At 35.3% G+C, this 70277-nt stretch overlaps 8 protein-coding genes and 2 pseudogenes across 10 annotated transcripts; 6 read left to right on the top strand and 4 right to left on the bottom strand.

Moving 5' to 3' along the window:
* Positions 1 to 6: 6 nt before the first annotated feature.
* LOC106437087 (protein indeterminate-domain 14-like) lies at positions 7 to 2844 on the top strand. The gene is made up of 4 exons (XM_048760142.1): positions 7 to 261; positions 621 to 810; positions 968 to 1370; positions 1906 to 2844. Exons 2-4 carry the CDS (start codon positions 663 to 665, stop codon positions 2588 to 2590), a joined length of 1236 nt encoding a protein of 411 aa, XP_048616099.1. The 5' UTR covers positions 7 to 261; positions 621 to 662; the 3' UTR covers positions 2591 to 2844.
* Positions 2845 to 19892: 17048 nt separating this feature from the next.
* On the top strand, positions 19893 to 21771 carry LOC111211355. The gene is made up of 4 exons (XM_022712365.1): positions 19893 to 20731; positions 20821 to 21481; positions 21566 to 21688; positions 21751 to 21771. The coding sequence occupies exons 1-4, from the start codon at positions 19893 to 19895 to the stop codon at positions 21769 to 21771; spliced, it is 1644 nt and encodes a 547-aa protein (XP_022568086.1).
* Positions 21772 to 25500: 3729 nt separating this feature from the next.
* LOC111211359 lies at positions 25501 to 27959 on the bottom strand. The gene is made up of 8 exons (XM_022712372.2): positions 27311 to 27959; positions 27120 to 27219; positions 26791 to 26847; positions 26570 to 26663; positions 26314 to 26396; positions 26169 to 26230; positions 25997 to 26093; positions 25501 to 25897 (listed from the first exon to the last, which is right to left on the bottom strand). The coding sequence occupies exons 1-8, from the start codon at positions 27598 to 27600 to the stop codon at positions 25835 to 25837; spliced, it is 846 nt and encodes a 281-aa protein (XP_022568093.1). The 5' UTR covers positions 27601 to 27959; the 3' UTR covers positions 25501 to 25834.
* A 5364-nt stretch (positions 27960 to 33323) lies between these two features.
* LOC111211356 lies at positions 33324 to 38471 on the top strand (annotated as a pseudogene).
* Positions 38472 to 38666: 195 nt separating this feature from the next.
* LOC106435303 lies at positions 38667 to 39826 on the bottom strand (annotated as a pseudogene).
* Positions 39827 to 46102: 6276 nt separating this feature from the next.
* LOC106435300 (putative F-box protein At3g24580) lies at positions 46103 to 47105 on the bottom strand. Its single transcript, XM_022712366.1, has 2 exons — positions 46598 to 47105; positions 46103 to 46551 (listed from the first exon to the last, which is right to left on the bottom strand). The coding sequence occupies exons 1-2, from the start codon at positions 47103 to 47105 to the stop codon at positions 46103 to 46105; spliced, it is 957 nt and encodes a 318-aa protein (XP_022568087.1).
* Positions 47106 to 48266: 1161 nt separating this feature from the next.
* Positions 48267 to 50246, top strand: LOC106435301. 3 transcript variants are annotated; one of them, XM_013876175.3, is made up of 7 exons: positions 48267 to 48419; positions 48524 to 48599; positions 48677 to 48738; positions 48895 to 49025; positions 49156 to 49372; positions 49740 to 49915; positions 50015 to 50246. In XM_013876175.3, exons 1-6 carry the CDS (start codon positions 48417 to 48419, stop codon positions 49905 to 49907), a joined length of 657 nt encoding a protein of 218 aa, XP_013731629.1. In that variant the 5' UTR covers positions 48267 to 48416; the 3' UTR covers positions 49908 to 49915; positions 50015 to 50246. The 3 variants fall into 3 exon arrangements, with proteins under 3 accessions (XP_013731629.1, XP_048616098.1, XP_013731628.1); XM_048760141.1 differs by having other exon boundaries at positions 49740 to 49930; positions 50008 to 50246; XM_013876174.3 differs by having other exon boundaries at positions 48268 to 48419; positions 50008 to 50246.
* A 372-nt stretch (positions 50247 to 50618) lies between these two features.
* LOC106435307 (putative zinc finger protein At1g68190) lies at positions 50619 to 52478 on the top strand. Its single transcript, XM_013876180.3, has 6 exons — positions 50619 to 50779; positions 50866 to 51315; positions 51411 to 51671; positions 51748 to 51906; positions 51993 to 52189; positions 52283 to 52478. The coding sequence occupies exons 2-6, from the start codon at positions 50941 to 50943 to the stop codon at positions 52299 to 52301; spliced, it is 1011 nt and encodes a 336-aa protein (XP_013731634.1). The 5' UTR covers positions 50619 to 50779; positions 50866 to 50940; the 3' UTR covers positions 52302 to 52478.
* Positions 52479 to 52716: 238 nt separating this feature from the next.
* Positions 52717 to 54983, top strand: LOC106435302 (zinc finger CCCH domain-containing protein 15). The gene is made up of 3 exons (XM_013876176.3): positions 52717 to 53477; positions 53597 to 54199; positions 54406 to 54983. Exons 2-3 carry the CDS (start codon positions 53624 to 53626, stop codon positions 54751 to 54753), a joined length of 924 nt encoding a protein of 307 aa, XP_013731630.2. The 5' UTR covers positions 52717 to 53477; positions 53597 to 53623; the 3' UTR covers positions 54754 to 54983.
* Positions 54984 to 57014: 2031 nt separating this feature from the next.
* LOC106435299 lies at positions 57015 to 59451 on the bottom strand. Its single transcript, XM_013876172.1, has 6 exons — positions 59383 to 59451; positions 58640 to 59037; positions 58316 to 58557; positions 58029 to 58273; positions 57549 to 57938; positions 57015 to 57500 (listed from the first exon to the last, which is right to left on the bottom strand). Exons 1-6 carry the CDS (start codon positions 59449 to 59451, stop codon positions 57015 to 57017), a joined length of 1830 nt encoding a protein of 609 aa, XP_013731626.1.
* Positions 59452 to 70277: the final 10826 nt, after the last annotated feature.

Genomic DNA, 70277 nt, shown 5'->3' with positions numbered 1-70277 from the left:
TACAGAGTACAGATAGAGGAGAGAGAAAAAGAGAGGTTTATTGGTGGGACGAAGAGAGAGTTCCTTGTTCTGCTTTTTTTTTTTTTTTTTTGTCATTAGAGAGTAAGGGACAGCCCTTAATTAAGGGATTTTTCCTTCTCTTTCTTCTTCGGTCTCCATCCCATTCCCCTAAGGGATGCCTTAAGGTACTCCCTATAATGTTGCTCTACTCTCAAGAAGATTGAAGCACTAAATACCATACAGTGCATTTCCCCATCAAAGGTGAGAGGTCAATGAAACAATTAACAAAAAGTTGAAAGTTTTCATTGTATTTCTTTTGATTTTTCCAATAAAATTATAAAAAGATGGAGGGTAAAGGGAACGTAAAAGCCCTTTATGTGATAGAAAAGATGATTTCAGAAAAACAAAGCCTTGTTTCTCTCTCTTAACTCATCTTACTTTTCTTCTCCTATTAGTAAAGATGTAAAACACAATACTCTCGATAAATAAGAGAAAAAAAAACAATCTCTCCTTCTTTCTCCTACTTGAAAAACAAAAGATTCCTCAATCTTGTTCTTATTTTTCGTTAGGCACAAGTACTCTCTCTATACACTTCTACTAAAAACCAACACTGTCTTCAGATAAAAAAAATAACAAGAAGAGAAATATAAAGACCTCATCCGATGATAGACTACGAGAGAAGCAATAACACCAAGAACGTCAACCATCATCGGAATCCTCCTCCGTCTTCATCTTCCTCCGATCTTCTTCCCGATGGCAATGGAGCCGCCGTGACCCAAAAGAGGAAACGACGACCCGCTGGGACACCAGGTGATTAGCAAATTGATATTTTCAAATTATTTACCATTTTTTTAGATTTAGCACCAGCTATCCGAGTTTTGAATATTTTCTTTTTGTAAATTCTTGAAAGTAAATTTTTCTGTTGAAAAAGATTGACACTAATCATATTTTTTTCCGGCGGTGGCAGATCCAGAGGCGGAGGTTGTATCTTTATCTCCAAGAACGCTACTAGAATCAGACAGGTACGTGTGTGAGATCTGTAACCAAGGGTTTCAGAGAGACCAGAATCTACAGATGCACAGGAGAAGACATAAAGTTCCATGGAAGCTTTTAAAGAGAGAAACCAACGAGGAAGTGAAGAAGAGGGTCTACGTCTGTCCGGAGCCGACGTGTCTCCACCACAACCCTTGCCATGCCCTCGGAGATCTCGTGGGAATCAAGAAACACTTTCGAAGGAAACACAGTAACCATAAGCAATGGATCTGCGAGAGATGCTCAAAAGGCTACGCTGTTCAGTCTGATTACAAAGCTCATCTTAAAACATGTGGCACTCGCGGCCATTCCTGCGATTGCGGCCGCGTTTTCTCCAGGTTCCATTTCTGAGAAACCCTAGCTAGCTGATAGCAATACTGATATTTTTTCTGGTATGTTTGATATTATTAATAAATGAAAGATATATATACACGCATAGATACAGGGAATCCTTAAAGTAAATCAAAGAATGTTTTTTCTAGTATGGCGTGTACACGTTTTGATTATAGATATTGCACACAGATCTTGAAATAAGCTTACTAGTGGAAGGTGAGGTTAGTTTGGACTGTTGTCTGAATTTTTTAGATTAATTTAATAATTAGAACTATGTTTTAATTATATTTTTGAACTCATGTTGACCCCATGACAGATTTCATTATTGCACTTTGTTAAGTACATAGATTGTTAATAGTATATAACAAACCAGAACTCAAACTCTTGCATCTCATATTCATAATATATATAATCCAAAAGATACCTAACTCCACCAACTTAGTTAATTTTATATTTTATTTATCTATTTGAATACAACAAATATTCCTTTGTGCTTTCTATGTTGACTAACTATATATTATACCCTTCTCTTGATGTCAGAGTGGAGAGTTTTATAGAGCACCAAGATAATTGCACCATGCGCCAATCTCAACCATCCAGCCACCGTGTACAACAGCAGCAGCAACATACCGCAAACGCTGCACAAACGGCTTCAACCGCCGAAAATATTGACCTCTCTATTGGTCCAGTTTTACCAGGACATCCTTTGCTAAGAAAATCTCCACCGTCTGATCAACAACCTTCGGATTTTCTTTATCCTTTCGTTGGCTCAACCGCTGGTAGTGGCATTGAGGTTCAGCTACTTCCATCTCGGGCTAGTGCTGATGATACCAGCCTTAGTCTGTCGATAGGGATGGATACGACAATGCCAAGCTACGAGAAGGGAGAGACGAGCTTACTATTGGGAGAAAGGGAGGAAGCAAAAAGGCAAATAGAGATTGCGGAACTGGAGTATGCTGAAGCCAAGAGAATAAGGCAACATGCGAGAGGTGAGCTTCATAAAGCGCAACTTTATAGAGAAGAAGCAAGTAGGAGGATTAGTGCAACGATAATGCAAATCACTTGCCATAATTGCAAGAAACACTTTCAAGCTGTTGCTGCTTCGTCTCCTTCTCCTCGTCTTCCACAGCCACCTTGTACCGATGAGAGTACGTCTCTTGCCGTGAGCTATGCGTCATCGGCGACGACCGAAGGTGAAAAAGCGAGTGATAGAGCATCTTCATAGACCTTGAAAAGAGACGCGAAAGAAACAAATATGCTTCCCTTTTTTGTAATTTGATTGAAATTGAAGATGATCATTTTTAATATTCTTTGTTGGGTTTTAATATAAATTCTTGGTTTGTTTTTTTTCTTAAACAAACACAGAAGAGGAGGGGTTTGTTATATGGAATATCAAATATGTGGTTGAGTCTGTTGCTGGTTCCTGTATAATGTAATTTTGGTTAGTGCAATGAATAAACGAATTATATATCTCATGAACAGTTGGTTACCTTTAACAAAAAACAAACAAATTGATAAACTTTTTCTTTCTTAATGTTAGACAAAAAAGAACACATATATCTGCATTTTGTATGCAAACAAGTATTTGCACTAAATGCGACGTAAATAGATGAGGTCAAATAATCCGCATTTTTGCTTCTAAAAACTTGCTCATTTTTATAGAACCCACGAATCAGAAGCGAACCTTTTGGCTGTCTAACACTAGAAGAAAATGTTTCTATAACAACGAAGATTTACGAGGAAAATATTTCTTCGTAAATTTATATGGCGTTTACAACGAAAATACGACGAGTCCAAAATTCGTCGTAAATTTCATGTAACTTTACGAGAAAACAGTTTCGTCGTAAACTTAATGTAAGTTTACGACGAAAGTACGTGAAACGAGAAATTCATCGTAACCGTTACATCGACATTACAACGAAACATGTTACCATTATATTTAGGTGAAAACGTGTATTCAATGTGCTTTAGCTTACCTAAATTCGTTGTAAATTCGTTGTTATATTTCACCTACCAAACTCGAAACTTCCTATATATATATGTCATTTCTCACAACTCTCTTCCTCACAACACACAAACGAAAACACAAAACAAAAAATCAGAAAAAAAAAATTTCAAAACAAAATCTAAGAAAAAATGGCCGGTGGCGGTAGTATTTACGAGTTACGGAGTTGGATGTATTTACACAAAGATTCCAATGGGAGGGTGACGAACGCATTTCTGAGAGGGTTAGAGACATTCATGCACCAGGCGGGCTGTACACCGATCACGCAAGAAAGCGGTAAGATGTTCTGCCCCTGTCGGAAATGCAAGAATTCAAAATTTGCACGTAGTGAAACTGTATGGAAGCATTTAGTAAATAGAGGATTTACACCACAATACTACATTTGGTATCAACACGGAGAGGGTTATGGGAGAAATGAAGCTAGTAGTAGTAATAATAATTTTGAGGATCTTCATCATAATGAAGAACCGAATCATTTGCATAATGAATATAATTATCATCAGGAGGAGCATATGGTAGATCATGATAGGGTTCAAGATATGATTAGTGATGTATTTTTAGAAACAACTACAACAATAGCTGATAGAAATGGAAATGTAGAAGAACTTAATTTGGATGCAAAAAAGTTTTATGAAATGCTAGATATTGCAAATCAACCAATCTACACTGGTTGTAGAGAAGGTCTCTCTAAATTGTCTCAAGCAGCTAGGATGATGAATATTAAAATGGATCATAATTTACCTGAGAATTGCATGGATGTATGGGCGGAGTTGTTTAAAGAGTATTTGCCAGAAGACAACGTGTCTGCCGAATCTTATTATGAGATTCAGAAATTGGTTTATAGTCTTGGGTTGCCTTCGGAGATGATTGATGTTTACATCGACAACTGCATGATCTACTGGAAGGAAGATGACAAGTTAGAAGAGTGTCGATTCAGCAAAAAACCACGATTCAAACCGCAAGGCCGTGGGAGGAATAGGTTACCGTACCAAAGGATGTGGTACCTACCAATTACAGATAGATTGAAAAAATTATATCAATCTGAGAGGACTGCTGCGTCGATGAGGTGGCATGCTGAACATGTCCAAAGAGATGGCGAGGTTGCACATCCTTTAGACGCAAGAGCGTGGAAACATTTCAACAAGGTACACCCAAATTTTGCTACAAATATTCGGAATGTCTATCTTGGGTTATGCACCGATGGATTTAGTCCATTCGGAATGTCTGGGAGATAATATTCTTTGTGGCCAGTCATTCTTACGCCGTACAATTTACCGACGGATATGTGCATGGAACAAGAATTTCTATTTTTGACCATATTAATCCCTGGGCCGAAGCATTCAAAATGGTCTCTTGATGTTTTTCTTCTTCCGTTGATAGAAGAGCTAAAGCAATTGTGGTCAGAAGGGGTGAGGACGTACGATTGTTCCTTGAAAAACAATTTTACGATTCGAGCAGTTCTGCTGTGGACGATAAGTGATTTTTCTGCTTATGGGATGTTGTCTGGCTGGACAACAAATGGAAGATTATCTTGTCCATATTGTCTTGGGACGATGGATGCTTTTCAACTGAAGAATGGTAGGAAGAGTTGTTGGTTTGATTGTCATCGTCGCTTTCTTCCACTTTCCCATCCGTACAGAAGCAATAAGACATTGTTTCAGCACAAAAAGTTGTGAGAGACAGTCCTCCTCCATATCTCACCGGCCAGCAGATCGAAGCGGACATTGATTATTACGGAGCCCAGGAAACAGTTACGGTTGGAGGAAACTGGCATGTTCCTGGAAATATGCCTGATGGGTATGGTGTCTCTCACAATTGGCATAAGAAGAGTATATTTTGGGAGCTACCCTATTGGAAGGATCTTCTCTTACCCCACAATCTGGATGTCATGCATATTGAGAAGAACTTTTTTGAGAACATCATGAATACAATACTGAACGTCCCTGGGAAGACAAAAGATAACAAAAAGTCAAGGATGGACTTACCTGATATTTGCTCAAGAAGTGAGTTACATATCAAGAGCAATGGAAACGTTCATGTTCCCATCTTCCGGTTGTCATCAGAAGCCAAAACAACTTTGTTTGACTGGGTTGCATCAGAAGTTAAGTTTCCTGATGGTTATGTTTCAAATCTGTCAAGATGTGTTGAACGAGGTCAAAAGTTCTCCGGAATGAAGAGTCATGATTGTCATGTGTTTATGCAACGACTACTTCCATTTGCTTTTGTCGAGCTCCTTCCAGCAAATGTCTATGAAGCACTTGCAGGTAATTATAAATATATAATATATATACATATGTAATAAAATGTTATTAATTTGTTTACTTTTGCAATATACAGCCATCAGAGCATTCTTCAGAGATCTCAGCACACGTACGTTCAAGGAAGAAGTCATCGAACAACTTAATGAGAACATTCCAATCATATTGTGCAACCTTGAGAAGATAGTTCCTCCTTCATTTTTTGACGTCATGGAGCATCTAGTTGTCCACCTACCGTATAAAACATTGCTTCATGGACCTGTTCACAACGGATTGATGTATCCGTATGAGCGACAGATGAAACATTTGAAGGGGAAAGCAAGAAATCTTGCAAAGGTGGAAGGTTCAATAGTTGCGGGGAGTTTGACAGCCGAAACATCTAACTTCACATCATACTACTTTGCTCCAACTATTCGTACGAGAAAAAGAATTCCTAGAAGATATGATGATGGTGGAGTACCGACATCATATGCAATTGATGGTGTTCCTCACATTTTCTGCCAAATTGGACGGTTTGGTGGTAAAACAAAAGAAGTATGGTGGTCATGTGAAGAGGATAAACATAGTGCCCACACTTATATTCTGCTCAACTGCGAGGATGCAGAGACCCGTTACTTTGAAAGGTAAATATTTTTGTGAATGTTAACTATGTGAATGTTAATTGATGTCTTGCATATTTCCATTGTCTTATCCATTCACCCATGTGCATTTTGATCATATAGACTAGGATTTAGCCATGTTTAGGTTGCATTTTGCATACATGAGTCCTTATCAGGTATTGGAGTACCACATGGAGTTCTTGGAGACATTTGGGTGCATTTGCCATCAAAAGAGATGATAAAGGTGATCATTGGACGAGCAGTGCATGGGAGCGACCTCACCGGAGCGACACCGTGAAGTCGCTGTGACACCCTTTCAGAGCGACTTGGGCAGAGCGACACCCCAATGTCGCTCGCGTCTCCATCACCCGGAGCGACGTGACCGGAGCGACACAACGAGGTCGCTCGCGAAGAGCGACCCGGAGCGACGTGACCGGAGCGACACAGCGAGGTCGCTCGCGAAGAGCGACCCAGAGCGACGTCTCGCAGCGACCCCTCCAGGTCGCTCCCAAAGCCTAGAGCGACCTCCCGGAACGACTACTGGAGGTCGTTGCGCGCCTTCTGTTTGCTCGAATTCATTTCTACTCAAGGGCCTTTTTGTCATTTCATTATGCACGTTTTTACTTCTGAAAACCTATGTTTTAAGTACTTTTGGCAGCCACCAGACAGATTATCTTGGTTCTAAGAAAAAAACCTTTGGAAAGTTCATCTCTTGAATCATCTTTTTTCATCTAGTTATTGCAATTTTGTGTTTTCCAATTCGTTGTTGTATCCCTCTGTATGATTAATCTGAAATCCAAAATGAGTTTAAGAGGAATCATGAAAAGTAGTGAGTAATCACCATTTGAATTCATGGGTTAGGAAGATTAAGGGTGATTAGGTTAGAGCTAGGATGTTTTAGAGTAGATCATTCCAAAACCTTGCTAGTAGAGTAATCATAATGCATCTTCTGAGTTAGCTTCTCAAAAGTTGATCTTTAGGCATTTCCCACCCAAAAGGTGTTCGATGAAATGCCTGAAACAACTCTTCTAAGCTTTTAGCATATTTTGCCAAAGACATTTGCTGTTAGAAGTGCTAAGATAGCCTTAGACCTGTTAGTAATGATTGCTTCCATATTATTCAACCGAAGACATTTGTTGTTTGAAATGTGTTAGTAAATGAACATTCATCTAGACATAGAGTTTGTTTTGAATCGTGTCTAAGCTTAAGGTTGATAGTTTGATTGTTCGTTTGTCATCCTTAGTTCGAAACTTGATCACCCAAGGTCTAATTCCTATGCCCATGAGTTCTCATTTCCTTAGTTAAGAAAGTCAACTCATTTACCATTTTTATTATTCTGAAACTGCATTAGTAATAATCATTAGTTTAGAAAACCTTTAAAATTATCGGTTGCACTTAGATTAAGTAAGTACTTGCATTCTCAGTGCTTGAAATCCCTTAGAATTGGTTCGACAATCATTTATACTGCAACATTTGTCTTAGGAGCCTTGAAAACTCCTAATATCATTAATTATATGAATTGAAGTTAATTATATATGACTTGATCATTTGTTTAATTTGCATCATGTTTGTATCTCAAGTTGAAGAAGCAATACCAGGAATATTTGCAACTGATGTGGACACACGGAAAGATAAACACTTTGTCAAGTGGTTAAAATCACAGGTACGTAATATATCTCATTCATATATTAATTAAGCAAGTTTTTTGATACTTCAATATTAATTAAGAATATCCGTTTTTTGCAGGTTGATTATGACGATCCATATTATCCCGTATGGTTTCACGATTTGGTTCAAGGTCTAGTAGCAAAGGTCACCACATCACCTATGTATTTCACATGAGGATTTACCTTTCACACATACGAGTATGCGAGACATCGAGCAACGAGTAACTACGGAATATGTGTGAAAGGTGAAACAGACTTTTACGGGATCTTGCAGGAGATTATTGAAGTGGAATTTTCGGGATTATTGAAGCTAAAATGAGTTCTCTTCAAATGTGAATGATTCGATCCTGTTGTTAACCGAGGGATTCAGTATAACAAATTTGGTGTTGTGGATGTAAATTTTGGGAGAAGATACAACAAATTTGAGCCTTTCATTTTAGCTTCACAAGCCGACCAAATTAGCTTCCTTCCTTATCCTCACCTTCGAACTTCCGGGATAAACAGGTTAGCTGTTATCAAAATTACATCTCGTAGACGCATTTTTGCTGGAGAAGAACCGCTTTTGCAAGAAGAAGACGTTATCACTAAAGTTGAGGTACCTGAACAACAAACTGATGAAATCTTTTTGATCGACCCGAAAAACTTTCAATATGAAGATCTTCCCGAAGATGCGACAGATGAAGCACATGAAGACGAGTTCGAGGGAAGCGACGATGATGAATGTACTGATATTGATGAGAACGAAAACGATTTAGAGTGATGTAATATTGATGAGAACGAAAACGATTTAGAGTGATGTAATATATGTAACAAATGTTGTATTTCTCTATTGTAATGTTTGTTTAGGGAAATATTGTTTTTATATCATCTTAATGTATGTGTAACAAATGTTGTTTTATATAATATGTATTTCTTTAGATTTTAAAAAATTATTTGAAGTTTTAGGGTTTAAGTTGGAGAAAGAGTAAGAAGAAGTAAAGAAAAAGATGATGATGTTAGATGATATGTGACTTTGGGGTTTAGGGATTTCATTCTCGGGGTTTAGGGTTAAGGGTAGTAAAGTCCTTGTAAAAATAACACGGGGCTGGTAACTTCGTCGAAAATGAAAAAAGACGGGCCTGGTAACTTCGTCGTAAATGGTTAAATCGATTCCTCGTAATTTTGTCGTAAATGAAAAAAGACGGATCTGCTAACTTCGTCGTAAATGAAAAAAGACAGGCCTGGTAACTTCGTCATAAATGAAAAAACACGGGCATGTAACTTCGTCGTAACATTACGTGGAGTTTACGACGAATGTCTTTCTCAATATATTGAGACGCCGCAGAACGAGGCAAGCCTCGTTCATTCCTCCCAAACTCCTTTGCTCTCTCCCTTTAAGGTACCCTTCTCTCTCTTTTTTTTTTTTTTTTTTTTTTAAAGTTAGTTAGTTTAGGTGGTTAGTTAGGTAATTAGTTTAGGCGATTAGTTAGCTGACGGAATAATAGTTTAGGTGATTTGTTAGGTGACGGAATAATATTTTAATTATGTCGTAATTGATTAAATTTATTTTAATTTTTTTTAGATGGCTCATAGGAGGAAACCAGCATCACCTACTTATTCTCAGTTGTTTGGCGATGGTTCTGGAGCATCTTCTTCCGGTCCATCATCTTCCGATGCAGTTCCAGACTCTCAGACTTCTCAGAGAGTTTCTTGGAGTCCTTCTCCTCCACCGCAGATGCCTCCACCTCCTCCTCCAGCGGCTGCATCTCAGCCTGCCCCCAGCAGGTGCAGTTCATCCAGATTTGTGTGTGCCTTCATATGACAATACGCGAGATATACGGTGGAGGATTTGCTTCTCCAGCCTGGATGGGAGGGTTTGGAAGTTCTAGACCCCGATAGACCGCCAGGAACTTTTTGGTAAGTTATTAATTTTTATTACATTGAAATTTTGAATTATTTCTATTTTCTAACAATTAAATTATTTTTTGTTTCAGGTTTGGGGCGAACAACCGTGTTAGCCGGAGTGTTTCGGAGACGATGAAGGGTTACTACGATGGGGCATATCCGAACTAGAGCATGACACCAGATCACGGTAAGACCACTTGTTTAAATGTTTTGCGGTAAGATTTTTAAATTTGATTAAATTTTCACTTTTAAATATTACTTTTTATTTTTAAATATTTATTATTAATTGTAATTTCTTCAAAAAATTTGTGTTTCAGCAAAAGTTACATTGGTCTTTGGGAATCACCTAGAGGGTGAAGAGGGAATTCGTTGCAAATGCAAAGACCCGTCTTTGCAACACTGTCTCCGATTGGAAAGACAAGTGGGAGATCTACGGGTATGAGGAAAATCGCATTGAGCTCACGACGGATGTGTGGGATAGCCCCATCGCCTATTGGAAGCTACCTTCTTCAATCAAAAAGGCCAATTCGTGCTCTACTTCTCCAAGAACGAAGGATAAAGATGGTCATTTGCCCATGGTTCACAGAACCGGACAAAAACCTCCTGTAGGAATCCATCTAGAAGCTGTAAGTTTTGTTTTTAATATTTATTTTAAAAATTTCAATTAATTTAAATTTTAATGTTTAATTTTTTTTTGTGTAGTTAGAGAAGACGGGAGTCTTACCATCTCTGTCTGAGCTATTCAAGATTACTCACGCCACATCCGATGGAGTTTTTGTGGATCCTGCATCTGAGAAACTCTTCCATGCAGTGGCTGCTCGGATTGAAGAACGGGAGATGCAACTAACCCATCAGTCTCCCGATGGATTACCCGTCACATTGACCACCGAAGAGGTCGACAGAATCTTCGAAGAGGTACAACTTAAAATTTTTGTTTACATTAATTTTAATATTTTAACATAATTAACAATATTAATATATGTTTTAATTTTATAGGTGGCTCCTAAAAAAAAGGGACGGACAGTCGGCATTGGCTCTGTTAACGAAGTTGCCCTTGCAACTTCGTCATACACTTCGAGACGGGATGAAGAGAATTCTCAGATGAAAGCTCGATTGGATAGCCAGCAGGTTCGTTTAGACTCTCTTGAGGATCTGCTAGACGTGATGGCGGTGGAAAACCCGACTATGCAGAGAATGTTGAGTGAGAGACGAGCCGCTCTTGGGTTGCTAGTACGGGATCCCGAAGAGTCCGATCCAAACCGTCAACAGCAGAGCAACCCCAGCGACTACTTCGAGAATATGTAGTTTTTTTATATTTCGGTTTGTATTATGAATTTAAATATTATTGTATGACTTTTAAATACTTTTTTAAAATATGTTTTTCATTTTCAGATTTCCTTTTAAAATTTAAAATATTCTAAATTTCGAATATTAAATATAAATATAAATTTATTATATATAATATAATAAGAATTGATGTAAACTCCTCGTAAACATTACATGTAGTTTACATCGAAAGTTTACGAGTGATAAACATCAAAAACTTTTACGAGGGTTTTACATCGAAACGTTTACGTGGGCTTTACAACGAATTAGTTTACGTGTGCTTTACATCGAATGCATTACGTGGGCTTTACCACGAAGCGTTACGTGTCTTTTACGACGAAACCTTTCCTTTCGCTTTACGAGGAATTTATTTCGTCGTAAACGTAACAAGTCATTTACGATGAAACCTCCGTTACGACGGACGTTTAGCAACGAAACGTCTTTCGAGGTTAATTCGTCGTAACATCCCGTGGTAAAATATATGTTTTCTTGTAGTGTGAGTGTCTTCCTTGATCTCATACATAATACGTTAAGCATCCACATTTCTTTTGAAACCATTTTTCAGTTTAGCCGCATTCACCACCATATTCTCTGTTATTTGAATCAGATAGCTCCTCATTTAAATCAATATTGACTTTGTTCTTTTTAGTTTTGACTGTCAAATGTATTTGTAGATGTCGCACACTAACATATCGACACCCTTCTTCGCATATTCAATAAAATTCTTCATTTGACGATAATTATCATGAAACTAAAAGATATTCTAATCTACTGGAAGAGTTATTTAGGACATCTACGACTCATAATTTTAGTGTTAAAACTACATTATTTTAGTGTAGTTTCAGCACTAAAAAAAATTCTTCTTCAACTATAACACCAAATTTTATATTAAAAAATATTTTATAATATTATATGCATTAATGTTTTATTTTTTATTTATTTAATTGTATATTTTATTAATAAAATAAGTGAATAGGTTTTAATGGACTAAATAGTATTTTAATGTAGTGAATAGAATAGTATCACATCAAATTTGGTGTGAAATTATAGCGTTGCACTAAAATGGTGTGATTTTTGTATTGAGTTGAAAAATATTTGTGTAAAAGTCGCACTAAAATATATTTGCAAAAATCAAACAAAAATAGAGTTATATTGTTGAGTTTTTTTTTTTTTGACAAAAGATTTAGTTATATTGTTGAGTTAGAGATGACCTTGGTAAATACTACTCTATTTTAATTCTTTGAAATACTGAGTAATTTATCATTTTTAATTAATAATAGATTCATACCGATTATTTATTTTTGAGAACTTCTCACTGATTATTAATAAACTGTCTTCACATTACCGGCAGTATATTAGTGGAGAAAAAAACAAGCACAGAAATGAAAGAGAAAATTGGAGAATAAAAAGAGGCAAACGACCTCTCACAAAAAGGCAAAAGATAAAAATTAAATCATTATAAATACTAAATTGTATACACCTATTTATAGGTTTTACCATTTATGTTTTAGGTTCAACTAGTTCTATGTAGACCATCTCTAATTGTACTTGATTTTTCGTTTTTTTCTTTTTAATTTTTTATTCAATTATATTTCATTTTGCTTTAAATTTTATAGAATTAAACAATATTACTTCAAAATTTTTAAAATACAGTTCAGTTTTGCATTTTTTTGAAGATGCACTTTTTAATTACAGTTAGTCTTTATTTTTAACATGTTCTTATTTTCTTACTAAAATAATTATCATGCTAATGTTATGCCATTAATTTCAAATTATATATATATATTAATGTCATGAGGTTCTTCTCTGGTCTAAAACCACAAAATGTAATACTCTTATTTTCGTTTTAACGGTTATTCAAACCAAAAACTTCTAACACGGTCACTAGAATCCTTTCTAATTGAGGTAGCGATTATAGGTCAAGTTTAAATTGTTATTTCATCTAATTAGCTATTAATAACAAAAAATAAGAAAATATCAATTTCTTAAATTTCTAGGCTAGGTTTGGTTTAGAAGAGTCTATGATAAAATAAGCTTATTTCTAACTTCTTGACACTTTAGTAACTCATAGAAATTTTTTTTAGTGTTTTATAAAATATTTTGTTTATTTATTTATGCTTTGTGTAATTATTATATTAGATGATTATGTTTAATTTGTATTAGTTATTAATATAGATAAGTTGGATAAAATTAGGAAAGTGGAGAAAATATGAGATATTATTAAAATTTAATTATAAATGGTGATGAAATATGCATGGATATTTCTTTTATAAAAGATGAAGCAAATTATTGGTAAATGTGTTAACTTTATTTTTTGGATATTTTTAATTTTCTGAAAAATGAATAAAAGTAGGTGCTCGTAATCTAAAAAATTGTACCTAAGAGCACCATTAACCCTTAAAACCCCATTTGGGTTCTTATTTTTATTTTTATTTTTTTTTTAAAAAAATTAAAAACGAACCAATCGCGGGCCGCCACGTGTTAGTGGGGCCCGCGAACATTACAAGAACCCATCAAACTTGCCTCTTGGAGAAGAAAAGGAAGAGGTGGTTTTAGAGAAAATTGTAGGACCCACCTCTTCAGAACCCACTTAAGGTGAGGTTAATCATGCTCTAACAATCAAAAATTTTTAAAATGGCCTTTGGACGAGATATTATCTGGTGAGTCATAATTACGAATTAAACGCTTGCATGGTTGCCATGTGGGTTTCTTGAATACTAATAAATAATTGGTTCTTCAAAGTTTTTTTTTTTTGACATCATTGATTCCTCTAAGATTATAGTTATGCCTGTCTCTGTGGTATTTAAATGTACCATATGATACTCATTATATATGTCTGTCGTATTCTCACAAAAGACATAATTGTATTTAAATGTACCATATGATACTCACTGAGCATTTCAATTGCATAGGACCGGAAAGAGATATGGAAAACTACACATTTGAAAGCATGGAACTGGAAGTGTATTGTCAAAAAGTTTTAAGAAGTAGATACGTTTAAAAGGCGGACACATCTTGACAAATTATATTTTTACCATAAGTTTAACACTATTTTTCAAATTTATCTTTAAAAAATAACAGTTTTCATAAATACTTTAAATTTGTGATTTAAAATATTAAATTAAATTTTCTAAATCATTATAAATATTTAAGAATCATATTTTAAATTACAAATTTAAAGTATTTATTAATTTTTTATTTTTAATAGTAAATTTAAAAAATGATATCAAATTTATGGTAAAACTAAAAGTTTCCCAATTATCTATAATTAAAATCAGCACGTACTTTGAAACATAAGGAATGACTATTGGCTGAGCAGGATTGGTGAAAGAATATTCAGAGTGGAATAGTTGATTGTTGATAATCGATAACAATAATAAAAAGAAGGGTTAATTTTTTTAACAAAAGAATAAAAAATAAGCGAACTTGAAGTGGCATATTGGGGGGTGGTACCGAAGGATATGGACTACTTGACAGATGTATTTGGTTATCTCAGATTCATTCAATTCAACTAAAGCTATGCCTTTTCTTCCTACGTTCTTTTTTTTTGACGTCTTATTCGATTTTATTGATACCAAAATACAAACATAGTTATAGAATCGCAGCAATAAGATAATTTTTTTACATAATCATAAATATGCGACATATGCTGAAGACAAATGATTTGTAAAAGTGAAGAGAGGCTGTTTTTTTTTTTGCAACGCTAACAGAATATGTGATATGCTATTTTTTTTCCTCCAAAATTCATCTTTTTTGATACGATAGGTATGCTATTTTGGTATTTTATTTTTTTCCATATCTAACGGTAAAAACCCATTGTATCTGAAGCATGCTTTGAAACGTCGAGACGGTACCAATTAGTGTGTATCCGTGTTCTTTGTATTAAAATAAACTCTATACTACGCCTTTTGTAACTTCGGTAGATTGACGATTTAGTCTTCTATTTATCCTATCCACCCATACACACTGATATTCTATGTTCCCATGATAACTTCCACATCCAATACCCACACAGTCGTAATAATGTTTGAAGTGAGAAACTGATAACAATAGCTTCGTCTCTTTGAGACATCATCTCGAAGAGTTTTAAAGCACCAAACAAAACCTGATGTTTAATCATTTTCTTCCTACATTATTTTAATTACTTTTTATTGCTTTATATTAATAAAAAAAATTATTTCTGATCAGGGCTGTCTTTTTATGGTCTCTAATCAGCATATAAGAATAGGCCTCGACATTTTATCTTGTAACACGTGTTCATATCCGAACCCAGACCCGAAAAACTCGAACCGAAATTTAAACCGAAGTAACAAAATACCGAACATATATTGAATTAGGAGAGATTGGATATCCGAACCCGAACAGGTAATATTCGAACCCGAATGGATATCCAAGATAACCGAACATATGTATATTTAACCCTATATTTCTAGTTTACTTTTCTAATTTTATTCAAAATATTTATATTGATGGTACACATGGCTCAAAACAGATGATATACATATATTTATGGAAAAAATTATTTGTTATTCACTTAAAATACATATCAAGCGATCTTGTTTCTTGCATTAGCAAAAATTGCATCCAAAATTTCAAAACAACAACTAAATTAGTGTCTTTCTATTTTTAAAATTTTATCTCCAGACCTATTAATAGTTTATACTATTAAATAATAGACAACTAATTAACTTAAAATATATTTTAAATACATAAAAAAAATAAACAATGAAGATTTTAATTTTTTTCTTGAAAATCTAAATATCCGAACCTGATCCGAAATATCTGATCCCGAACATAAAATATCCGAACCGGATCCGAAGTGTACGAATACCCGAATGGGTTCTATACCTATACCAAAATACCTAAAAATCCAAAATATCTAATATAAAACCGAACGGTTATCCGAACACACACCCCTGGTAAGAGCATTAGCAACGAAAATATCTCCATAAATTTCTCAGCTACTATAATAAAGAAAAAAGGGGAGAGCGGTAGACAACGTTTCTATTTGGAGAGACACAGATATATTAATGAAAAGCTCTTCAACAGTGGTTCCTTTCTTATTACTTATTAGTTGATGGCAACACTTACTACATTTTTTCAACTATTTTTTAAATGCTAAAATATATTTTTTATAAACTCTCTAGAGTTTCTAACTGATAACAATAACCTAAGCAACTAAACCTAAGAAAAAAGGGGAGAGCGGTAGCGCCCATTTGTTTAGTAAAAATTAAGTCGTTCTAAAGAGACATTCGCTCCAATCATATATATATTTTTTTCAATCCTACTTGATCTATTTGGAAACAGAAGACACTACTTCTTTTCGCCTCTTTGGCAAGAGACTTGCACGTAAATTCCTAGTTCCTCTTTGTTTCTATACCCCAATATCTGAATTATCATAAAATGATCCAAGTTATATGAAACTAGCCTATCCGTATACATACTATTGCCAACATTTACCCAAAACGGATATACAAAATAGAAATGTAGAAAATAGTCTATTTTAGAAACAAAATCAAATGTTTTTTTTTAATTTTATTTGCCAGAGTTGTAAAATGGAGGGGCAGTGTGCAATAAAATGGGAGAAATCAATGTGAGAAATACAACGATGTAAATTCGTAGACCATAGAGGGAGAGGAGAGAAGAAAAGTCGTTTTCAGAGCAGAAGTGGACGTCGTCTCCTTTACACGAAAAAACTAAAATGAAATGATGAAACAAGAAAATAGAACGCCATGTTTTCAGTGCCAAAGTTTGAAATGGTTAAGAGTCAGTCATCAGTCTCTTTCACCTGACCCTCTTCACTCACTTCCATGAAATGGTTTCCTTCTTCTCCTTCCTTTTAACATCATCTTTATAAGTCATGTCACATCGTCACGACATAATTCTTAAATATTACTATTATTTGCTTTCATTTTCTTGTTACCAGGAAAAAAAATATACTCGTTGGACCACTCTAATTTTCCTTCTCCAAATGATTTATTCTCATTTATTTTTGTTTAAGTTTCTGATATAAGTCGATAAATAGACATGATCTGATTATTAACATAAGATAACAATAATAGATACCCATAGGAAAATGTCAAATATTATGTTTAAGTATTTAACAAAAGGGTCTAGTTTACAAAAAAAAAACAAAAGGGTCTACTGGTGCATAAATATTAATATGTATGGATATTCAATGAAGGATTGGTTTTTACTGATATTACCATAATATTATAGTTTACAATTATATCATTTCTAGAAAATGAATTTTTAGAAATATAGATTATTAATTACTTTTTACTGTGAAATGATAGATCGAATCCGAGACAAATTCCTTAATATGTTAATCAAATTTGATCTCCCTTGAAATTTAAGACGTTCACATGTGGCTAACCATGATTACACCACAATTACCAAACATTAACAGATTATTATTAATTATATTAGTGATGTAGAAACTATAACAATTGTGTCCGTTATGTAAACGTTATTTTTGAAAAAGACACATCTTATTAAAAAGGAGGTAAGCTATTCTGGGGTTTGTTTTATAACAAACCACTATAAGAAACATTTGAAAATGAACTTTGTTGTTGCATGCGGTTCTGATAAATACCGGTAAAATCCTATCAATGTGTATAATTTACTTTCAGGTGTACATCGACTATATATAAAAATAACATTCGAACTGAAAGTTAGACATATTTAATAAATAAACCATTTTTGTTATCCATTGTCAAAGTAAAGTATGGCCTATCAACTTACTTTTTGGTGTAAAAAAAACTTACCTTTTTACCAAAAAAAAACTTACTTTTTGGTGTCAAAGGTGTAGATGAATATTGTATATGTTTGCCGGTGTCAATCACATGGATTGGTTCGTCTACTAGGTGGTTATGTCACATGAACAATACAAAAACTGTTATCGTTTTTCTCATGCATATATGCATTGCAAAAGTATTCCTATATATAATGATTAACATGAAGAAAGTACGTACGTGAAAAAAGAAACTTATAATACAATAAAACGGGTTAGAATTTGGAGGAACCCCTAATAATATATATATATATAATACTTATTACTCAACTTATCATTAGTTTTAATAAATAAATAAAACCCCTCAATTGATAACGCTTTCGGCTATAGACAAATATAGAATAAAAATATATGATTGTATGAATTAATATGATAAAGTTTCGTTCCGAAGAACATGGAGAGAAGCGATTATATACAAATTGTGAGTCTCATTTCGTGTATATAAACCCTTTCTTCTCTTCCCTAGACCATTTGGTTTAAATATTTCATTTCCAAAACCAAATCTCTTTAATTTGTTTGTCAATTTTTTTCACAATTACAGTCACCCTCCTCCATTTATTGGTTTCTGAAATTTGCCTAAATAATGGGGACAAGACAAAACTCGACAGCGACGAGTAAAAAAAAAGTGAGAAGGGGGTAGTAAGAGTAAGGCCCCCACAAGTTTATTTATTGACATTTCATGCGCAGATCAATGATACACTATCACAAAAACGAGATCGTGTTATCCAAACAAATCAATCATAATTTTTTTGTGCGCTGGTGGTTTCATAAGTCGGATAACCAAGGTACGAAAAATACAATAATATTATGGGTTTTTAACGTAAAAGCCTCCCAATTAATTTTGTTTCGAGTATAAACTCATCAATTAATGATTCAATAAATAAAAACCCCAAGTAACTTTCATTAACGAATTAAACCCTCCTATTACTTTTCCCGTCAAAGTTAAACACAACGTATTTGGAAAGGAATAAAACAACACGATTTGTTGATAAACAACCCGATTTTTAATTAGAATGTCATGTAGTTTTACCCTTCCAACTTGAAATTAAGTCACGTACAAATTTCCAAAGTCGACATAGCTTAGAATGATGAACCCTAATTTGCAAAAGAGAAGGGTTTTGAGTTTCGTTTGGTTCTTGTGAGAACTTGAGAGGGACTAAGTTCGAGAGGGGGTGAGTTTGAATCTGGTGCGAGAGTTGAAAACGAGAAGCCTAGTTCCTGCGGGTTTGAAAACGAAAAGTGAAAGTGAAAGTGAAAGAGTTGATTCAGTGGTCGCTGGAAGATGAACAGGTAAGTTTGGCTTGCTTATATCTCAAATTTATATGGGATTTTGTGATTTGTTATTGGTTTGATTATGTGTGTTTGATGGGTTTGAATTTTTTTTGTAAACAGAAAAATTCATATTCGTTTACACGTTGGAGGATACTGGGCAGCAGATGGAACATACAATGGTGGTGAAACAAGATGTTGTAGGATTGATTTTGAAGAACCAACTTTCAGAATGCTTAAAAGTATGATCGCAAGTGGCGGCTTTCTAGAGAACATGGATAAGTTCTCTTATTTCCAGTCTGGAATAGTAGATCAGAGTAGGAAGGATGTATGTTGTGATACAGATGTGGTGGAGATGGTGAACACCACAACTGAACTGGAAAGCATAAATCTTTTTGTTGTAAGAGGTGATGATCCTTATCTCGATGATGTTCTTATTGGAGGAGATGAAGAGGAAGAAGAACCGAAGAGTGATGATGAAAGGACTGACTTTTACAAGGATGATTATGTTGAAAGTCAGATGATGATGAAGGCAAAGTTGAGTTTCGAGTTGGCCAAGAATTTATTTCACAAGCTAAGTGTAGAGAGGCAATAGAAAAGTATTCAATGCAAGAGAGGGTCAATATCCGCTTTCAGAGATCAGAGAGGAAGAAAGTAGCAGCAGAGTGTGTAGCTGATGGATGCTCATAGAGGCTGTATGCATCGATCAATAGTAGATCACCTAATATGGTTGTTCAATCGTACAAAGGAACTCATTCTTGCTACCCTACAGGAACCGTTACTCTCTACACTGCTCCAAAGATAGCTGCTGATTTTCTAAACGAGTTTAGGACAAACCCGAACCTTAAAGCTGACCAGATAATGCAGCGGTTGGCTCTTAAAGGTCTTCGTGTTCCTAAGACAAAATGTCAGAGTGCAAGGCAAATGATGTTGCACATTATCAGTGATGAGTATGCTGAGCAGTTTACAAGGATGTATGACTATGTCGAAGAACTCAAGAAGACAAATCCTGGCTCGACGGTAATATTAGGTACAAAAGAGAGAGTTTTTGAGAAGTTTTATACTTGTTTCGAGTCTCAAAAAGTTGGTTGGAAGAGTGCTTGTCGGCGTATCATTCACTTGGATGGAACATTCTTAAAAGGGCGAATGAAAGGGCAATTATTGACTGCAGTAGGAAGGGATCCGAATGACCAAATGTTCATCATTGCTTGGGCTCTTGTTCCTGTGGAAAACAAGGTGTATTGGGAGTGGTTCATGGAGTTACTGCGAGAAGACTTAGGTTTAGATCTTGGAAATGGTTTAGCATTATCTTCAGACCAGCAAAAATGTTTGATACATGCCATCAAAAACGTGCTTCCTTATGCGGAGCATAGAATGTGTGCGAGGCATATCTTTGCCAACTTGAAGAAAAGGCACGGCTCAGCTGATCCTCTACATAAGCTATTTTGGAAGTGTGCAAGAGCTTACAATAAGCATGTCTTTGAGAAAAATCTAGAGAAGATGAAAAATGTTAAAATTGATGCTTATGAGGAAGTGAAAAAGAGTGTGCATTCAAACTGGTCTAGGTATGTATCTTCTCTTAATAATATATGTATATTTTGGCTAGTTTTGTATCTTTTGTGCGGTAATGCATCTTGTCATTGTTGTTTTGCAGGGCATTTTTCAGTGACGTTACAAAGTCTCTAGCTGTTGAAAACAATATTAGCGAGTCTTACAATGCTATCTTGAAAGAAGCTCGTCGAAAACCAATCATTGCATTGCTTGAAGACATTAGGAGGCATATTATGTCAAGCAACAATGTGAAGATCAATGAGATGAATAATGCTAAAGGCTTGATCACACCAAAAGCGTTAGCTATCATAGAAAAGCGCAAGAGGAGTCTGAAGTGGTGTCATCCATATCCAAATGGCAGAGGCATCTACGAGGTTGATCATGGAAGAAACAAGTATGTTGTGCGAGTAAGAGACTGTGTTTCCTGCACTTGTCGGGCCTATGACGTAAGTGGCATTCCTTGCTGCCACATAATGTCTGCAATGTACGCTGAATTCAAAGACACAAAGTTGCCAGTGACCGTGGTATCGGATTGGTATTCTATTGAGAAGTGGAAGCTCTGTTACAGCTCACTTATTTTTCCTGTCAATGGCATGGAGTTATGGGATAAACATTCTGATGTAGTTGTCATGCCTCCTCCTGATAGAATCATGCCGGGCATACCAAAAAAGAATGACAGAATCCGTGATCCGAGTGAAAAAGACAGTTGTGAAGCAAGTCAAATCCAAAATGAAAAACTTGAGCCAACAGAAAAGATTATTGTGGTAAGTTTGTCTTCTTGTTTTGGTTAATATATTTTCTTCAGTGTGGCATGTTCTATGATTTCTTGAACATCATATTTTTTACAGAAATGTTCTAATTGTGGAGCTCCCGGACATAACAAAAGAACGTGCAAGGAAGCACCAGTCAATCCGCCTAACCCACCAAAACCAGCTCCGGAATTTCCTTCCTTTCATGCCAACGTTATAATGGTAATCTCAATCCGCCTAAGTCATTTCTCTTTTATTGCTTCACTTGACTCTTTTTTTTGTAGACATGTAGTAACTGTCGTTAAACTAGACACAACAAGCGAAAATGTAAAGTAGCCTCGGTGTCTAAGCCCCCTAACATGCCACAAGGAAGACCATCCAAGAAACCGAAGACTTCAATGCCATCTACTGAAGTCGGCCTTACTGGAGAGACTTTATAAATTAGCTGATTTTGATGTTAGGATTATCTCAGCTTAAGGTCACTATGTTTTGATGTTTCATTTTTCACGGCTTAAAGTCTTAAAACCTTCTTTTGGAGTTTTAAATTACCTCTGGTTAAGGTCATACGAACCATGTTACTCTTCTTCCCAACTCATCAAATGTTTACATTTTATTCAACAAAGTAAACGAATAATATATATATCTATCGTTTCTTTGGCTACTTTTCTTTTTTAACTAAAAATCATGTTCGTCATGTGCTCTATACGATGAGGAAAGATCATCCTTCTCCAAGGTTTTAACTCGTTCTCTGTCACACCATATAATTCATATACTCTTAACTCTTAATCCAAACTTCTAGACTTTAAAAGGAATTACACTTAAAACAACATGGTCATTAAAACGTTTATGTGTGTGTGTGTGGTTTTCTACTTAAGAACGTACTCAAAGGCTCGAGCGTTCCCAAGGAAATTATGACTCTTGTGTTCCAAGTCAAAAGTTTACTGAAACAATCTGACAAATTGAAGTGGCTCGTTTAGCGTTTAGCTTGTTGGCGAACTCAGTACCGTTAAAAGACATCACACGCCATGAAACCGAATGCTTTAGTCCCTTCTACCTGTGATTGATAATAAAGCTCTTCTTGATCCAGTTACTTTTCTTACAAGTTAAAGACATAAAATATGTCTTATATTACTTCTGTATTTTTATGATTTAATTAATAACTTGAAGACAAAATGACAAAATGTAAACACATGACTCCAATTAAAGCACAATATGACTAGACGATACCAACAGCAACAATAAGCGACACCAAAAAAGTATGAATCTTAACACCACAAACAACAACAATTATACCAAAAGAAACCAACAACACTTCTAACACTTAGCTCTAATACTCTCCAACCCGACATCAATAATCTCGCTTATGTCTTTTCATATCAAGAAAGTCTTGCTTCAGCTCCATCAATTATTTCTTTACTGGCCATGTTTGTTTCATAAACGTCGCGTCCATCGAAAGCCGCTCGAATCAATTAACCGCTTCACTCTAAAACTTTTGATTTGGGGATTTTAGAACGGGAAGAAGAAGAAATAAAAAAGCTTTGACGTTTTTTTTCATAAATGAACCACTGCGTTTTGCACTTAACAGACAATTCACGGCTTTTAACATTGCCATTGACGGAGGGGTCGAATCGTTAAGGAAAGTGGCTTGAGAGGTTTATTCATTGAATCATTTATGGAGGGGTTTTAACCCGAAATAAATTTAATTGGGGGGGGGGGGGGGGGGGGGGGGTTTACGTTAAAAATCCTAATATTATTGTACATAGAAACTATACATTGTCAACGCTCATCCAACGCTCAAAATTAATATTAACATTGTGCGTATAAATTACACTAGTTTCACAGACTTATGAAACTACAAGCTGTTGGGTTAAGCCTTTTTAAGGCCCACATCATATTTAAATTTCATAGAAACTATAATAGTTTTTACAACAAAAAGGTACTTTTCTGTTATATTAACATTGTACATAGAAACTACAATACTTTCTGAACACTCAAAAATAAAGATTGTTCTCAGCAAATTAATTAGCCTAGTTCTTCTCTTGTGTTTTTGAGTTTATTTATATTTTTGGGGTTCCTTGAGACTCTTTACTTGTAGAAGAATGGGATCTAAGTTCATCTTGTATCGCTCTTTACATAATTAAGTAATGAAATTAATTAACATTCTTATTAAAAAAGAGTTTTTTTTTCGGTAAGCTAAAATAAAACCCATGCATATGGTCCTATTTGTTTATATGTCGCTGTGACATGCAACTTACGACCAGTTGCAGGTTGTTGTGTGATGGATCCTATAATCATGTTACAGGCCGTTAGTCACATGTTCATTTTATTGTTGTACGACTGATTGCGCGACTAATCGTAGTCGCAATTCCAAATCACTGAAATAGTGACTAAAATTAAGGTTTTTGCCACATGTGACGACAACGAAACGAACAACACTTGATCGCATATCGCAAATCGCGAAAACATGTGCCAACTAAACAAACAATATTTGGTCGCATATGGTAGTCACATATCACAGTCATTCTACCAGGTAGACATTCACTAGCCGCTGTTGATTTTTGGATTCTCGATAATTCGAACACTTTGATTTTTTTTCCTGTTTCTTGTCACCAAATATAGCTCTCCTCCTTTCATGGGAAATATCTCATCAAAAACATCTTTGTTTCCTATCATGTGTCTGGAGCATGCAAAATATTATGACCCAGTCACCCAGGTCAACTATATTCATCAGAGGTATATGCAACCTTTTCTACCTTTTTGTCATCAGTGCAATCATTTATGGTCATCCTAACGATGTTGTAGACAATATCCTCAGTTTCATGTGGTTTCTCCCATAAGGAGTGCAAATCCTTTTTAGCAATCCACACATTTCCATTTCGATTACGCTCCATAAAACACTTTCGAATTTTCCATGCTTGTCTTATCTTCCTAAGAAATTTATACCAATAAACATTTTTCTTATATACCACAACTATAACATCATTTCCTATTTTCCTTATGGGATTCACATGTTTGTTATTAGTCACAGTATGCACTTGCGATCAGCCGCAATATGCATGGAGCAGATCTGATCAGTTTTCCAACGCTAATGTTAGTTAAGTGTAAGGGTTTTGTTGTTATTCACATACAAATGTAACTCTTGTTAATCAATGAAAAGGAGGAGATACCTGTTTTCTCTCCTCTGAAACGTAAGTTCTTCACACTGAGAGATGAACTCATGGTTAACAAAATCCATGTGTTTTGTACTTTTGTCTTTTTATGCTTCAGATACTAATGTATTCTTTGATTTAAAGTGGTTATCGAAGCAATCGATCCTGACAAACACTAAAGTCATACGTTAGCATACTAGATTAGCTACATATACACACCTTTATAGCATTATTGAGACTATATGTATATAAATTTTTCTAAAAATTATTTTATTATCTTCTCAGTTAAATTTTACACTGATCTAATTCAAAACTAGTAAAATGTATTATTTCATAGTGTTTGTTAATTGGTATAGCACTAATATACAGAAGTTGAACTTATATGATGAATTTTTTTTTTTTTTGAAACAGAACTCATGTGATGACATTAGTATAAATAACGAAACTACATGTCACTATTCTTTGTTATGTTTATATAGTTTTTTGTCATTATATGTTATGTGTATATTGTTATTTATGATCCTTTTATTCATTTCCGAAGGTGCAAAGGTGTTTAGAATACATGTCGATTATGATAACAACCTATGAAGGAACACATAACCACCCAACAACCATGGCTTCCACTGCCTTCATTTGTCCATTCTTGATACTCAATTCTAAAGACAATTGTTCTCATCCTTCTTATTTCAACGAAATGGCAGCAACAGTTAGAAGCCGACTAGCTAAATTGTATGTAGAATTTCTGTCTCATCATTTTCTTTTAATATAACTCAAGTCGCCAGTATGTATTCTTGTATTTTCTTGTTATTGGTTTTTATATTAAACATTAACATGTTAATAAGAAATGGGTACCAAAATAACTCCAAATGATCAAAAGATGACATATACAAATCTAAACACTCTCTTCTATAGAATCATATCATTTTATACACATCCCTTAAAACTCTCCAAGAGCATTTAACTAAATAGATCAATCTATAGACCTTGTCAAGAGGGTTTTGAGTCTTGAGCCAGGACCAAGACTACTACTCCTTTCTTAAGATTACGGCACTTTCAAAGATCTTTAGTGATACGAAAGAATCACATTTTCTACAAACTTGAGATAAAGATGCGGTTGATGAAAAGAAAAAAAACTATATATATATATATATAGTGAGCTCTCCAGCTTCTTTTTAAGATCATTTACAGATGATTAAGCGATACCAGATGACTTCATCAGTCACCCAAAAGGCTCTTGCTTCATATGGAAACCGCCATTTTGCATTGAGTTGAAAGGCACCGCCTGGAACAAATTGGGAAGAATATAAGTAACAAGTGAACATCCTCTATATAAAATAGTAATGGACTTTTGATACAAAAGTGAGCAGCATAATGAACTTACCGAAGTTGAATTACTAAATAAGATAGCTGAGAGATCATCATCGATTGCAACAGACAATGGTGGCATCTGGCTCATCAAGCCAGGCATATTATTCATGCTGCCAAATTAAAGACATTAGTTGATCAAGCTCCACCCAAATTTACAGAAAATCTTGAAGAGAGTAATAACTTACTCATTTTGGATCCTGATAAGGTTGTTCCTTGCCTGATAGAAGAGATCTACGTTATCATGTGCCTGTTCATAGTCACCAGGAAAGACCAATTTTTAGCAAGAATGCCATTTTGCATTCTTTTAAACCAGGTAAACTAGAAACTTACCTTGTAGGAGGAGAGATTAGCTCTGATTTGACTAAATGCTCTTACATTTTGGTCTAAGAGACTGAATGCATTGCCACTTAAATCTGAGACAGAGGAAAAGAAATCAGTGAAAAAAATGAAGACAAAAAAAAGATTACTGCAACTAAACAACATGTGAAAGATAAGTTAAGAGGAAACATCTTTAAATGGTAAGAGGATGAGAGAAAAGTTTCTCAGATAAAGAGAGATGCTAACGCTTCACATATAATATGTTTACCTGAGGAGGTTGTAGAGGGCATTAAGAAAGGGTACGAAGCCATGCTAGAAGGGGAAACAGAAGGTATGCTCGAAGTCAATTCCACCTGCTTGTCCTGAAGAAATATAATTTTTTTTAGAAACTTCCTTATAAAAGAGGCACCTTAGGATCAAACAACTCAAACTTTCAATCTTAAGTTGATCTCATAGGGAAAAACAAAAAACAAAAATCGACAACATTACCTTGCTATAACTGAATCTTTTTCCACAGTTTTGTTCTTCGGCTTTTCTTCTCTTTCTCTGTTTAAAACAGTGTCAGGTATATTAGTTGGATAAAGACAGAAGCCAAAAATTAAGAAAGCAGAAAATTTTGCACAAAACTCTAAACCCCAAAAACTAAAACTGTAATGCTCCCTAAAGTAATGCAACATAAGACTTAACAGGAGTGTAGTCCAAAACAAGTTAGTAGGACATGCAAAGAGGTAATGCAAACTCAACACTGTTTCTTTGATATTACATATAACTATATGACTGCAAAATGGTTACAAAACTGGGAGATAGGAGAGGTTTACCGTCATCCATCTACAGCGCAAAGCAACATCTCGAACAGTTTTGTCAGGTAAAGTGGCTGCAATTTTAATATACTTCATGATACTTGGCTTATCCTTATACCTGCAAAAAAACAGAATCATCTCCTCCAGTCATATCAACCTCAAACAAAAGAAAGACTCAATTGATAGAAAGAAAGAAGATAAACACTCACTTCTCAAGGCCAACCTCCAGTCTGAGTTGTTCTTCAGTTGACCATTCACTAGCCAAGGGAGCATCTACCTTGAGCCCAGAAACCGAATCAAGAGAAGAATTTGACGAATACCCATTTTGAACAAGCCCAGAGTTAGCATTATTGCTCATCATATTCATCCCCAACAAGCCACCACTTCGACCAAAGTAAGGACCCATCTCTGAAGAAGAAGTATTCGTCTGGAAATTTATAGAACTCAAAGAGGAACCCTCATGACCGAACCCAGAACTAGATCGAGTAGCCATCCACATAATCAAAGACAACAAACCCCTAAAACTAATCTAAAAATCCAAACTTTCTTGGGATTCCCTGAGATCCAAGGCCAAACTCGAAGCCCTTTTGATCAGATATGAAAAAGACAGACCTTGAGGAAGTGAATCATGTTTTTAAGCCATGGAAGAAGAGAAATGGAGTAAAGACTTAAACTTTGGTTAAGCCAATTATAAAGCACGCCAATTATTTGAGTCTTCTGTCTCTCTTTTAGTTTGTGGAATTGCTTTTTCTAATTTGCTTCCCTCTGTCTCTGTATTCAGAGAGCAAGCTTTCTATATCTATGGTGAAATTTTTAGAGAGATAAAAATAGAAAAAAAAGGTAGAAAAGCATGTGTCTATTGTATACTTGTTGTGTTTGTGTTTTATATGCTTGATGAAAAAACAACGTCAACTTTCCACCAGCTTGGGGAAGAGATAAACTCAAAATTTGACCAATAAAAAGAAGACGGAGATAAACTCATAATAAAATCTAAGATTAATACTCTCTCTTTCAAATCAATATTTTTTTACTAAAAGATTAATACAGTATAAATTTAACATTTCACAAAATAATAGATTTCTTTCAGTTTTTAGTACTAAGAAATTAATTAACACTTAATTATAAATTCATCTTTATAATTAATCATTTTTAATAAATCAATATATTTTACCTAAATATTATAAATTAACAACATATTTTCACCAGAAATTAGTATAAATTTCAATATTTCATAAATATTAATATATATTTCTCAGTATTAAAAAAACAAATAAATTTAGTTGTAATATAATTATTTTAATTTTTTAATAAGTTTAATTCAATAATAAGTAAGAACATTCATTATTTCACAATTTATTACTATTAATTAATAAACATACATTAAACTACAGATTCTAATTTTGAAACAAAAAAAAAACAAGATATTTGTCATATTGAAATAGGAGTCATATTTTCTTATATAAAATGTTAAATAGAAAACGAAAAGAATTTTTGACTGTAATCAGAGAATTGAATAAAAAGTAGATTCCCTACCTAATTGAAGGGAGCCAGGGAAATAGACCAAGAACAACATATATTCATTTGTGGTTTGTTTATTTTTATATTGTTATATGACATTTAACTTATTATAAAAAGAAAGAATGTAAATAAATAGATGGTTGGCAGATCGTGGAATTCACCAATAGTGCGAATCCCAATATCAAGCATTTGATGCCTTTCTTCTACCACACTTTTTTATTCCCAAAAAGCTCTATCAACTAGACACGATTTTTATTTTCTTTTAACGATATGTCTCCTCGTTGTCAAAAGTTTAAACTATTTGATTAGATTCATGGTATCTTTTTTGTTTATATACAAATTAATCTTAGCATCCCAATAATTGTGGGATAAACTCATATGTCCGTACAATGCTTCAAATTGTATGCGATATAGGGTTTTGCAAAGGAAAAAAGAAAACAATTATTGATGTATGCTCAGTTCTAAAACCACTAGTCTGTTTTTTTTTTTCTTCGATAACTTTGGCGTGATTCCAAAGATTTTTTAGGTCTAAGGACTAAAACCACTAGTTAAGAACACAAATTGCCAAATTTGAAGTAACTAATTTTTTTAAAACAACTAATGTTGAAAACTCTCATCAACCTTCATCCATCTTGAAAGGGATGAAAATGAAGAAGCTTTTTTAGGGAAAAAAACTTACGTTTCATTATGTTATGGTATTTAATCATTTGCTTAGATACATGGATGGGATCACATAGACCCAACTAAATTTTATATTTGAAAATTGTTATTTAAAACTTATATTTTTTTTAAAAAAGTAAAAACTTCATTTTTTTTATGAAAATGTTCACTAATTCGAAATTTATAATAGTGCTCTTCATTAAAAGTGACTGTAGTTATTTTTACTTTGATTGATGAAACGGTAGTTCATCATATTCCAAAAAAAGGAAGTTCATGATATTCTTCAAAATATTATTGTTGTCTGAGTATATAGAATGTGAGAATATTAAATATATACTAGTTTATAAAACCACTTTTTAAAAACGGGGATGGTAAACATATTCAGGCCCGATTCACTAATAATGATGGGTCCTGCTTAATAGTAAAAAACACTAATTTCATATGCATATATAATATTAAATTATCTACTTTTGTTAAACTTTGGGCTTTAAAAAGATGTTAGTTCAATTAAAACACTATGCGGCAAGAACCGGGCCTGCATATTACACCTGCTCAGTTCACAGCATTTATATGCTATGACTCATCTATACTATTAAAGAAAGAAAATCACCAAGAAATTCAATAAGGCATATTGTGACTTTTATATTTAAATCCAAACCTTTTATATTTCTGGGAAGTTTACCAACTTGAAGCTTTGACAGGTTGAAGACTGATTTAAAATAATGTTCTTAATTAACAACCTAAAATAAATAACAACTTATTACTCCAGTTGTTATCACCCTCAACAAAAGCTGCTAAGAAAGCATAGTTCTTAATTAATGAGCCTATATTATTGCCTTCGTTTCTTCCGTCCCAACCGGAAGTCGTAATTAACTTGTTCTCAATTTTTGTCCAATTTTTTTTTAACTCGAAAGATCCTAAGTTTTGGTTGGTAATCTATTTGATTTGAATAATAATATTTTTAATAATCTAATTGGCATATCTACAAAACTATTGTATCATAACTGTCATCTCTATGTCGATCCTCAACCAAGTCTTTAGCTAATTTTCTCAAACCACTCATATATTTTTTTTTTGAAAGTCAACTCATATATTTATATGGTTATGCATATCTTACATATACAAGAAAAATAAAAAATAAATATAAGTATCGAAGTAAAGAAAACCTCAAAGTAACCAAGTGGTGTTTGGTGAAGATTCTCCCTGTGGATCATTGTTAAATATCGAATTTCACCATCCACAACTATAAATCATTGAAGATTTTCTTGAGTTATTGTAAGTGTTTAAATGACAAGAATATTCGATTTTCTAAATACTTCGAAAATTAGTTTGAATTTATGTTTATGATCTGCTCAGAAAATCCAGGAAAAAAACGTCAGTGTAAAACTGTCAGAGAACAAAGGTGATAACTCATCTGTAACTTTAGTGCATACTGAAGGCATAACACAGATTGAAGTGCGTTATTAGAATTGTGTTCGTGAATGGAAATAAAGATGAGATTCCATAAAGCTAGATAATAAATCAACGGCCGAGGTTTCAGAAGCTGCAACTTCCATACTAATACATGCATGAAATAATTGACGCTTAACAATATGTGACACTACAAGCTTTTGTATATTTTAGCGTACGCACGTTATTGAGAACCCACAAAGCTGAACGCATGCGCCGCACGTGTCAACAGAATCTGAACACCTTGTTGGATTCCTTACGCATTTCGGTTTTGTATTATATAAAGATAACCAATTTTTGCAACAAACTATAGTAGTAAAATTACTCACACGTCTACTCTTTGCATAAGGTGGAGTAAAACTTTTCATACATGTGAAGAACGTCTGCTGAATTGTTTCAAGACAGTGAAAGATATTATATCACATTTTTACTTTTTTTAATGGGAAAAGTTCATCAATACTATCTATTTTAAAATTTGTGACAAAGTGATATAGACATTTTTAGGGGTGGGCGTTCGGACTCTCATTCGAGTTCGGTTCGGGTCTATTCGAATTTTGGATTTACGGGGTAAGAGATTTTAGTCTCATTCGGATTCTTATAAATCTTGGTTCGGTTCAGATCTTTGCGGGTTCGGATAACCCGTTTAAATTATTTTAAAAATTTTAAAATTATATATACTTTAAATTTCTTAAAATCTAAAAATTAAAATTATATATACATAAACTTTTGAGTAATGTATGCCAATATACCTAAACCTAACGTAAAAATTGGTTTGAACTGATTATTTGGTTAGAGAATCAATATAGTATATTAAGTATTTTGGTGTTTTAAGTATAGTTTAGCTACATTAGATATTTACTTTTGACTATTTCTATACATTTTTCAAATATTTTGGACAACTTCAAAATATTCTATACATTTTGGATATTAATATAAAATAGCTAATATATTCAAGTATATAAATCTAATTCATATATATTTGGATACTCGAAATACTTTTGTTTGCATTGGGTTTGGTTCCAGTTCTTTAGATACCAAAATTTTAAACCTGTTCACATATCTAACAAGTTTCGGTTCAGGTTCAGTACTACTTTCTCGGATCGGATTCATTTCGGTTTTTCAGATTCAGATTTTTTTCCATCCCTAGAATTTTTATGAATTTTCACAAAAAAAAATATTCTGCGCTTCAAAAGGTGTCGGTTAACAAGGAGTCGGGTTTAAACATGACAGGTTTATCTATATTAAATAATATTTATTAAAATTTTAACTATAAACTTTCTGTATTTTTTAATTAAAATCCATCTTTCTTTTTGAAACATAAATATTCTATTAAATTTTTTTATCATGTAATATATGTCATTCCAAATATTTCTCTTTAGAATTTCATTTAAGATAATATATATTTTCAATAATATATGGTTTTTCTATTATAAAATTAAATCTTAATATTTTTAATAATATATTTATTTGCATTGAAAATTATTATTAATAATATTAAAATCTATATAACTATTTTTATTTTATAATATTATATTTGATAAATAAACAAAAATGATCAATCTTTGTGTACTAACATTTTTATACGTAATTTTTCAGTAAAAAAATATTTTTATACAGAACTAAATGATTAATTCTATTAAAAAAAAGATCTAAACGGGTCTGAAATTTAAAACGAATCGGTCAAAAATGAGACGAATCTAAATATGAAAAATTTATCTATTTTAACTCATGATAAAAAAAAGATTTATCTATTTTAACATTTGTGACTAAGTGACATAGATATTTTTTTGGTTTTTCACAACGTAAAAATCTCGGCGTTTCTAAAGCACGGGTCAAAATCTAGTAAAATATTAAAACTAATTCTCTAAATCTGCTCTCATTTATTACGTATATTTTGCACTAGCCTTAGAAACAGAGGCCTATAATTTCACAAGACCATGGTCACGAAACTACCATCATTTGGTTCATATATTAATTAAAATGTAAGATATATATTCTCATTAAACCCTTTGACAAAAAAGAAGATATATATTATCATTTCTATATATCTCGCATTTCAAAAGTCCATAGTTCTAAATGACTGTACATTCCATCTTAAATAAAATCTTCATTACTCCGAACTTTTGGGTCTCTATTCGCTAGATTCACTGCCTGATTGTGATCAGAAAATATATCTATAGTGTTTTGGATAATCGATTTGTGGTGTATTTTTGGAGTAATTACTTTCATGGGTCTGGTATCAGAGCTCTGCTACGCTCCGAAACTCGTGATACGGAACACATCTGGTCCTGCGTTTTGTGGGAGGTTTGCGTCAGCAAATTCAGTTCACTTTAAACTTGTTTCGGCCGAAAACTATCTCCGAGGCTCATCAACAAGCGATGACAGTAGAAGCACAATGGCATACCAATTCTCTACCTTGGAGTAATTACTTACTCTAACGTCATCAGCAACATTCACTTCTGCTCCTGGCGTTCTCACTCCCTTGATCACTTTCATACTGGCAAGCAAGACTTAATTATCCATATATATATGTTTATAATCTTCAATATATATATATAATCCATTTATATTTGGATCCACCTAATTCATTTTCTGATGGCTCCCATAGGATGGAGAGTGTACGGCTTGGATCGAGAGAAGGGAAGACTAAGGTTTTTGGGACACTCTCTGGTGTTGGTGGAGCTCTTGTCTTTATATTCTACAGAGGAAGACATTCATATGCAGCCAACTCACATTAACCTAGTGAACCAATCACGTGACTCCTCACTTGATGCTACTCTCACCATATTTCCATCTCAGAAGCTCTTTCAGTTTTTGTTGGTAACATTTCCTACGCAGTTTGGCTGTTATTGCAGGCAAGTATTTTTCATTTCTCCTCTCCATGTCGCTATGTATGTGGTGTAAGATCAAGGAATGTTGTTTGGGTTTGAGTAACCGAATTTTAAAACTATTTTCACAAGTCACAACGGATATCCCTAATGCATATTACTTTACAATAAGTTGTTGAGACTTGAGAGTAAGGAATTGGGAGAAATATTGATTCTCATAGAATAATGTCGATAGACTTATATAGAGATAAACTAACATAATTTCTTAAAGTAATATGAAAATAGTATTATTATAGATGACCGTAAATATTTTATTCTAAAATACTGGTGTACATCTTAGATATTTACGTAACTATATCCTAAAATTTTCGAAAATGAAAATGTTGTAAAAATTGATAACCGAACGAATTTAGAACTGATTAGAAACTGATAAAAGAAAATATACCTGAAACCTTAGAAAGACCTGAAAATATATCAACAATATTCTGACCAAACTGATACTTAAATTTATAACTAAGAGATTTAATATTTTTGGTTCATTCGGCCTACTCGGAACCGAACTGGTATCACATATAACAATATGCATACATGCTGTGACTCAATGGAAAAATACATGTAATGGACCTGATTCTAATCGTTTTTTGGGCTGTTTTTTTATGGGATCCAGATGAAATATTCATGCCTGGTTCATTAAAGGTGGATAAAAGACCAAATTATCCAAATCTTAATCTAATATCCGGATCAAGATGTACTAGACCGATAATGGGCCACTCTAATAACTCCCCTCTTTGCTAAACCTAGACCTTTATCATCATTCTCCAAGAATCTTTTTAATCTTTGATTCACACAAGATAAATAACCAAAGACTAGATGATAACCCGCACGCATGCGCGGAGTGAGTTCTTATAATAATGTTTGATTATGAAATGATTTTAACATTTTACAACATTACAATCTTTATCGATTATAAAATGATAAATACAAATGTTAGTCTCTTGAATATATCATCGTTGTTGAAGAGTTAACATATTATATCTCATTTTAATTATTTTTAAGATTTCATATGCCTAAAAGGAAATTGAGTTTTGCGGCTGACACAAATCACCAAAACCAAATAGACAACATCGATTGTATAATGACAAAAGAGGATTATGTTTTCTGCTCTCGGTTTGTTACTATTGACTCTCCATAAGTGATTTCATTTTCTACCTCTATAGAATTGTGTTTTCGTTCTCGTTTTTTTTCATTGATATGAGTTAAATTTCTTTTTTTTAACTTCTTTTTTGAATTCAGTGAATTATATAAGTGTCAATTAAAAAAATGGACATCTGTAAAAATTAGTTTCACTCCATATACATATCTAAGAATCAAAATTTTGAAAAAAAATTATCGGCAAACTATATTAACAGGTTAGTGTTCAAATCTAATATATCAAACTGTTATAGAATATAAGTGCAGACTCGAAATATAAACGTTTGTCTAATATATATTCACCAGCCCGGTCTAAAAATCATCTAATTAGAACAACAAAACAAATTACTTATTTCACCAGTTTGGGTAATATCTGAATCCGAACGGTAATATCCGAACCCGAATGGATATCCGAAGATAACCAAACATAAGTATACTTAACTCTATATTTCTAGTTTATTTCTCTCATTTTATTCAAAAAATTATATTAATGATTCTTATTGCTCAAAATTAGATAATACATATAATTATTAACAAAATCATTTGCTACTCACTTAAAATACATATCAAGTTCTTGTTTGTTGCATTAACAAAAGTTGCATCTAAAATTTCAAAACAACAACTAAATTGGTGTCTTTCTATTTTAAAAGTTTTATCTTCAAACCTATTAATAGTTTAATCTTTTAAAAATTAAAAATAATAGAGTTAAGTTAAAAAATATTTTAAATACAAAAAACTTAAAAAATGAATAATTTATTTATTTTTTCTTCAAAATTTAAATATCCGAACCCGAGCCAAAATATATGAACCCGAACATAAAATACCATAACCCGACTCAAAGTGTAGAAATATCCGAACGGGTTTTATACCTTTATACTGAAATATCCGATAAAAACCCGAACGTGTATCCGAACGCCCACCCCTATGATTTATGATAATTTGTATCTTGCTTGAACAAAAAAAAAAGTTAAACCATTGATCACAAAATTTTAAATGCGGGACTTTTACCATTTTTAGTAATTTATAGTCGTTTTAAAAAATTCAAAATATAACATATAAGAAAAAATCTAATTGTTTTTATTATATGCTTAATGTGATTGTTTAATTTCTTTTAATAGTATAAAATTAAAAAAAAAAAAAGAGAGGTTAGAATTTTTTTTTATCAAATATGTATTATTCATATTCATTAATTGTCATATATATGTTAACCATATTAGGTAATTCCGTAGCTTTTATTTAAGGAAAGAAAAAATATTATTTTGTACACTATTAACTAATTTGATAGTTAATTTAATAAAAAACATAATATATGTTTATATGGACCAACTTATTTTTCTAACAATTCTAAGAATCATTCTCATGATAACGAGTGGCTACGAAAACATGTTGTAATGCTCCATGATTAATATATAGGGGATTCGCTAGTTCACAAAAGCTGAGACCGTACGACACCATTCTTTAAACAGACAGAAAAGCATAACTCACTAGCACAAGCTTCGTCTTGCCTCGTGTTTAAAACATGTACATGTATGTAGGTATATGCTATACCAAAATCTGAGTATCGTCCAAGAGTTATTGTGAACGGAACAAGAACGTTCCATTACTTCTATTGCCGTCATTGTAGCCGTACAGTTCAGCCCCGAAACTATGATCTGTATGACCCTTTATGTTCTTTATGTTCTAGAGAGATTAATCTACATGATCAGCTTGACGTTATGAGGCCTTATTGGGAACTCGATACCGATACAGACACCGGCTGTCAACTGGTCAATACCGATGAACTTGTTGATGTCATGCCTAACAAACGGTTGGGTCAACCACCGGCCTCTTTACCCGCCATCGAGGCTGTAAAGACGGTGACAATCACAGAAGAAGATTTGGCGAAAGTGAAGGTTTGTGCGATATGCAAGGAGGAGTTTGAAGTTGGGGAGGAAGGAAAAGTGTTGAAATGTTTGCATTTATACCATCCAAGCTGCATTGAGTCTTGGTTGAATATTCATAATACTTGTCATGTTTGTCGATTTGAGGTTAACTTAGGTATTTCCGAAAGTAACTTGAACGGAGGATGGTCTGACCACGTCGAAAATGATCGATCAAATAGGCGTCGGAATCGGGTTCGTTCTTTGTGGCCGCCTCTTAGAATGATGTTTGATTGGATATGTAATAGGTAGGATTCCTCCTCCTGATGTAACTTTCATGGGTATCATATTATGCGTCAATGCTTTCAGTTAAAAAGTTTAACTCTTAATTATAGAAACATTGCACTTATAAAATAACAAACAATAAAACACAAGAGGAAAAATCAAAAATTAAAAATCAAAATTAGGACCGTTTTTCTCCCAAAGGAGGCGATTAAAAGTGCGATAAGTTACAAACAGAAGTTATATCGGTTACGTCTTTTTTCCGGCCGTCGTCGACTTCGGCGGCGGCTGTACTCGTTTCTAGGTTAGTTTCCAGTGTTTAGGGGTTAGATTATATTCATAGTTTCTAGGCAATTGGTGGCTATGGGAGATTGTGTCTTTCGCAAAAAGATGCAATTGCTCTTCCTCCAATTCCCAAAACTTGTTTCCGGTGATGTTTTCTCATGTGGATCCTACATGATGGGCTTGGAGATGATAATGGTTATGGTGTTATGGTTGCGGATTCATGTAAATTTGGATATCTTCCCGTCATCACTATCAACGAATCAAACACATCGGTTACCGGTAAGAGACCCTATCTTCAGCGACTGGATGTCCTTTCACTATGGGCCATGTCTTACGTTCTGTTTATGGGCTTCTCGTTTGAGCCGAGTATTTGGCACCATTCAAGTAGAACAAGATATTTCCAACAGTTTTCTTGGTTTCTTCATTCCGACGTTATGCGTCGTTTATTTGTCAAACCTAACAACTTTGGTTAGGTTTGTGATATTCTCTGGTGGTTATCATGAACGATTGGTGACTTTTCGATGATTGTTATGGAAATACCGTCCGTTACGAAAGCCACCATGGTTTCATTATTTGAAGAGGAAGGAAGAAGTGTTAAGACACTTAAGTTATGAAGATATGTTGAATTTATGGCTTTATTGGTTTCAAAGCAAAAGAATGTCAATGCCATGGAAATTTACATTAAAGCATGTTATCTCCTACAGTGGGAGTGTTTGGAATGGATTGCGATGTAACAGATGGATCGGATCCAATGATCTTCTTAGAAGAAAAATGCATTTACTCACAAAGATTGAGAGCCACAAAAAAGATCTTGCAAGACCGAGAACGAAGTGGAGAAAATGTAACGAATCAGCCTATCCTACGAATGTGTTATGAAGCATCATATTAGTGCTATTTCTATTAAAAATTCATTTCAACAACTTGTATCTTATGTTTCATGTAATCTATTACATTGATTTAATATCAATAAAGTTTGATGTTTAAAACAAAAATAATAACAAACAATCGAAAATATGTTAAAGGAATTGCATAATTTGGGTACGAAAGTCTTTCTCAGAAAAAATACTGTATGAAAGTGGGAACTGTAGACTATATATTAAGTTGATTATGAGAGAGATGAGTAAACAAAACAAATGAATGTGGAAAAGATTAAGTCAACTGCAGATTAAGTCATTTTTAATTCAAAAATTTGATCTACATAACAAAGAAAAAGTCTTAAATCTGCATCTGTCCATACCAAATTTGTGGATAACCTGTGGGATACCCACACTGATAACATGCGAAACACGTGGATAATACAAATTATAATAAAAATAAAATTTAAATATGATTTTTTTTAAAAAAAAATACAGGTTGGTTGGTATTGTTGGGTCTACCCTGCGCTCGTCTCATTTAAAATAAACTCAATCCACCCCTACATTAACAAATTAAAATTTTCAAATCAGTCGGTAATGAATTTCCTGTTATCATTAGTTCATATATGCATTAAAGGAAAGTACAAATTGACATGAGTGCATATTCATTAAAGGAAAGCACAAATCACCCATCACTCATGAGAATTCATTTAAGGAAAGCACAAACAACACTCAAAATTTCAAACCGGAGCCTTTGTATTTTTCCTCGATGATCATGTCGATCTTGTTTTCCATCTCAGGAGTCAGATGGTTCTTGAAGTCACCCACTGCTCCTTTGCGGAAAAAAGTAAAGTAAGGCACATTGTTGAAAGTTTTTCCTGAATTATTGACCTCCATACCGCTTAGATTACGCAGAGAACAAAGCTCCACGATCTTGTCCACAGAACCGTGTTCTGCTTCTTCCTCAGTGAATGGACAACCCAAAAACTCCGCAAGTCTCTTAACCTGAGCAGAGGGCGCTGACTTCATTTCCTCGTACCTCATGAACAGAACATGTTGAGGATCTTCCAAGCTACCCCTCCAATAGCTCAATACATGTTCCTAAAACGGTCCAAAAGAGCCAACTCCCTCGCATAATGACTCAAACAAAGACTCCATGTCTACTTCTTTTTCAAGATGAGCGCACCTGAAATGCAATAGCGATACCAACACGTCCTTCACGTTCCTGCACACGTACACGATCTTGCAAGGAGAGTCCTTGAGGGGTAACCGAAGCGTGTGGAATGGCATGTGAGTCGAGAACACCCTCGGAGATGAGAACTTGGTCAGGTCAGGTGTTGAGCTTTTGAGATACAGATTGAACTCAAAGAAGAGTACTATGCCATGAGGATTATCGGACTGAAGAGGGTGAAGATCATCATCAGAAGAAGAACTACTGTTCTTCAATCTCCCAAAGAGAGCGATGGTGAGAGCTTTGAGCCAAGTGGTGCCTGATTTAGGGAAAGAAGCGAGGATTATATCGGTTTCTTGAGGCTTGAAGCCTTTCTCGAAATTCAGGACTCCTTGGAGAGTGTTGGGGTAATACCAACATCCTTTGTATTTGTAGAGATTCCCTATAAAATCTTTGTTCCAAGGAAGTGAAGAGATTAGAGTCTTGGTTTCTTCGCTTAAGTTGTCTTCCCTCATGTGCGGGGGAAGCTCCTTCTCATTCATTTTCTTTTGTGAGTTTGCGGTTTCAAGTCCAAAAGCAAATATCACCATTTTTATAAATGGATGTCTTGACTGCTTCCTAAAAAAAAGGATGTCTTGACTGGTGGTTCACTGTCTATTTTATTATATCTCTTTCTTTTGCAACGTATCACTTCTGGCATGAGAAGGATTTTCAAAAATTATTCATATAAATAATAGTATAATATTAAATGAACCATCCACATGAAAAAAAAACAATATCTATCTCAATCAACTTGATTTTCTGAGTGTCTTGGTGGCTCGTTGCAATCTTTTGTTTATACTTCCAATGTGATTGATATATTAAATGAATAGCAGAATAATATAGTAACTGAATAGTTTTTAGAATGAGCTCAATGATAAAGTTTCTGTGGCATAAAATTTTGAAATTTTATTTTTAGTCAATCAGTTATGCTTTTTTAGTTATATTTTCATTTTTTTCTATATAAATTATGATAATAAACATTGTATAACTACATATATATACAGTATATTATTATAATTTATAAATGTTTAAGCCATCTAAAAAACATTCTAGGTACCGGATTAGTCTTTTTAGGCGTTGAGTCATCGTTTGTTTAGTGCCTCGATCTGCCTAATTGCATATTTGCATGAACATAAAATTACAAATGAAATAATAAATAGAAAATTTTGCAATGAATCGACTAAAACAGAACAATGAAATCAAGCAACCCAATGAAGTCAAATATGACCAGCAGAGAAATGGACGAGAAACAAATTAATACACATATAATTAACCACATAATCTTTGTTCAAAGAACATGACAGTGACAAGCCAACAAAAAAAAGGTGCTGTACTAAATTGACTAATCAAGTTAAACTAAACTTGGTTTATATGAGCAAACACGAGGATAACAATATTTGTATAGAGAACTATTGACGTGCACTTCTATCAAGGATCCATCCACTCGAACGATGTAAGCTACGTTCCTAGTATGATCCTGATAGGTATAAGAGAGGATACGTTCGTCAGAAGAAAAGGATTTCAAATGAGGAGGGAAATGACGTGGAGGAATGAGTGGAGAAGATTCAAACGGAGGGAGTTGATGACGTGGCAACGCGTTTTGGAGGAAAGAAAGACTGGGAGTGAAGTAGAGTCTTTGCCGTTAGAGTTGGAAGAAGAGGGGAAGACGTTTAAATAAGAATAGAGCTGCTGCATTTCTCTTTATGCTTTGTTTGTACTTTGTAGACAATATGAGTCTCAAGGCAATCGCTATGAGATCGTAGATGTATGATCGATATCGCTATGAGATAGAGATCATCATCTGAACTTACAGAGTTTTACATTCTATTCAAGGAGTTTTCAGTTTATCACTTTCGAATTACAAAATTCTATCATTGGTGCGGTGAAACGGTTCGATCTTCTCAAATCGCGACGATGTCCTCGAAATCTAATTCTTACGAAGTTGCAATGGAGCCGACGAAGCATATCCAAGGTCAGGTGACGTTTTTGATGGGAGCATATGAGAAGTTGTGCGATGATGCGAAGTTGAAGGACGATCGCTTCGATTCGTTGGATACGAAGCTTTCCTCGATGGATTCGAAGCTCGATTCAGTGCTTAAGGTGTTGGGTAAGCAACCGGTGCGGGATCGTTCTCCGATTCACACGCCGTTACGAGATCCGGTGCTGTCCTCGACTCGCTCGCAGGTACGGAGCTCTCACTTCGAACGAGTTAGGGCACATTCTCCACTAGGTTATTGCGATGATCGTTTGAATCTGGATAATCGTGAGAACATGTTGAAGAAAATTGAAATGCCGTTTTGCGATGGTTCGAGAGTGTCTGAGTGGATGGTTGATGTGGAGTATTTTTACGAGTTGGGAAGATATGACGAAGATGAGAGACTGGAGCTGGTTCCGTTATGTTTGAGAGGGCTTTGAAGAAATGGTTCGCGTGGGTGATGCGTCGTGGGTGTTTTCGTAGCTGGAAGGATTTTAAGCAGCGTCTGTTTGTGCGTTTTTCTGAATCAATTGAAGATGAGCCTAACACTAGACTCTTTTCAATTCGTCAGACTGGCTCAGTTGCTGAATATGTGTCAGAGTTTAAGGATTTGTCTGCTCAGGTGACGGGGTTGGATGATCATCACTTGGAGCGGATATTTTATATTGGATTGAATAGAGAGATGAAGGAAGTGATACGTATGAAGGAACCACAGGGGTTGGCGAATTACATTGCGGCAGTGCTTAAGATGGAGTCTAGTGCATTTTGTCGAGTGGTGAGCGATGCATCGAAGGGTGGGGCGAGACAACTACAGACGGGAGTTAATAATAATATTCGTAATGGAGGTTATTATAATAATACGCAGAAGCCATTGGCAATAGAAGCGAAGTCACAGAAGGAAAACATTCCACCACCTAGGTCTTCTCAAAGGCCGAGGCAACGTCACTCTGATGCAGAACTTGACTCGTTGAGGAGGCAAGGACTTTGTTTCAAGTGTGGAGATAAGTGGTCAAAGGCACATGAGGCAACTTGTCCAAAGAAGGAGTTTCGTGTGTTGACGGTGATTAATGGGTTTGAAGTGGAATTGTTGAGTGGTGTGGAGGAAGAGGAAGTGTGTGACGAGGAGGTTGTTTCGGAGATGAGAACTTTGTCTATGAATGCGTATTTGGGCATTGATGCTCCAAAAACCATGAAGTTACTAGGATGTATTGCTGGTGCTGGAGCGATAGTGACGATAGATAGTGGGGATTCTCACAATTTTATCTCTCCACAAGTGGTGCGGCAGTTGTGTTTGAAGGTTTGTGAAGATAACAGTTTGAATGTGTTACTTGGCAATGGAGTGATTGTCAAAGGGTTTGGTGTCTGTAAGGACTTGGCGTTTCAGTTGAATGACTCGAGCTTCACGTCTGACTTTATTTCGTTGGAGTTGGGGTCAGTGGATGTTACTTTGGGTGTGCAGTGGTTAGAGACTTTGGGGAAGTGTGAAATGGATTGGAAGGAACAAGAGCTTTCGTTTATTCATAATGGTACAAAGGTTACGGTGTGGGGAGATCGTAGTTTACATTTCCCTCGCTTATCTCGAAAACCTTTACAGTCAAGTTATGATGTTCTTGAAGGAAGACATGGAGTTTCTCTTAGTAACACTGAGCCCATTTCACAGAGTTCGAAGGGTTTGTCAGCATTGAATGTGTTGTTGTGTTCTTGGGAGGCGGTGTTTGCGTTACCTCAGGGTTTACCCCCATGTCGAGGTAATGAACATACCATTCGGTTGCTTCCTGGTGCAGGACCGGTTTCGGTACGCCCTTACTGTTATCCACATGCAATGAAGATTATCATGGAAAAGATGGTCTCAGAGATGCTGGCGTCAGGAATTATCAGAGCTAGTACAAGTTCTTTCTCTAGTCATGTCTTGTTGGTGAAGAAGAAGGACAAGAGTCACCGTTTCTTTGTCGACTACAGAGCGTTGAACAGAGTCACTATATCTGATAAATTTTCCATTCCAGTTATTGATCAATTGTTGGATGAGCTGCATGGCGCTAGGGTGTTTTCTAAGCTTGATTTGCGTTCTGGTTATCATCAAATCTGGATGGCTGAAGATGATATAGCCAAGACCGCTTTTTGAACGGTAGAAGGCCACTATGAATTTCTTGTTATGCCGTTTGGCTTGACAAATGCCCCTGCTACTTTTCAAGCTTTGATGAATAAACTCTTTCAACCCTTCCTGTGTGAGTTTGTGTTGGTGTTCTTTGACGATGTTTTGGTGTATAGTTCTTCTATGGAACTTCACCTTCAGCATTTGGAGGTAGTGTTGCGCGTTTTTCATGATAATCACCTGTTCGCTAATAGGAAGAAGTGCGTCTTTGGTATGGATCAGGTGGAGTACCTTTGCCATATTATTTTGGGGAATGGCGTTGCAACAGATAGTGTGAAGACGGAAGCAATGCATCAGTGGCCAAATCCAAGAACAGTGAAGCAACTAAGAGGGTTCTTGGGTTTAACCGGGTATTATAGGAAGTTTGTTAAGGACTATGGACTGATTGCTCGGCCATTGACTTCACTCCTGAAGAAGGATCAGTTTGCTTGGACACAGGATGCTCAACGAGTGTTTGATGAATTAAAAGGAGCTATGTGTTCTACTCCAGTGTTGGCCTTACCGGATTTTGACAAGCAGTTTGTGGTGGTATCTGATGCGTCTGGAGTAGGTTTGGGGGCTGTGTTGATGCAAGATAAGAGGCCTATAGCACTCTTCAGTCACGCTCCTACACCTCGTGAGCAGCTGAAGCCGGCCTATGAACGAGAATTAATGGCGGTGGTGATAACAATCAAGAAATGGAAGCATTATTTGCTAGGGAGGAATTTCATTGTACATACTAACCAACGGAGTTTGAAATTCCTATTGGAGCAGAAGGAGGTGAATATGGAATATCAGCGGTGGTTGGTACAATTGTTGGGTTTTGAGTTTGAGATTTTATACAAACCGGGGTGTGAAAACAAGGCGGCTGATGGGTTGTCTAGAAGTATGTGTGAGATGGATCTTTCTTTGAATACAATGTTGTTGGCTTTGACGTCTCCTTCGGTTTTACAGATTCAAGACATTTACCGTGAGATTGAGGCTGATCAGTCGATTCAGTCATTGCTTGAGAAAGTGAAGGATAAGATGGTGATATCTACGCATTATCAAGTCATTGAGGGGCGTTTATGGTACAAGAGACGGTTAATGATTCCTAAGACGTCGAGGTTTCTTGGTGTTTTGTTACATGATGCGCATGACAGTGTTGCAGGGGGACACTCTGGTGTCTTTAAGACGTTGAAACAAATTCAACATTCTTTTTACTGGGAAGGCATGTCTCGGGATGTTCAACAGTATGTAGCTGCGTGTGTCATCTGTCAAACCCACAAAACATCAACCTTATCTCCCGCAGGTCTGCTTCAACCACTTCAGTTGCCAACTCGCGTGTGGGAGGATTTGGCGATGGATTTCATTGAAGCTTTACCAACTTCGCAGGGGTTCAATGTCATATTGGTGGTGGTGGACAGGTTGAGCAAGTATGCTCATTTCTTGAGTTTGAGACACCCTTTTTCTATAGTGGATGTCGTTAATTGATTCATTGAAGGTGTGGTGCGTTTGCACGGTTATCCTGCTAGTATTGTTTCGGATCGAGACCGTATCTTTCTGAGCTCTTTTTGGAAGGAAGTGTTTCGTCTAGCTGGTACTCAACTCAAGTACAGTACAACTTTTCATCCTCAGACTGATGGTCAATCCGAGGTGATTAATAGGTGTTTGGAGACTTACCTTCGCTGCTTTGCATCGTCTCATCCTCGAACTTGGCACAAGTTCCTTCCGTGGGCTGAGTTTTGGTATAACACCTCATTTCACACCGCGTTAAAGACCACTCCTTTTCAGGTGGTGTATGGCCACGAGCCGCTTGCAGTGGTGAGATTTGAGAAAGGTCCGACTGCTAATTACGATATGGAGGAAGCATTACGTGAGCGTGATCGAGTGTTGGCTGTGGTGAAACAAAACTTGGCTCGTGCTCAGGAGATTATGAAGAAGAATGCAGACAAGCATCGTCGAGATGTTAAGTTTACAGTGGGTGCGTGGGTGTACTTAAAGCTTCGCCCTTACCGACAACAGTCTGTGGCAAAGCGCGTCTGTCCAAAACTTGCTGCGAAGTATTTTGGGCCATATCAGATCTTAGCTCGAGTTGGACCAGCTGCTTATAAGCTAGAGTTGCCTGCGCATAGTCGTATTCATCCAGTGTTCCATTGCTCGCAGTTGAAAGCTGCTATTGGAGTTGATAAGGTGGTGTGTCCTTTACCATTGGAAGGTATTGAAGAATTGGAAGTGGCGCCAGAGCCATTGGAGGTGTTGGCTACTCGTTATGATGCGCAGGGTCACTTGGAATTATTGGTTCAGTGGGTGGGTCGCCCTACTCACGAGAACTCTTGGATGTTGTTGCAGGTGTTTGAGGAGTTGTATCCTTTCTTCAAGCTTGAGGACAAGCTTGGTTTCAAAGGGAGGAGTATTGATAGGTATAAGAGAGGATACGTTCGTCAGAAGAAAAAGATTTCAAATGAGGAGGAAGATGATGTGGAGGAACGAGTGGAGGAGATTCAAACGGAGGGAGTTGATGACGTGGCAACGCGCTTGGAGGAAAGAAAGACTGAGAGTGAAGTAGAGTCTTTGCCGTTAGAGTTGGAAGAAGAGGGGAAGACGTTTAAATAAGAATATAGCTGTTGCATTTCTCTTTATGCTTTGTTTGTACTTTGTAAACGATATGAGTCTCAAGGCGATCGCTATGAGATCGTAGATGTATGATCGATATCGCTATGAGATAGAGATCATCATCTGAACTTACAGAGTTTTACATTCTATTCAAGGAGTTTTCAGTTTATCACTTTCGAATTACAAAATTCTATCAGATCCATCAAACCTTCTTTGTCTTTACTAAAAACAACAGCAAGTTTCTTCTCCACGTCAATGAAGAAACTCGCATGTGTAAACGGAAAATGAAAGTTAGTGATGTTCACGTCTAAGAACACCTTGCTACTCCACAAGACCGTGTCGGGCTCAATCTTAGTCGTAACCCAAATCTCCATCAATGTACCCAACCTCTGAAACAAAATCGCAACCTGCTCGTCTCTAACACTAGATAGAGAGAGAGTACTTTTAGTATCCCATAGAAACGGCGGCAGAGGCAAAGGGGCCCCAAATATTTCTCTTGTGAAATCAAAACAGAGTAAACAACAACCTTCTTCTCTTGAAGCCTTGTTTTTAGCAAACCAGTACGTGTTTCCTTCGATAGAGACGTGACGGTCATAATCTAGAATCCAGTCTAGAGTGACATCATCAAGAACCGTCCATGAACGAGAGTTAAATACTGTACTCAGCGAAAGTAACAGCGGTAGGAGGAGCATCGTAATCAAAATGGTTCAAGATTGTGTAATCGACAAAGCTCAAGATTTTGTGGGAGTTGGTGCTCTTGTCGTATCCCAGAGCATACATATACCTGTTCAACCTGTCGGAGTTATGTATGGGGTTGATCCACTGGCTCTGTCCCCAATAAGGGTTCCAAACGAGTAGCCTAGTGTTGTCATCAGAGATGCATAATAATAAACCGTTGCAGTGAAAGACTTCGCATATATCGATTTGATCTGAACCGTCTAGGTTAATAAGTGCGCCTACTTCACGCATGAACGCGTCGGCGTTCTCGTCAAAATTGACGCTGACCAAAAGAATCTCGTAATCCATCATCAAGACCAACAGAAACTCGTCATTTGCTGCTGCTAATTTTGCTTGACGAGCAAGGTGCTTTGTTGTGAAGCTGCTGTCTTTAGATAAGGCGTTCCACGTTTTGCAAGTTAGTCGGACACTTTTTAGATCTGTCATCGGGAGTCAACAGAGAACATCCTCCGCCAAATCCTGTGGGAGATCCGCCATCGTCTCCTTTGCTTGACCAAGGTGCTTCTTCGTCATGATGAGAAACCCTTTTTTCTTTCTTTTTGACTCTGTTAATATATTTCCTTTCTTCGTCATAACCAATGAAATTCTTAACAAAGATTTCGATAATAACAAATTTCCTTTTTATAGCAAAAAAAAAAACACTTTCCTTTAAAAAAAAAGACAAAAATAGCACTAAATCAAGTTTTTGTTCACAAACTAGCACTTAAGGTCAAAAGTCACAAAAATAGCACTTAATGTTTTATCAAAAGTCACAAACTTAGGGTTTAGAGTTAAAGGGTGGGGTTTAGGATTTAGAGTTTAGGGTTTAGGGTTTAGGGTTTAGGGTTTAGGATTTAGGGTTTAGGGTTTAGAGTCGAGAAATGAGGTTTTAGGAATAAGATTTCAAATTTTGAAAAATAAAAAAATTAAAATTTTTAAAGCATAAACTTAAAAAGGTGCTATTATGGTCATTTTAGTTTTTGAGTGCTATTTTTGTGATATAAACTTAGAAATATGCTATTTTGAAGATTTGCCTTTCCTTTTATGTTTTTTTCTTTTCTTTAGAAAAGGATTGAAAATGCAAAACACTACCCATTCCTCTACGATATATGACAAGCTGAAAATATAAACGAACAAAAAGAAAATCAATAAAATAATACAGATAATCTTAAAGAGTGTTTTGTATTATACTTTTAAGTAATCTTATTTTCTATCAATTTTATCTCTGGACGAAAAACTTTATCTTGCTTTTGCTTTTTAGGATTTATATATATTATTAGTTAATCATTTCCTTTACATACCATACACAGTATACACAATATACTTTTCATTACCTATCTTTCATAATTTATACTTGAAGTTTTTCCCCTGCATGCTGTCATAATTTTTTATATTATTTATTAATAAACTAATTTATTTATTTTTTTTTATCATTCTATTTTTTTGTTTTAAAATAAAATATCATTGGAGTAGAATTTTATTCTATTGTATAGTAGTAAGTAGTAACTCTATTAGGATGAAAAAATATAGTAAACTCTAACCGCGTATAATAAGATACTGTGACAAAAGTAATGGGCCTGAAATACAGGCCCAAAAGTATAATGCGTAACACCACGCGCGTATATCTAATCGCCGACGCCTGCTCTTCAACTCCTCTCAATCTCTCAAAATTCAAAATCAGTCGAGTTCCGTTCCTCAAGCTCCGCATCGATCTAGGGTTTCTGTTTAAAACAGGCGAAGATAGAATAATCCGCAACAATGGTGAGACTTTCTATGTTTCACGATATCCCAATTTCGATACCCTAATCCATACATACTCTGTTCTGGTGCTTGTGTTGTTTCTGATTGGATTACTGTGTGATCAGGGAGGTGAAGGAGAGGATCTAGAGCCGCTCTTCGATTATCATCGCGTTCAGCCATCGAATTTCGTTTGCATTGACGGTGAGTTTCAGTTTTAATTGATTTTGGCGAGGATAAAAGTGGGTTGAATCCTTCTTCTGGGTTTGAAAATATTGCAGACGATGATGATTCTGATGTCTCCGAGGTTCCTGTTAAGAAGAGATCAAAAACTTCTCACACAGTAAGGACTGATCTTTATTATTTGCTTCCTCGCTGAGCTGAAAATAAACTGTTCTTTGTTTGATTTATAGTAAATCTTTGTACGGCTGAGTCAAAATTAGACATTTGTTTTGTTTTTCTGAAACATTAAGATTTGTTTTTTTTTATATATATATAGGTTGTAAAGAAAGATGAAGATGTGAAAGTGATTGAAATAGCGTGTGATGACGATTGGTTGCCTCCACCGCCAAAGGTTGTCTTCGATAAACGCAAAGAGTCCGGTGAAGATTCTACCATTAAAGCTTTGAGGTAGTTTGTTTCCCTTGTTGCTATTAGAAGCTGGACACTGCTAACTTTTATTTGTTGATGATATGCGCCCACCCAGTGAGTCCCTTATACTTTGATTCTTAAGTTCTGAATTGAAATATGCAAAATGTAGGTCAAAGAAGATGGAGCTTATGTCATTCACGAAAACTGCAGTAGATGTGATGCAGGAAGCACAGGACTCTGCTAAAAAAGAAGCTCAAGTATCGCTCAAAACATCCTCAGAGGCTACTCCTGCTCAGGCACTACCAGGGCCGCCTATTAATGACAGAGCCAAGATTGTCATTACGATACAGGACAAAGATGGACAGAAGCAATTCCGGGTGTTTGCGGTAAGTTTCTTCTCACTGCTTGCAACTTATTAGCCAACCTTCCATCAGTTAAAATAGGTTACTATCTGAACTTTGTATGTGTGAATAAGTTAGACATAAGTGTTGGGTGTTACATCACCCGAAAGCATGAAGTGTCTCAGGGTGTTATAAGCTTAGTTTATGGATCTGCTAAACCCTATTTTATCTTTGCTTTCATCTAAGAGAAGAGAGAGTAATATCATGTTCATATCGATGAGTCATCACAACACACATAATGGATTCTGCTTGATATTTTTCATGTACGATGAGCAGCACATTATGCTTTCTTGATTTGGGTTAGCTTCTAATCTATACTGATGTTGATTGGTATGTTACCATTTTCATGTAGGACGAGAAGTTCGAGCGTGTTTTCAAAATGTATACGGATAAAGAAAAGCTCGACCCGCAAAATCTTGTATTTACTTTTGACGGTGACAAGATTGATCCATCGACCACTCCTTCTAACCTCGAGATGGAGGACGGTGATATGATTGAAGTACACACCAAAAAGAGATGACAAAACAGGTAACCGATATAGAAGTACGCCCTCATCTTTTGTTGTGATCTGTTTGGTGAAAAGCTCAAGTTAGGATCTAATTGTGGACTCTGTTCTGAAGCTTTTAGCAAAGTGAACGCACGTCTGCCAAATCTGGAATGTCAGTCAATCCGTTCATCTTTACCAGAGTTTGTACATCAACATGGGACATGGAAAGGGATCTCTGCTAAAGACTCTGGTCTTGTATCTGTGGACCTTTTGTCATTTGTTTTCCGAATTCTTCTTTTTCACGGTTAGATTCAGCATACTTTTGTTACTTATTAGTGTCCAGTATATAGCTAAACCAAAACCATTCTGATACTAACCATACCGAAGAAACCCAATCTAAACCGAATTGAATCAAACCGAGCTGGAAAAAGAAAAAAAGTGTTTTCTACAATTCAAGTCTTGATACCGAAATCAAAAGTAATTCAGATTTGGCGTATTCATTTTTAAAATCCTTAGGAACTGACGAACACTTGACGGTGTCAACGGATGATCCGGTGATAAAGTACCAAACATTGCTGATCCGGTAATGAAGTAAATATTCTGTTTGGTCTGTTTGACACGTGGCGTCCAGTTATTCGTTAGGAAAAGGTAAGCTTAGAGATTGGTGATGGGTCGACGCTGTCACATACGTCCGTGGCTTCCCCATATCTATCACGTGCATATGGATAACGTAATCACCAATTCGTAGGTCCCACAGTAAACCTACGTGTCTTATCCACGTCATCATAACAAATTAAAAAAATAAAAAACCGAACCACACGGATTTTTATCAGATAGGAAGTTTCTTAAACAGAGAAAGCTGTGTCACGAATCTCTCACATAACTCTACGCTTCTCGTCTTACCGGTAAGTTTGGTAGGCCTTATGAACTATTTTCGATCTGTGATCTTTGCCTAACGTTTTGCATTAAATTTGATATTTTGATGAAACAGGGACGAATCTTCTCATAAGTTATGGATATTTTCAAGAATCCAAAGAATTTTGTGTAAAAAAATAATAATTGAGAGATGGAAAGATTATGTGAGGTTTGCAAAGCGTATAGAGCAGTGGTTTATTGTATAGCAGATGCAGCGAGTCTGTGTCTAACATGTGATGCAAAGGTTCATTCAGCTAATGCACTCTCAGGGAGACATTTACGCACGCTTTTATGCGGTTTTTGTAAGAATCAGCCTTGTGTCGTCCGATGTTTGGATCACAAGATGTTTCTTTGTAACGGATGTAATGAAAAGATTCATGGTGTTGTCTCCTCTAAGCATGTTAGACACGATGTGAGGTGTTATACGGGTTGTCCTTCTGCCAAAGATTTCGCGGTTATGTGGGGTTTTCGAGTTATGGATAATGATGTTTCGTTGGAGAAGTCTTTCGCGATGGCTAAACCTAAGGTTTGATGCTTGTTTTTGTATATATTTTTGAGGCTTTTTAGATGAATATATATCTGTATGTGGATATATGTACCGATGATTTTGATGGTTTTTAGGTGCAAAGAGAAGCTGGTTTTGTCTTGGAACAGATTCTTGAATTGGAGAAGCTGCAGCTCAGGGAAGAGAATAAAGTTTTGCCCTTGACAGAACATGCTGATCCATTTCCACTAGAGCTTCCAAAGAAATCTGAAGAATGCTTAGTAGATCTTCCTCAGACCGGAAAAGATCTGATTGTTGACTTTTCACACTTGTCCTCGTCTTCCACACTTGGTGATTCCTTTTGGGAATGCAAAAGCCCATTTAATAAGAACAATCAGGTTTTGGTTAAAATATCATACATTTGATGTAGTATGAGATACATAGTGCTTACATGGTCAACCTCTGTTTCTACAGTTGTGGCATCAAAACCTACAAGACATTGGAGTTTGTGAAGATACAGCTTGTGATGACGATGACTTCCACATACCTGACATTGATCTCACTTTTCAAAACTTTGAAGAACTTTTTGGAGCTGATCCAGATCCAACAACAGACAATTATAAATTGTGTGAGGTATGAAAAATTTTCCATCTACTATAGAGTCTTGTTTTGATTATTCTTGTTATAACCTAAGGTCTCTCTACCTTTGATGTGTTCAGATGAACACCTTTTCTTCACCTTCATCCAAACCAGCTTCATCATCTCTTTCATTCTCAAGATCCAATGGTGGAGGAAGCAGCAAAACGCATTACTCTCACAATCACTCAGAGGAAGCAATCTCTATTTGTTCCCCTTTCTCTAACAATGTACGTCAAAAGGCTATCTCAAGGCTTAAGGAGAAGAAGAGAGCAAGAACGTAAGTATTTATTTACAGACTATCTTCCAATTTCATGGTATACAAAATATATTTTAACTTCTCATAATGTTAAGTTACATTTTCTGGATTCAGGGAGGAGAAACAAGTTTAGTATGGTCTCAAAAAGAAACAGAAGATGAACACGGAACGTGTTAGCTACTCCATCACCATGCTTTTGTTTTGTAAATAAAGACACTAATCTAGCTGCTCATCTACTTTACGTGATTCAGTTTCCTTTGCATGCAACTGTAAGTTAAGCTAAGATCTTGTTAATCATTTGCTTTCATCATCCAATTTGTAATCACTGGTTTGCACCAAATTTCACCAGAAATTAACATTATTAGTAATATTAAATCAAAAGGTTACTTAACAGACAATGAGATTGACATTTGTGTTACCAGAACCATAATTGTTGTTGTGATGAAAGTTGACAAGACTACTAAATAGTTGTGAACTTGTGATAAATAAGCAAAATCCTTTTTTAGTTTTTTTTGTTTGTTTGATATATTAGCGGATTAAATGTAAAAAAATAATTCTTAGTTTGCTTAAGTTCCACTATTCTGCAAGTTTTGTGTGTAAAAACACAATCTTGTCCCTCAAATAATCTTAAAAATGAAGCAATTAGTTGAAAACAAATCAAATCTCTAACTATTACTGGGCCTGGTTATTAGTATTTCAAGTTACTATCATTGTCAAAAAGAACACATTTCTCTTATTATCTACATCCAATTTTTTTTTATCATCAGTTGAACTGAATCAATTATGACTCTCGGTACATAAGAGCATGATTAACCCGAACTCTTAATTTGATTTGACATTTTTTTTGTTTTTTTTTTTACACTTAATTTTCGGCTAAAAACCGATTCTTATATCTTTTATTTAAGAAATAGTTCTTAGCTTTTTTTAGTTAAAAGTTAAGAAATAGTTCTTAGCTGAAACTAAGAACTCATCCTAAGAACCCGGATTAATCATGGTCTAACCAATCCTACAACACGAAACATAAATAAACATTTAACCACTTGACTTAAATCACTTCCTCTTACAGTGGTATAACCGTAATAATAGATTAAGAGTCTTTCTGTTAATTACTTATAACAACCAATACATTTTTTTCCTTATTAAATAAATTAATTATAAATGCGAAAATCCTTGCACATAGTTTCCCTCCAACTTTCTCCGTGTATATAAACTCTCTAGCCTTTCTTTCTCGAGAAACTTTCTACCTCTCTCTCTAGCAAGAAAGTTTCCTCTCAATTTTCTCGGTAGTTCTTCAGCTTCTCTACTCCAGGTAAATTTTTTTCTCGGATTTTCTTTTTGATATCTTTATTTTGTTCGTATGAATCTGATAATCCTTGTCGAAAGCTACATCTGATTTCTTTCTTTTTCTTTCCGGCGATTGCGAAACAGAACCGCCGCAATTTTCATCAGCGAACAATGGAAAACGAAATCGCGCCGTTTACTTACAGCGGCAGCTCCGCCGGGATGATGAACTCTCACGGAGAATCGTCCGGTGGCGTCGTCGCGCCTTCTCGCTTCCGCGACCAGCTCTACCAGTCCAGCCGCAGCGTTATGCAGCAGCGCCGCGAAGATATGGTGAACCGAGAGGCCTTGTGTTACACGCGCCTCCACGAGGCGTCTCTCGAAGCGGAAGTGCTCCGTCTGGAGAACGCCGAGCTCCGATCGCTGAATCTCCACCTCAAGAAAGAGCTCGACCAGCTCATCCGATCCTCTCTCCGCAACCGCTACGACATGGCTCCTCCGCTTCGGATGCTTTCCATCGGAGGGAATAACGAGAATCAGAACCCCGCGGGGAATCAGAAGCGTGACGTCAGCGACGAGAGTCCAACGAGCGTGATTGGGAATGAGGATGTGAACCGCTCTTCGCTGCCGAAGAGCATCTCCGTTAGATCCAGCGGTTACTCTAAGGCGAGCCAAGGAGGTGGTGGTGTCTCTCAGTCTCGTGGAGCCATACCTAAGCCTGGGACTTGTGGTCAACAACTCACTACCACGGTAACTATCTCTTTATTTGTTTTCTTGATTACTGTGAGAATTAGAGTTTGATTATTGGAATCAATTTGGGATCATGAGACTAGAGACTTGATTGATTAGCTGTTTAATTTCAGCTTTGCATGTATGATTACACTCTGCATTCTTTGGATGATTTATCTCTGCATGTCATTTTTATACACTAAAGATGTATATGAATGGAAATGCAGCAAAAGGTATATGTGCGAGGAGGGAAGAAAGAAGAAGCAGAGGAGGAGGAGATAGAAGTGGAGGTGTATAACCAAGGGATGACAAAGACAGAGCTCTGCAACAAGTGGCAAGAGACGGGGGCATGCCCATATGGTGACCACTGCCAGTTCGCTCACGGTATTAAAGAACTACGCCCGGTGATCCGCCATCCTCGTTACAAGACTGAGGTTTGCAGAATGGTTCTTGCTGGTGATATCTGTCCTTATGGCCACCGTTGTCACTTCCGCCACTCGCTATCTGACCAAGAGAAGCTTACGGCTGCTGGTTGCACACCCAACAATAAGTCCTCCGTCAAGGTGGTCAAATGACCAAAGGTAAATGACAAAAGAAGGTTTGAATCGTATACATGTAACTGAACAGTATAGAGATATTGATAGCTATTCAAATAGCGTTATTGGTAAAAAAGGCGAATAATGTGCAGCAAGTGTGTTTGACATTTTGTTTCTCGATTATTTCCGAGACTTGCGATCCGAGAGAAACAGTTTTCGGTTAGTCAGATGATTGTTTTGGTAAATACATACTAGAAAATTTTAGTCTGTTTGGTTGTGTGTAATATAGAAATAGCTTCGCTAATGTCCGCAAAACAGAGGTTGTTTGGTTAAGAAATTCCGTACGAGGGATTACATGTCTAGTTCGTGTCTATCATAGATAGATTTAAAAGCAATTCTCTCAAATATCTTTTATTAGTTTTTGTCACCAAAAAAGTTTCAAAATAAAATGACTAAAAGATGTAGTATTAAAGATACAAAAGATTTCTATACTCCTTGTTTTATAAAGATATATAAATATAAATAATTATTTAAATAAATAATAGAGAAATATATATTTTTGTAGTTTTAAATTTATGTTTTCCTATTCGAATTATTTATAAACTTATTTTCAAAAAAAATTTGGAATCGAAAATGCTTTTTGAAACTATTTAAAAAAATATTTTGCAAATTTTAATATATATATTTTTAATAAAAATTTAAACACATCCCTAAGACTCATTCCTTAACTCTAAACTCTAAGTTGCCTGGGCATTTCGGGTATCGGTTCGGGTATTTCGGATTTCGTTAGTTCAGGTAGGGGACTAGAGGATCCATTTACTACTTGACCTATTTTCGGTTCGGTTCGATTCGGATAACTTCGGGTTCGGTTCGGTTCGAATAGTAAAACTAGGAACCGTAAAATATCCAGAAAAAATTCGGTTCTCATTTGGATCCGGTTCGGGTTCGGATAGTTAGGGTAATTCGGATAATTCAGGTAAAATATCGGTTATTTAGGGTAAAATATCAAATAATTAGGATGATTTAGATAAAAAATTTGGATATTTCAGATTACTTTGGATATTTCGGATATAACTATCCAAATAGTTTCAGATACTTTCGGTTAGTTCGGATACTTTATAATAATTTAGTTATCCTCAACTATTTTCAATAGATTTTTAAATAAAATATATATATTTAGTTATGTTATATGTGTATATAATTAATATTTTTATATATTCGGGTACCCGTTCGGTTCTCGGTTCGGTTATTTCAGATATAGAAATGTAGGAACCATTCGGATATTTGAGAGTATTGATCCGGTTCCGATTTCGGGTATTTCGGTTCGGTTCTTCGGTTCCGGTTATTTTATCCAGGCCTAAGTTTAACCAAGATGTATAAATATACATTTACCATTTAATAAAATTTTTTGACTATTTTTCTTTCTTTGAGATTCTTTTGGCAAAAAAACTTAAAATGGCAATTATAAAAAAATTCTCTATCCAGAGGAACCATCATAGAACCTACCTTGATCCTTTCGCCTTTCACATTTGACTTTGGTACTAGGCTGCTCACCGACATTCATGCACAGACTTGAGAGTCTCCATCCAGGATTTCTTTGACATCTCTTTTTTCACTGACCTCTTTTATATGAACATCCACAATGATATAAAAATCATGCATTTGTATTCTACTGGTAAGAATTGCCTTGTAAAAGACTTTCATAGACTATAACCATGAATGGCCTTCCAAGATTCAATGGCACAATAGACTTTTTAACCATCTCCGCAACTTAAAAATCAACATGAACCAGAAAATTTTGACGCATACATGTAATTCAGGAATTCTAGAGAAGTTAGCAAAGGTAACATTCATCTTGGGTGGCTGAATCTTATTGATTCTCAGCTTCTCAGCGATTGTTTTTGACATGACGTTCACATCGGATCATGAATCACAGATAGACTCCTTAAACTCAAACCCAGTTATGAAGCATAAAAACAAATTTTAGAGGATTTTCAACTTTAGGCAACAATCTCATGGATGCTAATATAGTTCTTGTTTCAATGGAAATTGCCTTGATCTCTGCTAGAGTTTTTTTACGGTTTCAGTTACGAGAAAGATCCAAAGTTTGTCTATTCTTTAGAACTTCCCTAAAGGAGACTATAGAAATAATCTTTTTTTTTGGGTAAAATGTTAAGATTTATACCATTTTAGAATTTTTAACAATGTTACAAGCAACTTATTACACACGAAAGAAACAACAACTCAACTCAAAAGATTAACAACACAAGAACAAAATAACACCACAGTCACTAGCCAACTCAAGGAGGCCGGTAGATGGAGAGATAGAATTGGAGGGGTGATTGAGCAGGTGGAGGAGCAGCCTTGATAGAGAGAAGGCGATCCCGAAGAAGCCGGTCAAGGGCGTGATGGATGATGCGTGGTGTAGTAGAGACCGCTGTGAAGATACGAGCATTCCTCTCTTTCCATAACAGGTAGATAGAGGCCTGAAATATATGCTTGATTAAGCGGATGACATTGGCATTAGACTGCCGAGACAGTTGGAGAATCCATGATGCTGCTGAATGCAAATCATTAGGCGGGTTGGTCCAGATTTGAGACGCAAAAGCTTGCCATAGAGTAGAAGAATATTCACACTCAAAGAAAAGATGGTGATGTGTTTCACTGCTGGTAGAACAGAGTACACAGACTGAAGGTACGTCCATACCCCAACGACGTAGCCTATCTCTTGTTGGCATCCTCCTTAATAGAGCTAACAAAGCCATAAATGAGTTCCTAGGGATATACTATTTGAACCAAACCACCTTATGCCAATAGACAGTAGGAGAGGGTACACGGAGGTACTCCCACGTGACCTTAGAAGAGAAAACCGGACCAAAAGTCCCATCTGATTTACGCCAAAGAAATTGATCTGAGCCATGAGAAGCATTTGGCGGTTGTATGGTAGTTATCTCAGCCTGAATCATATGATGTTGATCCGAACGAGCCGGAGGCAAAAACCAGGACCCTTGACGTGTGGCATCAATTACTTTAGCTTCCTTTTTAACTCTCATTGCTCTCGGGCCTCCTTGTCCTGCAAATTCAAGTAACGGTCCAATAATGGTCCAATTATCGAACCAGAAAGCAGCATTCTCTCCATTTCCAATATTGCAGTACATATACTCTTTTAAAACTGGTCTTAATTGGAGCATACTTCGAATTGTTGCAGACTGATGACCTGATTCCTGAGTCATCCAGTATCTCAAACACTTGAATGGATGATTATTCAGCATAGCCACCTAGATCGAGCCCGAAGCGGTGAAGAATTTCCATACTCGTTTCAGCCTGAAAACAGTTTCAAAATCCTCCAACAATCTGATACCAAGACCCCCCTCACTCTTGGGTTTGCATATATCATTCCAAGCAACACGAGACCCTCTTGCTGATTCCGTATTATTCCTCCATAGAAAGCCAACACATATAGAATCAATCTTTGCATAGAAGGCTTTAGGGAGAACAAAAACCGCACTCCAGAAGTTAACAAGTCCATAGATTTGAGATGCTATAAGCCTGATCTTTCCTGCAAAAGATAAGTATTTGACTGTCCAAGAAGTTAACTTGCCGATAATTTTGTCAATGAGAGGCTGCAGAGTTGCAAGAGACAGGCGGAGTCCTGGTTTCAGTGGGAGACCCAGATGCCTTGTTGGGAATGTACCAAGCTTGAATCCAGATAGATCACTTAGTACTGATGCTTCGATATCAGCATAACCACCAAAAAATATTTCTGATTTGGCAGGATTCATTTCAAGACCACTTATCCTCTTGAAGTCATCCATTACCGAAGAAATACCCGTCAAGGAGTGTCTTGTTCCATCAGAAAACACCAACAAATCATCAGCAAACAACAAATGTGTAATCAGCGGGTCCTCACATTTTCAGGTGCAACCTGATTTTGCCATCTTCAACCGCCTTTTCTAAGATTTTTGATAGGACTTCCATCACCATAATGAACAAGTACGGAGAGATACCATCACCTTGTCGTAGGCCCTTTTTTCCCCTGAAAAAACTCACAAGCTCTCCATTTATAGACATCGAGTATCGAGGTGAAGTGATACACTCTTTAACCCAAGTTCTGAACAAAGGAGGAAAATTCTGGGCTTCCATCACTTTCATCACAAAATCCCAGCAAACCGTGTCGAATGCCTTCCTTATATCAACTTTAAGCATTGAGCTCCTTTGACACGTAGACTTTGTGTAATCTCTTATGAGCTCAGACGAGAGTAGCACGTTTTCTCCTAGACTTCTTCCTTTTAGGAACGCTGCATGGTTGCTGCTTATACACTCCTACAGCAAAGGCTTAAGACGATTTGCACTAATTTTCGAGATTACCTTATAGATGATATTGCAGCAACTGATAGGTCTGAAATCTCAAAGATGGCAAGCTTGCGGATTCTTTGGGATGAGCGCGATGGCAGTGTTGTGTAGATCCTTTAGAAGTCTACCATTCCTGAAGAATTCCTGAACCCCCCACAATAATATCATTTCCCACTACTGTCCAGGCTGATCTTAGGAACTCCACAGAATATCCATCGGTCCCTGGGCACTTGTCAAGTGGTAGAGCAAATACTGTCTTAGTTATCTCCTCAGTGGTGATGTCTTTCTGCAGTTCTAGAGCTTGCGCCTCAGTACATCGAAAGGCATAAGATCTTGAAGCTGTTCAAGAGAGACAGGAGAGGAGGACATATCAGTAGCACCCATGATACCAGTGAAGTATTCTGCTGCATGAATTTTTATCCCCTCGGCTTCACCAATCAACCGATCCTCTGAATCCTTTAGAAAATGGATATGATTCCTTGTAGCTCTCTGAACCACGGTCTTGTGATAAAAGGATGTATCCTTGTCCCCAAGATTGTACCCGAGACTTTTGTCTATAGAATTTATGTTCTGCTTTTATCAGAGTTTGCCATTTCCCCCTTTCCAAGTGCTCCAAAGCCGCGGTTTCCGAATCAGGGTTGGTTAGAAGCTGGCGCTGAATTGTTGCCACAGTAGAAGCCTGCTCCTTTACCCTCTGAGAAATCCCACTGTAATGCCTTGTATTTAGCCTACAGAGAGGTCCCTTCAGCAGCTTTAAAGATCTGGCGAGTTTAAATTGCAGAGAACCCTGAATTGCTTCACTGTTCCAAGCAGTTCTGACAGTTTCTAAATATTCCGGATCAATCGTGTGATGGAAGAACTTGAAGGGCTTGATGACTCTCCGTTGGTAAGATGGGATTTAACCAGACATGGGGCATGATCTGATTGCCCAGGCTCCAAGAACTCGCAGTATGCATCGGACAATCTATCAGCCCAGTGTTGATTTATTAATGTATGGTCTATCTTCTTTGCAACCGGGCTGGCATCTTGATTGTTCCACCACGAGTAAGTTAGAACATTAGCTTGAGCTTCAAATAGTTATGCATCCTGTATAGCAAGATTAAAATCCTCCATCCCAGTTGTGTCCACCTCAGAAAGAAGATGATTTGAATGTTGTTCCACCCGAAGAATCTGCTTAAAGTCACCTAAGACTGCCCAAGGACATCTTGAGACTGGAGTAGAAGCATTAAAAAGTGATAGCTCTTCCCATAAAGCTTGTCTCTCCTCCGGCTGGTTGAAACCGTAGACAAATGTGACTGTTAGGGTGAGATTTTCGGCCAAAATAAAGATTCCACAAGTAACCGCCTGAGAGGATGCTTGATAGATCGTGACAGTGATTGTCGGGTCCCATACGACAACGATTCTTGCTGATTCCTGAGGTCCCGAGTTTGCAAAAAATTTCCATCCTGCTGGGATAGCAGATGAGATCCTTCTTGAGTTTGAGTGTTGTATCCGTGTTTCTAGATAAGCTCCAAACAATGGTTTATTATCATTGATCCATTGTTTAACAAAATTGTGGCGTATATCGTTGTTCAGACCTCTTACATTCCACACAAAAAACATGATTATATGTTGGTTAGGCTTTTGTAGCCTTGCGGCTACTCTTCCTGTTGTTGACCAGGAAGAAGGGAGCTTCAGACGTATCATCCTTGCCACACAGAGCGGTTGAAGTCGATACATCATCTTCATGGTAAACATGGACAGTGGAGAAGCCCATGTTACGGTCTAGAGTAACCACTTGCTTTGATGGAGAAGGTTTCGCCACATCATTGCTTGCATCAATCTTGATTTCGTCCTGCTGTCCCTTATCGATCATAGCCTCATGGCTCACTCGTTCATGATTCAAAGAAGCACATGGTATAATTGGTTCCTTTGTCCTCAGCAGCTTCTCAAGATCCGATGTAATATTACCGGGGTCAGAGACGGAAACAGAACCGTCTGTCGTTATGGCATTTTTGATACATACTTCAGAGTCTCCATGTACCTCAACCACAGCTAAAACTTGATCATTGCTTGCATCAACCGTAGTTGAAACTTGATCAGCCTCCTTGACGTTTTCAGTCCCATGACTTTCAGACTGACTTAACCTCTGCTTTCGCACAGACCTGCTTGGTCTAGATCGATTTCTTCCTTTTGATTCTCGACTTCTAGACCTTCCTGAAGGTGGTGGAGGTTTATGATGGTTAAGTGCTTGATGTTTTGGTCTCCAAGCATTAGTATCTGCAGGGCAGAGATTTTGGTCATGACCAAATTTCCCACACTTGTCACACTTCTTTGGTAACCAAGGATATGAGACATCAATTTCATTCTCCCTGCCATTTGAGAAACCTGAAACAATTTTCTTTGGTAGGTCTGCAAGGAGATCGACTCTAACCCACACCTTTGCAACTTCAAAATTCTCTTTTCTTTCTGTTTCCGGTGCCAAAGAGACGGGTTTACCAACTGCTGTAGCTATTCTGCTCAAGCTCTGACGATTGAAAAGTAGGCAAGGAACACCTCTGAAGTCAACAGGGACCACCACTGTAGATAACTGTGGCTGCTCTGGTGAGAACTCGGGTGACCATGGAGACAGAACTGAATATGTTGAAACTTTTGTCGCTGGTACGATAACATACTATATGTATGAAGAGGTTGTTGCTTTCTTCTTTTTCGTGTATCCTTGAACTACAATTTAATCTCTTAAGTTGGATGAAACTACTCCACCCAAGTTTCCAATGACCTTTTTGTTTTGTATTAAGGGATATGTATCTCACATTGGACAATCAATGGGATATTAAGTAATATATAAAGGGTTAGGGCCAATCCACTAATTGCCAATTGGTTTTGAGTTGGAAGCCCATAATAAACCCTAATCTAACATGGTATCAGAGCCCAGATCCTAATAAGTTAAACCTCTAATTAATATTAACCCTACCCGACCGGGTATATAGGTCGTAATTGACTCGCTCGACCGAGTATAACTGTCTTAAAAAGTTTCTGAGATTTCTGGCCGATAAGAACCATCATCTCGAGGAGGGGTATTAAGGGATATGTATCCCACATTGGACAATCAATGGGATATTAAGTAATATATAAAAGGCTATGGCCAATCCACTAATTGCCAATTGGTTTTGAGTTGGAAGCCCATAATAAACCCTAATCTAACATTTTGCAACTGAATCACAGATTCAAAGGTCTTTCTAGAACATTTTTGTTATTTCCATATTTTTCTAATATGATCTTGAAAGCGTGATCCAGCATAATATAAAACTTTGCATGTAAACAGCTTAATATAAAACTATGCGTATAAGTTTACGATGAACAACACTATAGTGACAACATAATTACAATGCGGCGAACGAACAAAAGAGCATGCCACAGTCTTGGAAACTTGGGAGAACAACTCTAAACTACTACACAATAAACATTTATATTACTAAAAACGAAGTATACCATGCGTCTAAAGTATTGAAACACCACTACCTCACGTAGATTTTGACGAGTACGGCTGATTGTTGAATCCCTATAAATTGTTCATTATGAACAAATTAAAAGGGAATGAATAAATAAATAACAGCTATAACAAAAGTATATAAATATATGTTGAAGAAAACAATTAAACCTTGGTAGTAACAGGTACACTTTGTTGATTGCCACCGCTAGTTTCTCCTGGGGTAAAAGCAACGAACCGCGGCATGATGAAGATGGGAGGGCTAAAAGGGAACCATGGTGCCGGAAAATCCATCTTCATTCCAAGTGGTAACATGGGACCCATGCTCTGACTCTGTATTGTTACATTTTGTAGTTTGTTCATGGCAAGTTTCGTTATATGTGTCCTTTGTCTCATGCAACGTATGAAAATATGACACTCATTTATATTTTCAGTTCTATATTTTTTTAAAACTAGAAAAATTGATACACCCCATGCCAATGTAAACCAGAAAAGTTATCCAAACCAGACCAAACTGTGTATATACTTCGTATATGAGAACAAAAAGTCAAAACTAAATCCAACTGAAACTGAAACATAATTTTATTGGAAATTAGTTTTATTTTTATTTTTTTTTTAGAACAAGAAATTGTCTAAAATTACAGACCAAAATGCAGTTATTTTAATATAACTTTTTCTTAACCAGAAAATCAAGATTAAACTTTAATTAGGTATACTGTATACATGTCTCTGTATATGTATATATATAACAAGTTAATGATTTAGTTTACTTACTTCTACATAATGCTTCATCCAGCGTATATTATCGATGATACAATCAAGGATTGAGGCTATGTCTCTCTGCAGATTCATATATATAACAAATAAATTTTAAATCAAAACAGAGAATAAGTAATATAAACTCAATTGTTTTATTATTATTTTTAATTAGAGGCTGTTTTTAAATTTACATGTTAATTTATTGTGTTTCAAAAAGAGAACACAATATTATAGGTAGATTTTACATAAATTTCAAAAACGCAAATGAGAGAAGATTTTAGTAGTTTTAATGTATTTTATGAATGGATAAATTTAACTACACCGACTCTGTTGGCCAGAAGGGAGCTTTTTTTATACATCAGCAACATGTTTTTAACTAAGAAACGCAAACGCAAATCTTTGTATTCAAAATGACAATATAAGAGATGAAAACTAAAGAGGTAAACAAATGGTGTGCAACTTTTTGCAATTGGGTGTCAACTGCTTCAGATTCTCAATTTTGGTTTTTATATCAGCGCGTCTCCTCTGCGTTGTGAGAGATAAAAGTTGAACAACATGTTTTCTTAATAGATATGCAACAAACTAACAAAGGAGCGCCCTCACCTTCTCGGCAATATTACGAGCTTCATTAGTACGTGGTCTCTTACCAAGATTCTTTGTTTCTTCAGTTGCACCTACTTTCTTTTCCTTACATTTAATAAGATAAAGCTCGTATTAAGACATAACTCATACACACATGTATATCCAAGAAACTGAACGTACCACCTCAATCTCTTTTTCAGCAGATCGCTGCCCACCCTCATGAATAATCTTATCTCCTGTTTCGGATATAGCTTTTCCCTGTCCAGCCTTATCTCCATCTCCAGGAGCATTAGAAGGTTTGGGCGAAACATCTGTAGCCATCGATGTAGACATCACCATTATCGGGCTGTTGATCTCGGGAAAGAGACCATCCTTAGGGTCGGAATCAGCAAGGGAGTAGAGAAGTGAGGACCAAAACTGAAGGCTTTCTCGATCCTTGTCCATATTACTCGTGATAGTGAGCTAACTAAAGACTGATGAAGAGGTTGTGTGAGTAAGGAAGATAGTATTTATAGGAAGAGATGTTGGAGAGGTGCCTTAAAAAGGTACAAGAGCGGGAAAGAACGGTTGCTTAACTCAAAGTGCTGTCGGAGCTTGCTCGTATACCGTTTGATGTTAGTGAAGGGTTAGGGTCATATATACGACCCCTCAAATTTTTATTATTTTAACCACTACCCCTATCAAATTAATATTTATTGTATTTTAGGGTAGTTTTGACCCCCAGTAAAATATATGTTTGGTCTTTCAGATGCCCTAATATAAATCATTTTAGAGAAATTTTTATGTTCCAAATTATATGATGTTTTCGGTTTTTTATGTAAAATTTTTTTACACTTAATGTTATATGACCAATGATAATATACTTTCTATTATATTATTGGTTGATTTGTATTTAGGTAAATAATTAATGATATTTTTGTTTAGAAAATATAAAAAATTAATGATTTTCTTAATCTATGTGCACAATTCTAAAACGACTTATATTAAAATACGGAGGGAGTATTTATTTTGTTCTATCTGTTATTATTAAAATATAGATTGGGATTTTATATATCAAATTTGTTTCTAATGACCCCCTATAAAAGTAATTTCTAGTTTTCTACCTCCGGCTTTGATGTATAATTCTGTACATTCAGTTTTGCCGCTTAAGTTTTTTTTTTTTGTTAATTTCCTTATCCATCTAATTTTGCTTTTCTACATTACTAGTATAATTTTCCATAGAGTATTTCATGTCTTAAGTATTAATATAATTCATTAGATAATAAAAATAATTATTCATAAAGTAATATCACATATAAATTTCTCATATACTTTGTAATTTTTTTTAAATGCTTCTTCCTTTTTGGGTCTCTTTATTTTTCTTTCAACTTTTTTCTTATTTTTAAAGATGAGAAATTTGGGAAAGACTCAAATAGTGTTATACTGAAAGAATCTTTACTTATCGATTTTGTAGATAAAAATTTTCCGCAAGAAGAAATTTAAATTTAATTTTTTTTAACTATATAATTAAATTTTAAGGCTAAAAATTATGTTCATTTAAATTAAAACAAGTGGATAGGGGTCTCAACATTATTTGAGAGTTTCATCACTCTTTTTATTTTTACCTTTTTATTAATTACTTAGTGAAATATTTTGGTGAGAGATCACCAATGTTGTTCTAAATTCTTAGAAGCTTTTCTACATTTATTTACTCTGCAAATATTACTATTATACTAATTTGAAACGAGATTAATAAAGGAAAAATTGAAAAAATGAGACACTTTGAACTTTTATTTGCCACAATAGTACTTCTGATATTTTGGACAATTCTGGACAACTTTTACCTTTCTTTTATGGGAAAAATAGTAAACTGAATTTTAAAAATGTTAAAAATATGAAAATTATTGAAAACATAAGTATGAAAATATATATGTTTAAAAGTTTTTTTTTTAAAAAGTGGAATCATATTTTATTTTATCTTCTAGCTACAGTTAGAATACTCATTCTGGTCATCTAGTTAGGCTAGAAATCGGATACTAAGTTTTATACATAGATATATTTTGGGTATACACCGTAAACTAGCATTTCTTATATATTCTAACCAAGCTATATTTCAAAACGTTATAATCAAGAAAGATGTCTTCAGTATACCTTCAGCTTGATAACGACATATAGCCACAACGCAGTGATATACCTTATCTATATTATGTGCCATAACATGTTCTGTCTTTTACCTTATGTGGCGCTTGAGGAATAATATGTTTCACATCTACTCTACTGTGTTCTGAGTTAGCTAGGATATATATTCTACGTGAAATCCGAAAAAATATGGAAACTTCAATATTCGGTTAAAAATGTTTCCTAAATCTAAATTAAATCTTTCCTAAATATCTCATAGAATATTTTCTCCCACGTTTTTCTCCTTCTCCCATGATCTTTTCTCTTCGTTTTTTGTGTTTATCTCTTCTTCATCAACATAATCATCTCTTTTCTCTATCAATATAACATGGTTCTAATCTATGTTAAATCTGGTGAATGGATGTGTAGTTGCAGTGATGAGTGGAGTTTCGTGGTTGACAATGAAACTTGAGTTATCTCCCTATTTTTGACATTAAAATTATACTATTACTTTTTCAAAGTCTGGCTCCTTTAAAGAAACGATTCCAACAACCGTTTAAACCGGTGCTATGATGTCTCTGACATCATTGCAGAAGATAAACAACTTAAAAACAGATGCAAAAATTGCAAATCCAATTAGATTAATATGTAAATACAAAATAGTGATCCCATCGAGAACAAAATAGAAGAGTGAAATTAGTCTACATGGCAAGAGTAAAACACACTGTGAACTCAAAGGATTCCCCAGCAAAGAGTAACAGACACAACAACACAACTTGTTTTAGAAACTATACAAAAAACTACTCATAATGTCACCCTTAACGTCCAATTTTCATATTAGTGGGGACCAATCAAATTTTCGAGATTTTCTTCTTCTTCCTTTTATTTATCTCCTAGTCTTTAGAGATTTCTTATCAGAATCACGCAACGGTTCTTGTTCTTTTTCTTCTTCTGTTTTGGTGCCTGAAACACCACTTTTATCAGTTTATGGCTCAATCAAACACTGCCTTCACATACTGCAGAATCCCCAAAATATAGCAAAACTCAACTCTTTTACAAGAGGCTATGCTAACATACGAACCATGACGTGAGATTTTTATAATGCCTAGAAGCTACATTTAGTTACTTCAGTTCTTCTCCTTGCGGAATTCTTAATAACATTAGACCCTTTTTCTTTTCACGAAGAACCTGGTACTCATGGTGAGACTAAGCGTTTGAAGACAATACCTGGTGTGTAGTAATTGGCACTGCACCAGGATGATCTATGAAGAATTGCTTGTCATCTCGAAGGTCTGCAAATACCAAATATATGACCATTAAAAACTCTGTTAAGAAAACTTAAAAACTCTCCTGGAGCCACAAGATTTTCAGGAACCGAACCAGAGAATATTCAATCAAAACAATAGCAAATGTAAGCTTAATCAGGATGAAGGTAGGATTCTCCTCAAGCCAAAATCGCCATTGAAGGACTTTAAAAGCTTAGGCGGAGAAGATCAGAGAATTAGAAAAATAATTAGGGTAAACGTGTTACCTTTTCTTGCTTTTTTACTTTTAAAAATAAAATAATTTATAATTAAACTAAATTATGTATTTACAGTAATTGAAAATTTAATTTGGTTAATCTGAGGGTATTATGTTATTAACATTAATATAAATCTTATTTCTCCAACTAGCCAAAAAAAAATACCAGAGGAACAAACCTAGGTTGAAAGTGTCCATTTTATCCAATTTTCCCATTAATAAAATCAGATCCAAAATATTCTCAGCTTCTCACCAAGTTATAAATAAAACGAGACAAGTTCCCATATTTTTCTATTATCATTTATTTCTTGTGATTATCCGGTTATCCAAACACATAAGAGCATCTTTATCGTTAAACCCCATTAAGAATTTCTTTTTTTTTAATATTTTTTATGACTAAAAAAAATAAAAATAAAAAACACACCAATTGTGGGCCGTCACGTGTCGGTGGAGCCTGCGAACAGTGCAAAAAAAAACACGCAACACACGTTTTTTATTTTGTACACACAACACACCGTTTTTTCTGAACCGTGGATCCTCCCCCTAAGAAACACTCAAGAGAGAGCGATAAAGATGCTCTAATGATGTCATATATTTATAGTTACGCTGACGTATTATAATTCGTATGTATGTTTTATTTAAGAATCATCGAATCTACTATTTTGGTTTCTACATAAATAACAAATATAATGTTCTATAAATGTCTCATCGTTCGACATCTAGGGTGTTAGGGTTAGCCATGAAATATTACGTGTCTTTTGATTTCTTTCTGTTTTTTCCTCTCTCTTTTTTTGTCAAAGTATTCTCTTAATTTTTATTTTTTTATGGCTGTAACTGTTTTCTTAAATATTAAGCTTATTTCTGACCCGAACAAATGTAAGCTTCTAATCTATAATATACTAGTATGGATCCCATGCTACGCATAGACAATTTTTTTTACAAATAAGACCAACTTTTAATAATATATAATTAAAATTTAAAATCAGTAAATATTCTCAAATTCTTTAAAAAAAAAAAAACATTCTCAAATTCTTTCAATAAACATTTCCTAGCACATCGATAATTAATTTAGTCTACTTTAAAATGATATTGATCAAATGTATAATGTTAAAAGGATAATTATTATAAGTATATTAGAGGAGATAAAGATTCATAAAAAAAAATCAACATGATGAAAATTATGATTGAAGAGTTTGGAAATGTTTAATCTCACTAACCTGGACTTTAATTTTTATCTGCCAACCTTTCAGTAAGCTTCACCAAAAAAATGTGTTTTTCTTAATCCTTGAAATAAATTCTCTTAAAAGAATATCATCAAAAGCCATCGATCTGTATGTTTAGAAATTAAAATTTCATCACTCTCTTACTGGAAGGATCAATAGAGCAATTGCCAGGAATTACAGAAAATTACATTGAATGCATGTACATACACTACAAGAAAACAGCGGTATTCTGACGGACATTCCGACGGAAAATGAAATCCTCGGAATTTCCCGAGGAATTTCTGAGGAAATTCCGAGGAAACCCAAAATTTGGGTTTCCTTGGAATTTCCTCGGAATATACCGACGGAATTCCGAGGAAACATCAATCCGTCGGAATATTCCGAGGAAATTCAGAGGAACAATGTGTTCCTCGGAAAAAACCGATGAATTCCGAGGAAATATTATAGGGATTTTACAAAATTCCGAGGAAATTCCGACGAACTAGTGATCGATCGATGCGTTTTTGGTACAATTTAGAAAAACAAATGCAATTCAATACCAAAAATGAATAACTGAAGCAATATGAATTATTATACTTTAAATGATATATCTAATTTTTTGTATTTATAAAATTATTTTTTGTATTTATAAAAAAACTATTTTGTATTTATAAAAAGATGATTTCATATCTATAAAAATATTTATATTTATAAAACTTATTTTGTATTTATAAAACATTTTTTGATTTATAAACACTATTTTATTATTTTTTGTATTTATAAAAAGATGATTTCATATTTATTAAAACTAATTTTGTATTTATAAAACATTTTTTTTATTTATAAAAACTATTTTATTATTTTTTGTATTTCAAAAATGTTTTCTATTTCAATTTTAATTTTATATTTTCGAATTTCAATTTAAAAAAATAAATTTATAATCTTTTTTTAATTTTGGAAATATTCCGAGGAAGTTTATCCCTCGGAATATTCCGACGACATCTTCCTCGGAATATTCCGAGGAATTTCCGACGAACTTGTGGTCCTCGGAAATTCTGAGGAAATAGGGTTTCCTCGGAATTCCGTCGGAAATTTCCGAGGGATTTCCGAGGAAAGATGAATTTCCGAGGAGTTATTTCCGAGGACTTTTTTCGTCGGTATGTCGTCGGAATAGCGTTATTCCGACGACATACCGACGATTTTTTCCTTCGGTATGCCGCTGTTTTCTTGTAGTGAGATGAACTTTCTCAACAACAAAAAAATTGCATGTACAAATGAGCTTATATCATCGTGAGTCAAAACCTCTACATGAAGGGTAGCAGTTTTGAAATCGTGTATGATCTCATGAAATAGTGGAACAGATAGGGATTTTTGTGTTATCTAAATATTAATTTTATAGCTGTTTTCTTTTTCTGCAGTTAAGTTTTTTTTTTCATTATTTCTTTAAAATTTAAACATTTCCATGTGTCCGAATTTTATTGGTAAGATGATTTCTGCTTTAGTATATAAAAGATTTTGAGATCTCGGAAACGAACATATGTAAGATTTTTGCGATGAGTCATCACAGCATTAGCCACAAA

The sequence above is a fragment of the Brassica napus genome, chromosome C6 (assembly GCF_020379485.1).
Source record: "Brassica napus cultivar Da-Ae chromosome C6, Da-Ae, whole genome shotgun sequence".
In the NCBI taxonomy this organism is placed as follows: Eukaryota; Viridiplantae; Streptophyta; class Magnoliopsida; order Brassicales; family Brassicaceae; genus Brassica; species Brassica napus.
The sequence above is the reverse complement of the archived record's forward strand: the minus strand, read 5'-3'. Positions and strand labels throughout refer to the sequence as shown.

What these genes read in the sequence shown, in the direction of transcription:
- LOC106437087 (XM_048760142.1), top strand. Translation starts at nt 663, where the DNA reads ATGATAGACTACGAGAGAAGCAATAACACCAAGAACGTCAACCATCAT. An exon ending in ACGACCCGCTGGGACACCAG is followed by an intron (nt 811 to 967) that starts GTGATTAGCAAA and finishes CGGCGGTGGCAG; the next exon opens with ATCCAGAGGCGGAGGTTGTA. An exon ending in TGCGGCCGCGTTTTCTCCAG is followed by an intron (nt 1,371 to 1,905) that starts GTTCCATTTCTG and finishes TCTTGATGTCAG; the next exon opens with AGTGGAGAGTTTTATAGAGC.
- LOC111211355 (XM_022712365.1), top strand. Translation starts at nt 19,893, where the DNA reads ATGGTTGTTCAATCGTACAAAGGAACTCATTCTTGCTACCCTACAGGA. An exon ending in GTGCATTCAAACTGGTCTAG is followed by an intron (nt 20,732 to 20,820) that starts GTATGTATCTTC and finishes GTTGTTTTGCAG; the next exon opens with GGCATTTTTCAGTGACGTTA. An exon ending in TTCATGCCAACGTTATAATG is followed by an intron (nt 21,689 to 21,750) that starts GTAATCTCAATC and finishes TTTTTTTTGTAG; the next exon opens with ACATGTAGTAACTGTCGTTA.
- LOC111211359 (XM_022712372.2), bottom strand. Translation starts at nt 27,600, where the DNA reads ATGTGGATGGCTACTCGATCTAGTTCTGGGTTCGGTCATGAGGGTTCC. An exon ending in GCCCTCTACAACCTCCTCAG is followed by an intron (nt 26,397 to 26,569) that starts GTAAACATATTA and finishes CCTCTGTCTCAG; the next exon opens with ATTTAAGTGGCAATGCATTC. An exon ending in CTAATCTCTCCTCCTACAAG is followed by an intron (nt 26,231 to 26,313) that starts GTAAGTTTCTAG and finishes GACTATGAACAG; the next exon opens with GCACATGATAACGTAGATCT.
- LOC106435300 (XM_022712366.1), bottom strand. Translation starts at nt 47,105, where the DNA reads ATGACAGATCTAAAAAGTGTCCGACTAACTTGCAAAACGTGGAACGCC. An exon ending in TGTTACTTTCGCTGAGTACA is followed by an intron (nt 46,552 to 46,597) that starts GTATTTAACTCT and finishes ATGTCACTCTAG; the next exon opens with ACTGGATTCTAGATTATGAC.
- LOC106435301 (XM_013876175.3), top strand. An exon ending in GATCAAAAACTTCTCACACA is followed by an intron (nt 48,739 to 48,894) that starts GTAAGGACTGAT and finishes ATATATATATAG; the next exon opens with GTTGTAAAGAAAGATGAAGA. An exon ending in AGCAATTCCGGGTGTTTGCG is followed by an intron (nt 49,373 to 49,739) that starts GTAAGTTTCTTC and finishes ATTTTCATGTAG; the next exon opens with GACGAGAAGTTCGAGCGTGT.
- LOC106435307 (XM_013876180.3), top strand. Translation starts at nt 50,941, where the DNA reads ATGGAAAGATTATGTGAGGTTTGCAAAGCGTATAGAGCAGTGGTTTAT. An exon ending in TCGCGATGGCTAAACCTAAG is followed by an intron (nt 51,316 to 51,410) that starts GTTTGATGCTTG and finishes GATGGTTTTTAG; the next exon opens with GTGCAAAGAGAAGCTGGTTT. An exon ending in CATTTAATAAGAACAATCAG is followed by an intron (nt 51,672 to 51,747) that starts GTTTTGGTTAAA and finishes CTGTTTCTACAG; the next exon opens with TTGTGGCATCAAAACCTACA.
- LOC106435302 (XM_013876176.3), top strand. Translation starts at nt 53,624, where the DNA reads ATGGAAAACGAAATCGCGCCGTTTACTTACAGCGGCAGCTCCGCCGGG. An exon ending in GTCAACAACTCACTACCACG is followed by an intron (nt 54,200 to 54,405) that starts GTAACTATCTCT and finishes ATGGAAATGCAG; the next exon opens with CAAAAGGTATATGTGCGAGG.
- LOC106435299 (XM_013876172.1), bottom strand. Translation starts at nt 59,451, where the DNA reads ATGGGTGCTACTGATATGTCCTCCTCTCCTGTCTCTCTTGAACAGCTT. An exon ending in AAGATCTTATGCCTTTCGAT is followed by an intron (nt 59,038 to 59,382) that starts GTACTGAGGCGC and finishes CCTTTGCTGTAG; the next exon opens with GAGTGTATAAGCAGCAACCA. An exon ending in CTGTTTTCAGGCTGAAACGA is followed by an intron (nt 57,939 to 58,028) that starts GTATGGAAATTC and finishes TGGATGACTCAG; the next exon opens with GAATCAGGTCATCAGTCTGC.